Genomic DNA, 72,089 nt, shown 5'->3' with positions numbered 1-72,089 from the left:
CAACTCACTAATCATTCTAATGTTTGTGTGGTTCAAGATTCGGATTCTATCTACGAGGTTCACCGATTTCGGGTTAAACGTTAAACTACCGTTCTGAACCGTTCACTGGCCGGACTTGGGTGATTCCTGTCCGAGTAGGGGAAACAAGTAAGAACGAAGGTGCCATGGTTCAGCTCGTTGTCAAAATACCTCGATATAACGTCATACAATCAGAACAACCAAGTGTTAGACGAACAGGCCGACCAGGTCAGAATGCTGACCGATCTACCAGGCCAGCCGATCGGCTAGCACATGGCCCCACACTTTAACAATTTCATGAAGTCTAATATTGAACGAAGTGCTGTTCGATCGAACTACGGTTTGGGTTGAATTACTCTTCGGATCATGAGATACTATGCTTCAACACTTAATCGATTTTCAACTCGTTCGATGTATTGGAGTGCCACCCGATCGAACATGATGTTCGATCAGGTGACATCCTGCTGAGGACTCACTACTGAAGTGTCTAACCGATCGGTTAAGCTGGCCGATCGAACAACCCGTTCGATCGATCGACCTGAAAGGTAAGAACACTTCAATGTTCTCAAATACTACAACGAAAACTTCAAAAGGACAAGCCATCATACACAAACACATCCTACTCAAAGGAAGAAACAATCCACTCGAACAGTCCAACCGATCGAGCCTACCGGCCGATCGAACAAGCTGCCCGAACGGGCTGACCAACCGATCGAGCCTACCGGCCGATCGAACAGGTTGTTCGAACGGACTGTCTAACCGAACGAACAACCCGTTCGATCGAACCTACAGTTCAATCGACCAGGCTGTTCGACCCATCATCACTTGTTTCCATTTAACGCGTCACTCATCGTTATGCTATCGAACTATTCAGGCTAACCCTACTCTCAAGCGCTCCCTTCAATCCATCAATCAATCGCTGTGAGTATACTCGAACCCTTTTTGCTTTAGCACTTTTGGGTGTTACATACGTTACTTATCGAAAATCACAAACGAGCACACTACTCAATTATTTAAACGCTAACCGATCTGCATGTATTACGTGACTAAATGAATGCTTGTTGTTATGTTTACACGTGGAATGCTGTCTACCTGCCTTAACGACGTAGTACTATAGTTTGGACTCAGCACCCGTTCACACGGGGGTTGTTAAGGACAATTACTTGCATGGATTACGGTGGTAATCATGTATTGCGAACTGTCTCGGATAGTCAACCCGCAGTCATTGGTATCGATAGATCCATGTCGATAATTAACATGCTTCGTTTTCCTCTGTGTATGTGCTGGTTATGCGTAAACTATTTCGAACTCCATATGCTATTATCAAACTTGTATGCTCACCTTTACATTTTATGTATTGACTTTATTTTAACGTATGTGACAGGCAATTAGGATGCTTATCTGATAGGAAGGCGAGCTTAGAATAAGCGTCTAGAGCATAGTTGTCTGTAGATCTTGCAGATCGAGTCTCTAGAGGCAATTGAACAATTTTTATATTTATATTTAAATCTAAGTTGTCGGAACAGAATATTTGACTAGTTGTTATCTGTAATAGTTTGTTTTACTATTTGGGATATGGTATGGGACGTATTAATTAAACTAAATAGTAAAGATAGTTGTTGTGGAAACTTCTGGACAATCTGTTTCGCTCAGTGCCATGCCCTGATGATTCCGCCATTGGTTGGGGTGTGACAGCAGGTGGAGTAGGAGCGGGAGCAAGGGGTTGGTGATCCCATAGGTTAACCCCTCTTTTCTATCGAACAATTTCCGGCCTGCGTGCCGAGTGTTGAACAATTTACTTTCCCTTTAACTCTTTTTATTTTCTGCTTTTGTTTTTATTTTTAACTTTGTGGTTTGGATGTTGAACTTGGTAATCTAGGATGTTTGTTATGGTTTGGTGTAGTGTTATTGATAAAACAGGTACATACGAGGCTTAGAGTACTAAATATTAGTACTACTAAAGCCGGGACAGGAAAACCTGTTAGTGCACCTACGTCTGCTGACTACGTCTTCCATCAAGTCTTGAAGATTGAATAGAATTGGAAATGACACGGAATCCTAGAATAGGTTATTTGTATATGGATCGCTTATGTGTACATAGTTCTAGGATCGCCTTTGTGTAAATATCAGTCATGGATCGCTCATAGGGTAATATAGGTGGACCGCTTATATGGCTCTATGTAGGACCGCTCATACGGCATGTCGTATGAGCGACCCAGAATGCTTATATATAGGACATTAGGGGCGATCCACAACAGATAGATAAGGGTGTATTGTTCCGGTACTCTGCCGAAGTGCTGTCTGATCGTGTAATCTTTCAAGATATCAATACAACAGCAATATTAAAGTGAATACAGCTTCAATTGCACCGAATTATTAGTTTCCGCCTCTTAATTCGGACACGAACTACTCTGAACGACTCAAACAGGTCGACGAACGATCCTACAAGTGGTATCAGAGCTCAGGAGGAGGAGTTCTTGCCATTTTAGCTGCTATTCTTCTGATTTTCTACACTTTCTTCACTTTTTCAAAATTTTTCACGGTAAAACAAGCTCAAAATCACACAGTGCACTCGGAATCATGAATTAACAAATCCTTGAAGTTTTCAGAACTAAAATCAACGTAGAAACCAAGATTTTAGGTGGTTCGCTTTTTCAGATTCGCACAAAAGGTGACATCAGCATCTGAATCGCTCCAAATTACGCGTCTGGACCGCTCCAAAGATCAATTTTGACTTCTGGATCGCTCCAAATTTCAATATTGGACCGCTCATTTGACTGATTCTGAACCGCTCATTTGACAGTTTTTTGGACCGCCCGTAACAGTTGGACCGCTCGAACTAAAACAGTTGAACCGCTCGAACAGACATAGTGTGAACCGCTCGAACGAACAAGCTTTTGGATCGCTTTTAGTGACATTGTTGGACCGCTCGAACGATTAACTGTCTGGACCGCTCATTTGGATTAGTTTGAATTGCTTATTTGGAAATTGTCTGGACCGCTTATTAAGACAGTTTGCTCATTTGAATAGTTTGACAAGTTTTGAAAATTGTAAACAATGGACTCTGAATTTTATAACGCGTTTGCTACCCCGACCTCGATTACTCAAAGTGCTTTGATCGAAAATGAAACCGGAACGTCTCAGAAACCACCGAAACTTATGGATATTGATGATTACAACGTGTGGTCGGAACGATTCGGAAATTGGGTTGAAGCTTATCATCTTGATGCGTGGGAACACACCGAGGAACGATATGTTAAACCCACAAAGGACAATGTTGTGAATGGTACTCCGCTAACACTTAGAGAGATGAGTACTGCAGATAAAAAGAAATATCGAGATGAGAAATTGATGGTGAGTCTGCTTCAGCAAGCTATAAAGGAAGATATCTTGATACTGCTTCAACATGACGGAACTGCATATTCTATTTGGACAGAGTTGGAAGCAAAGTTTACGGGAAGTGATGATATGTTAAAGAACAAAATGTCTCTCATGAAGAAAGAATTCGATTTGTTTCGTGGTTTAAAATCTGAAAACACCAAGCAGATTATTGATAGATATTGTAACTTGGTGAGAAATATGACAAAACTTGGCATTAAGAAAGATACCGATGAATTAATTGATAAACTTGCAGATGCTCTACCACATGAAACATGGGGAACATTTCTGATGATGCTAAGATCTAACAGAAAAGATTACAGAGCTATGACCTTGGGAGATTTTATCAAGCATTTGGAAGCTCAGGAAATGGAGTAGAGAAAGATCGCTAGGATGAAGAACTACGATGGAGAGCAGGATTTCAGTCTGTACTACAAGCATGGTGCTACTGATTCAACAAAGTTTTCTCCTAAGATCGAAACTGCTTACAGTGTTAAAGATTCTACTGAAAAGAAGACATCTCAGGGATCAAGCAATAGCACAAGATTTTCATCTTTTGATCCTAATATATCTGTAACAAAGAATGGTAGAAAACTTCAGTGTAACATTGTATTAAGCCTTGAAAATGATCAAGACTACACTGAAGATATTGCAAAAAATCAAATGTCTTTGTTAGGGATGATTTTAGAATCTTATAGTTGTTTTGTTGCAGGAAAGATCGGAAATCCAATGCTCACGAAAGAGGATTACAATCAAATTGATGCTGAAGAAATGGAATTAATGGATATAAAATGGTGTATGGCGAGTGTGATGAGACGCGCTGAGAAGTTTAAACAAATTACCGACCGTGATGATTTTCGTGATGCAAATGTTTCAGCTTTAGGTTTTGACAAATCTAAAGTTACATGTTTTCGTTGCAGGGAGAAGGGGCATTTCAAGAGGGAATGCAAAAATCGTGAAGCTACCGGTGCCCAGAATCCTTTCGGAAACAATGATTATCATAAGAAGGCCATCTATCATCAAATCACTCAACCAGCACAGCAGCATCAGGCACAAATAGCTCATGGGAGAGATGTGGTTGATAAAAAGGCATGTGTTGTTAGTCAGGGAAAATATGATAATTTTACCTGGGAAAAATATCTTCCGAAAGAAAGCAAAGTGTGTGTAGCTGAACAAAATGACGAGAAGTTGGCTGAAGGATTTACTTGGGATGATTTTTGTACAGATCAAGACTTTATGGCCAAAAATACTTCTCATGCTTTCTTTGCTAATGCTTATGATCTAAAATGTGCAGAAAGATGCAGAAAAGTCATGGAAGCTGCTGAAGAGAGACGAAGAAAGATCAGAGAGGAGGAAGAAGAGGAAGAGAGATTGAAGGAAGAAGCGAAAGCTGAAAAATTGAGAAGAGCTCATTTCTTAAATTCAGGCAGGACAGTGAAAGAAGTTCCTGAATTTGAGATTAAAGAGGATGCTGAACCGGTCATGGTCCAAGAAAAGTGCATGAACTGTGATTCGCTGATTAAGCAGAACAATGAGTTGTTGCACAATATTCACAAGTTGAAAGAATCGTATGACACAATGAACAGAGAAATCAACAAATATACAGATTCTGATGGAGAACAAGCTGAAGCTATGAATACTTTGAAGATTGCTTATCTGAGACAGCTTGATACAGCAAACTATAACATAAAGAAATGTGCAGATCTCGAACTTGAGTTGGCAACACAAAAGATAGAAACTGAGAAAGTTAAGAAATTATTAGACAGTTACTCATGTTCTACTTTTGTTGTTGACAGGATTTATCCAGTCGTGAAAGATTTGAAGACTTTTGAAGAAGTGAAGATATTTGAAGAAGAAAAATCAGTGACAAAAGATGAAGAAAATTTGAAGACTTCTGGTAAGAAACCAAGTATATCTTATAACAGATGTCCGCCCCCGGTCGAAAATGGATATTCACCTCGAAATCCAAATTCAGAAAGAGTCAATCAAGCGATCAATTTGAAATGGGAGTCTGGGTCGTCGGATAACTTACCAGAAAGTATTGATGTCACATATACGTCATCAGACACTGATCATGAGTCAAAGTTGATAAAAAGTATGGTCGATCAGGTGTTAGACACAGATGACAATAAGGAATCAAAACCGAAGTCAAAACCCGACTCAAAGTCTGGGTCCAGTGCGTCAAAGCCAACAGTTAAAAAGGACAAACGGGTTTATGATAAGGAGTTTTTACTTTCGAAATCTAATTTGAATGATGAATCAGTCAAAGTGGCATATACTTTGAAAGGTTCTGACAAATTATATTCAGATGAAAGTTTTCCAATAAGAAGTGTCAGAATTGAAATGATTCAAAAGGTTTTCAAAATCACAGAAATTAATATTTCTGAAATAAAAGATCTCAATCTTAATGGAAAACCTAAACAATACACTTCAAGAGATCAACAAAGAATCAACAAGAAAATGGGTTACAATTGTGGTTATAGTTTCCAAAAGAAACCAAACCATAATCGTAATCACAAAAAGAAAGGTCTTGGGTTTGATCCACAGAAAAACTATAAAAATGAAAAGGTGTATAAACCAAAAACAATGTTTGTTGCAGGAAAAACAACTGAAGCTGAAAAAGAAAAATCATTCAGAAATCAAACGAATCAAGAATTCATTGCTAAGAAACAAGAGGATATGAAGAAGAAAGAAGACCCGAAGAAGGTTGAAAAGAGATCTTGTTTTCAGTGTAAAGCTGTGGGTCATGTTGCGAAAGATTGTCCAAAGACATTTCGACCAAAACAAGAAGTCTCAAGAAAAATGAAAGAAAAAGTTGTTGAGAAGACTGAACTGTCAACTCGGAAGTTCACAGGCTTTGAGAATTCGACTTATGAAAAAGGAGAATGTTCAAAGAGTGCTTCCAAAAGAATAGACAATGCTACAAATCAGAAATGGGTTGTAAAAGGTTCAGGTAACAAGTCTGGTGATGAATCTGATTCCATAAAATCAGAGGAGCCACGTGTTGAGAAAAAGATTGAAAAGAAAGTTCAGAAAGTGGACGATGTGAATTTTCCGCCACTAAGTGCTAAAAATTACAAATCTAAAATTGGAAAAGTTGAAATTTCAAATCAGTATTATTCTGACAAGAAGAAAATTGATGTTGAAAAAACTTTCAATGGAAATGTAAAACGCATCTTTGGAAAAATGGTCAGTGGTAAGGCCCAAATCATTCAGGATTTTTATGCTTCCAAAGGATGGGTTTACAAGTCGGTTGAGAGGAAAGATGAAAACAATGAGGTTACACCCAAGGAAGGTCAGGCTTGGGTGGATATATTTTTTCAAGAATAAAAACCTGACTTGCCGGAGATCCCAAGATGGTATTGTGGATCATGAATCGGCATCTTTCTAAATCTGTTTGAAAAGTTGCAGGACTTGCCGGAACTCCCAGGTTTGTAAGCGAGGAGTAGGAATCGGCACCTTGAGAATTCAACCTAAAGATGGTAATTGGGTGAAAAACAGGTTTGAAGAGCTTGAATTGCTAAACTTACAAGTGGTTGTATGTTTGTGATTGTTATTTTTGGTTCAGAACGAGAACCAGTTGATCTTACAAGTGGTTAAATCAAGGTCATTAAATTGGACTTGATTTAATTATCATTCAAGAATTTGGTAAACAAAGTGATGATTTGAACCCCATTTTTACAAAAGGTAAAAACAACTGAGCTTATTTTCCGGAAAAACCATTCTGATTAAAACAAACTTAAGTGTTTTGAAATCATTATGGGAAAATAGTTTGTTGTGAGGGGGAGTTCTGATTGTTTAAGCCAAACGGATGGAGAATTGAAGTGTTTTGATATCAGTTGTCATGTTCTGTACAGTTTGTTTTTCAATTTTCTTTAGATGTATTTGAATTTTAGGGGGAGTAAGAATTTTTTTAGAAAATCCAAAAACATCAGAAAATTTGAAAAAAAACCAAAAACATGATAAAATCAAAAATGAGGTTTGTTGCGTAAAAGAGGAAATGATAGTACATCAGTGGACTATCACAGCACGCTAAAGAAATGTAAAGTCAAAATGTGATAAACAATATTACTGCGGATGTGTCAGTAGATTTTCGCACATTTAGTAGATTGAAACGAGATATAAACCTAAATCAAACTTACTTAATTCGTGGGTAACTATTCTTGGATATATGGGTAACCCCCGAAATCTTGTTTAAAAGGTCCCGTATTCTGAGATACTAGGTCTTTATGCTCAGTGATATCTGGGGTATTATTCCGGGACTTCTGCTGTATGGAAATACTGACCTAGTCCCCGAATAATACTTTCTGCAAAAAGCTTTGAAACATAAGCGCCGCCCTCAGCAAACTGATTAAACAATAAAATTGGTAATCTTTGCTGTTGTAACAAAAGATCCTCTAAAGGGGACCCACCAAAAGTCGAGCCGTCATCTCTCTGCTGAACGGAAGTTCTGACCTGAGCTCTCACGGTTTCGCATTTACCCCTTTACAGATATCATCTGTGGTATACTCACCTGTAAGACTGAATATTTGGGATCTGGATACGGGAGTATATTCAAGTGGAGTGATACACAATTAAGTTTAAGTCTTTAAAACATTAATATCGTATCTCGAATCAATTGAAATTTGTGTTAAAAATTTAAGTGGACAAACATACTGACAATCTAGGTAAATTGTTTAGAGCTTAATATGAAATCAAGCTTAACGGTGTTTGTGATATGTTTCATAACTAATATGATCCTCTTGCACAAACTCACAAAAATATTGTTTGTAAATATTTCATTTCTGCATTTATTTCCTTTCAGAAAATCCAAAAAGATTTTCAGTGTGTTTTAGCATAAAATTTTGAAAAATCAAAAAGATTTTCGACAACTGGTGTTGAGATGCTGATTTTCAAAATTCAAAGTGCTAAACTTGAAGAACTGGTTTGGGGAATGTTTGTGTGTTGATAGTGAAATTGTTTTGATAAGAACCAGCAACATTCTTGAGTGCAAAATCATTAATGATTGTTGGTTCAATATAGTTTCCAAATTATTGAAAAGTTTTTATCTTTGAAGAAACTTATAGTTGGGTAGAGATTGTGCAGATGTAAAAGAGCCAGGTTTCGATCTTGAACCTGATGAGAGCGTGTTAACGATCTCAGAACCAGTGAAAGTTTGAATTCCAGACTACGATCCCAGCTGTGTGAGAGGGGGAGTCTGAAGACACCGTGTCAACATTCAAGAAAGAAGAGTTTGATGATGATGAAGATAGAGAACGAGGATTCTTGGAACGACGGATATTTCAGAGGCAGATTGTCGACTGATGAAGATTGTAGATAGACATGTGCGAATGCAGACTGAAATGATCTATGAAGACAGTGATGAAGACTCCGTCAACATCCGAGGGGGAGTTTGTTAGTGCACCTACATCTGCTGACTACGTCTTCCATCATGTCTTGAAGATTGAATAGAATTGGAAATGACACGGAATCCTAGAATAGGTTATTTGTATATGGATCGCTTATGTGTACATAGTTCTAGGATCGCCTTTGTGTCAATATCAGTCATGGATCGCTCATAGGGTAATATAGGTGGACCGCTTATATGGCTCTATGTAGGACCGCTCATACGGCATGTCGTATGAGCGACCCAGAATGCTTATATATAGGACATTAGGGGCGATCCACAACAGATAGATAAGGGTGTATTGTTCCGGTACTCTGCCGAAGTGCTGTCTGATCGTGTAATCTTTCAAGATATCAATACAACAGCAATATTAAAGTGAATACAGCTTCAATTGCACCGAATTATTAGTTTCCGCCTCTTAATTCGGACACGAACTACTCTGAACGACTCAAACAGGTCGACGAACGATCCTACAAAACCGAAGCCAGAAAACCTGTTTTTCACCATTGCAGATTGTCTACACGGGGTCGTGTCCGGCCGACACGCCCCCGTGCCCACCTCCCAGACCTGCTGTTTGTTTAAGTTCTGCAGATTTTTGCCAGACACGGGGTCGTGCCCAGCCAACACGCCCCCGTGTCCCCCTTCTGTAAGTTTTCGTTACTGGCACTCTGAACACGTGGTCGTGTTCACCTGACACGGGGCCGTGTCCAGATGACCAGTAACACAAATCTTTGTTTTTCACACCTTTTTACACATTCAATCAACCTAAAAACTTATTTTTGGGACACATTGAGGACAATGTGTAATTTAAGTGTGTGGGGGGGGGGATGCTAAAACTTTGAATCTTGCAAGTCCTAATTAACAAGCCTTACACAAAACTCTATTGGAACCGCCAATCACCCCAAAGTTTTTCAAAAAAATTAATTTTTTTTTACTTGTCTAGGTTTAAGTTGGGAATTTCAAGATTCTAAAAATGTTATATTTTTACAAATTTACAAACGATAGCGTCGTGATAAAAAGAACTAACATAAGAAAATTATGAAACGACATGACAAACTTAGTTAAAATTTGATTATATATACTTGATCACATAAAAATCCATTCCCACAAAAGTGAGTTTTGAGCCTTTATTGAGCATACAAATACATATATTTAAACTAAATGCTCATTTTTCGTTTCTTGTGTGAATAGCCGCTTGGTTCTTAAAACTCTAGAACTTGCCACGACGATACATTCCCGGTCCTTACCAACTTAAACCCGAGTAAGTAAATGATGGAGGCATTAGGACTAACCCTTTTTATTTCTAGACCATTATTTTTTCTTTTTTTTACCACCTACCCAAAATCCCCCTAGTTAACCCCTTTGAGCCTAAACCTTTTCATTTTTTAACCCAATTCAAATCCCTTTACCCACCTAAACCCTTTTTCATTTTAAACCCTTTATTTTAGTAACAAAGCTCGGTTTTTCTTATGACTTAAAAAAAATGAGGATGAAGTCAAAGAAATAAACAAACAAGTTTATCAAAAACAACTTTGTTTGAAAGAAATGCTTCATCAAAATAAAAAGTTTTGAAAAATAACGAGTCTTATGAAAACCGATGCTTTTTACGCTTTTCGCCCTTTTACTAACCACTAACCCAAACACCCACCTTTAGCCCAATCCTAACCCTTCACCCAAAAAGTCCTATTGATATTTACAAAGGTGTATAATTAAAAAGGAGGAGGATTGATTGCTTGGCAAGCTTATGGTAGTAGTAAGTTCCATGCCGCTCTCGAGTGATTCACTAAAAATACACATTCGGTCGAGTGTTGAGTGATCCCCCGTGAGTTATGTGAACTTGTATATAAATGGAATTTTAAAAAGGCATGTTATGCCCTAATAAGTAATTTATCTGATGAAACATTTTTAATAAATCATGACGAATAAGATTGTAAATAAATAAAAATAAAACTTAATAAAGAATCTTGGAAATTCCGACACTCTATGACAAGCCCAAAAAACCTTCTCTTCTACCCATTCCATTTGGGAGTGTAAACCCACATTATAAAAAGTTTTGCTTGAGGACAAGCAAAGATTCAAGTGTGGGGGTATTTGATGTGCACAAAATCCAACATATAAATTACATCAATTTCTGGCATAAAACTAACCCTTTTTAGTACTAATGTTGGAAAAAGTATGTTTTTGTCTTCCTTTTGTATTTTCAGGATTAAATGAGCTCAAATGAATAAAAGAAGCAAAAAGGCAACTAAATCTAACATAAATACAAGAAAAGGAACAAACGTGGCATGCCCGACCCCCCGACAGCATCCTCCCAAGGAAAACAAGAGAACAGAAGGCTGAACACGCCCCGTGCTCAGTGAGCACGGGGGCGTGCCCAAGTGTCAGCAGAAAAGACAAAGTTGTAGAAGCTTCTATCGCCCACCACGGGGTCGTGCTCAGCGGACACGGGTCGTGGTCAACTATAAGATTCGCAGAATCCAGGCAAATCTTGATAGTACAGATACGCTTCTGCACACGGGGTCGTGCTCAGCGGACACGGGGGCGTGGTCAACTAATGCAGACAAACTGCATTTAATGAAGAAAGAGAGAAGGATGGACACGGGGCCGTGCCCAACGGACACGAGGCCGTGCCCGAGCTTCTGTTCAACCTATAAATAGGAGTGCTTGGATCACTTGCAACTCATCCCTTGGCACACCACCTCTCTCACACTTCACCCACCACCCACCACTATCACAACACCATCATCCACCACCATCATCCATTGTCCATCATAGAGTGTGTGAGTCGTCTCGGGATCCAAGATTGATCGTAAGAGTTCTTGACAATCAAAGGCCATGTTTGCCTAAGTCTCTTACATCACTTGGTGAAGACAAGTGTTTAGTGTAATACTTTTTATTTTTAATCTTGTCGCACTTTTTATTTGGTTATGTATTAATGACTTTAATAACTAGTTTCTTATGTTGAAGGTGATTCTTCCTTATTGTTTGTCCGTGGTGTCTTGGCATTATTTTACTGTCTATATAAAATAAAAGATTTTCACCATTCATATCTCCACGGTCTATATGGAGATATGTTGGCTACCTGGTCGGGGGTTAAGGGAATGGTTTGGTAAGAGTCTTGCCATTGTTCAGTGTATAGATCCTGCAAAGGACCTGGGTCAAATTTAGTAGGACCTCCTTCAATACCCACCGGTATTGGATGGCGGGGGTCCAAACTCTTCGATCCCCTCATAAGTTAAATTACTATTAAAACTTTAACCCGACTACTTAGGACTGTATCCCTGCTGACTCAGACTACTTAGCCGAGGGTAACATCACTTTCAAAAGAGGGGCCTACCACATTATGCATTAATAACTTAATTAATTATCTTTCAATAATCCGACCCTTTAGGATTGTATCATTGCTGACTCAAACTACTGGGATGAGGGTAACGTCACCTTCAAAAGAGGGGCCTACTACAATAACTAAGATAATATCTTAAAATGTGCAAAAGTGCGGAAATAATCAAAGGTTACACTACACACGAGTCGGATCCAAGTGATTCATCTTGTCTATCTGTTTTTATTTTTATTTTATTTTTCAGCATTTTAGTTAGTTTTATTTTTCTAGTTTAAAAACCTTTTTTTCTAACTTTTTGATTTGATTAGACGTTGAGGATAAACCGGTACTAAAAGCTCTTGTGTCCTTGGACGACCTCGGTATCTTACCAACACTATACTACGTCCACGATGGGTGCACTTGCCCATATATGTGTTTAGTGTTAGTAAATATCGTGTTTTATAAATTTAACTTGGCTAAAAAGTGTAAAAGGGCTTAAAATATACACCTAAAACCTATACACACTCGCACACATCAATGGTATATAGTAGAAAATATGGCGTTTCAGGTTCTGGGGGGTGTGTTTTTATGTCTGGGATGTTTTTGTTTATATAGTGATGTGTTTTGGTCCGTAATGGTGTTTTATTCATCAGTATGGCGTTTTGGTATAGAGGTGTAAAGATGTTTTTACCCTTAATGAGGCGCGTCCACGTAATAAAATTGATGTTATTTACGAAAACGCCACCGCGCCAATCTAGTCCATAGATTGTTTTAATCGGACGATCCATAAGCGTTCTCACCGTTCTCACACTTTCTACCGTTTTCTCCAAATCCCGATCCTTAATATTAATATTAAAAGAAATTTATTAAATAACTATAAATAAAATTTATGAGGTTGAAGGAGAGAATGCCATGTGGTATTATTTGGAGTCTTTTATTATGAGTTAGACATATATATATATATATATATATATATATATATATAGGTAAAGTGTACTGTACAAATGCCCTTATCGTACATTACGTATGCTACAATCTCAACCGTCAGATCATCTTCCCGCATTTTAAAAATCGCATGTTGTTTTTTTTATAACAATTTCGCATGTGATAATTTTTGATGAATTCGCATGTTTTTTTGTACCAATTTCGCATGTGATAATTTTTTATAAAATAGCATGTTGTTTTTTTATAACAATTTCGCATGTGATAATTTTTTATGAATTCGCATGTTGTTTTTTTGTACCAATTTCGCATGTGATAATTTTGATGAAATAACATGTTGTTATTTTGTAACAATTTCGCATGTGGTAATTTTGATGAAATCGCATGTTAAAAAACCAACATGCGAAATTGTTACAAAAAACAACATGCGAATTCAATGCGGGAAGATGATCGGACGGCTGAGATTCTAGCGTACGTAATGTACGATAAGGACATTTGTACGTTAACCTAACCCTATATATATATATATATATATATATATATATATATAGGGTCAAGATTTAGAGAAAACGCTCAAAAGTGTGAGAACGGAGAGAACGCTTATGGATCGTCATATCAAAACAATCTATGGACTAGATGACGCGGTGGCATTTTCGTAAATAAAATCACTTTTATTAATCTGGCGCGCTTCATTAAGGGTAAAAGGGTCTTTTGACTTAACATAAGCCAAACTCACGCTATGAAAATCCCGCCTCAACACACATAGCGCACTTCATCATAATATAACGCCATAGATATAAAACGCCAAACTTTGTTTATAACCGATAAAGCTGAACAAACAATACTAAAACGACGGAACTTTATTACTAGCATTTACGGCAATAAAAATCGCGCCTAAAATACACGCCAAAAACTTCCTATATAAACAAACTCTCAGAATTACTAAAATCCAAACCAAAACCACAAAAACCTATATTTTCATCTACTCCATTCATCTTATAAACCCCAAAAAAACCAAAATATCAAAGATTCAAATCTATGTTTCTTTGATATACACAATTTTCTCAATAAACTTTCACTCTATGCAATGAGCAAGATCCTCAATATAAACGCCAAAATATACAAAAACCACAAAACTTCAAAAAAGCCATTTCATGGAGATTCTGTTTTTGTTCTCTATAAAGTTTAGCTAAACGGGATGGATAACATTGTTACACATCTTTCTTGACTGAGGATTAACAATGTTATCTATTTCGTTCAGCAAAACATTATTGAGTTTAGCACAACCAAAAATAGAAGTTTAGGGAAGTTTTATTTAGTGGCGTTATTGTTTTTTTTTTTTGGCGTTTGATTTCCTTGCCCGATTTTATATTGTTTGTTATTTAACTTCGAAGTAGCATTTTATGAACAAAGAGATAGAAAAAAGAAAAAGATGCAAAAAAAAAAAAGAAAAAAAGAAAAACGCGAAACTGAGAAATGTCTGTGTTCTATAGCATTGAAATAAAAAAATGCCAAACTACTCTACACTGTCTCTCAAAGACCATCTGTATGTGTTCTGTAAGAATGACAAATACAAAACGCCAAACTACTCTTCACTGGCTCTCGAAGACCTTGTCGATCTTCTTTTAATTATGGCCTGTTTGCATGTTGATGCGTAGTGTCCATAGGCTTTGCAGTTCTGACACTGTCTTTCTTTGGCCTCGGGTTTCGACTTTGATTTCTTTTTGTCAATTGTTATCTCCTGTTTAGATTTCAGGCGCTTCCGAGAACCAGAACCTTTGGATTTATAACCTACAGGGACTCTTATCGGATTCTTGTCATTTTTATATTGACCAGTTATCTCGGCAAATCTATCCCTAGAACTAGCGGGAGTAGCAGCAATCTGCATATCTTGAACCTTCTTCATATAAGATTGAACATGATCCTTGTATAAGGATAGCTCCTCTTTATTACTAGATAAACGGTTCAAAGTGTGTTCGGTTGAATAAATAATATCTCGCATCATACTTTGCACATCAGGATCAAGCTCGGTCATATATTCACGACTAATTGAGAATTCAGGAGAGCAGTTTGTGGAGGCCTCTTTGCGCCATCTATTCAGAATGTATTGTTTTGGAAATTCCCTAATGTCCATAAGTCTCAAAACATAGAATATATGTCTACATAGCAAACCAAACTGTTCAAAACGTCTGCATGAGCAACTACATGTGCAATCAGACTTACGGAACAATACCTGAAAAACGCCAAAAACAATATCTCTATAACGCCATGCATAGAATGTTTGTCTAAAAAAGAAAAGAACACATTGCATATGATAAAACGCCATTAACAGAAAACGCCATAAAAACCAAAACGTCATTATTTACCTCAAATAAGGATGTACAAAGCTGTTGGAAGTCATTTACATAAAACTTAACAAACCCATCAGGCTAATCTTCGTAACGTTGATTTATGCAATCCGCAACTCCAATAAGCTCAGCTTGAACGTCACAAAAAATACTTTTTGTGTATATATCAACAGCTTGCCCTTCCAACACTTTGTAACTACTCTTCAACTGGGGTCTTTTGTATCGAGATTCATGATCATTTTTACGATGTGTGTGACGTTGTGCTTCTATTGCAGTCTCATAATGCGTCATGAACTCAACAAGAGTAGCTTTCGAATTGCACACTTGACCAAAAAAAATGATTCTCACTCTCCGACCTGGATGTCGTTCGCATAAGACCAGACATAGGCTCCATTCTATAGTATGCAGGGATCCAAGATTCCCTAAGTGCAAAAATATCAGATAGCCAATCATTATCTTCTAAATTGAATTCTGCAATAAACGTTTCCCATTCTGATTCAAACTCTTCAGGTGTGAGAATATCCGTCCACACAACACCACATATACGTTATTTAAAATTGGTGGAATTGCATTGCCTAACACCAACCTATAAATAACACGAAAACGCCATGCATATATAAAAAAACAAAAGACAAAACTTAACTAGAAAACAGTAACAAGGTACAAAACGCCATGTAACTTAAAGCACATTGTATACTAAAACGCCAAAGGTAAAAAAAGCATAACAACCTTCAGAGAAAGTTTATGCATCACATGCCACATGCATAACCGATGCCTTTTGTCAGCAAATACAACAGAAATAGCCTTCTTCATCGCTGGATCTTGGTCAGTGACAACAACTTTTGGTTGAGAACCAACAACTTTAAGAAAAACTCTTAACAACCAAATATACGTATGAGCAGTTTCTGACGCCAACAATGTCACACCCCCAAAATCCACCTGCGGATAATACCCGCTTCGAGGGCGTGACCGACCAGGATCCAGCCACCAATTATACCGAATACTTAAGTTGATAACAAAAGTAATACTTACTATTCATAAGCTTAGTAAATATTAAGTTCAGAGTTTAAAGTTTTAAGTTCCAAAATAGCAACAAGTAGCGGAAGCATAAGTACGGTAGTTTAAAACAAAGTTCATGATTCAAAATAAGGTAACACCCAACACAAGGGTGAACAGACACTACACATTCCCAAGCAGCAAGCTCCTTCGTCACGGGTTACCTGCAAAGCATGCAGTAAGGGGTCAACAATAATGCTGAGTGAGTTCACTAGTTGTCCAGTTTTAATTACCAAAAACTTTGTTTCACCGGTTAATTTATCCGTTTATACATGCCCTGGGGAGCTACCCCAAAAGTTAGCGACTAAACTGTTTTTCCAATACCGAACACTAGGTAACCGTTGCGTATCCGCAGGATGCCCCGATGTCAATGTTCTATCATCATTGACGGATTTCTGAGTACATTAGTTCACGACCGTCCCAAACCAGGGCACGGTGTGAGGCTGGTAAACACCTAAATAGCGCTATCAACTAATAACCCGCTCGCCTAACCCGGCGACTAATCGGTATTTGTAGTAGGGACTTGAGTGATAGAGTTTCGTTTAGTGCCGTTGGTTGCAATCCGTATAAACAGTAATTAACCAAAAGGTTTCCCAATACCCGGGAAGGAAAAGTAAGTTTTGTTCCCAATAACTAGGGAAGGTATGTAAATGGTATCCCCTTTTACCAGGGGATAGGGTTGTTAGTCTCGTGTCCCAAACCACCGGGACGCATGCTTTTAAGTTGTGAACTCACCTTGGGTTGCTCGGTAGGTTTAGGTTACTTGCCAATCACGTTGGTCACCACGTCCTAACATGGTTACCGGTATAGGTCAGGTTCGGTGTACAAGCATTCACGTAAAACACATATAGGCACGTAACTAACACGTATCAAGCATATAAGTAAACAGTGGGTTACTGGGCCGGCCTAAGTAATTAAGCAGTCAACAGCAACACATAATCCAGTCAACAGATAGTCCAAGTTAAACACATATGGGCCCAGTAACCAAAATGAACAGCCCACTCGCAACCAGCTGGTCTCGAGTCGCAACCAGGTGGTTTCGACTTGTCATGCTTTGGTTGCGAGTCGTAACCGTGGTCTCGAGTCATCATGCTGTGGTTGCGAGTCGCAACCGACGTAGTCTCGAGTCGCAATCACGTGGTTTCGACTTGTCATGCTTTGGTTGCGAGTCGCAACGGTGCGGTTTCGAGTCGGAATGCTGTCGTTGCGAGTCGTAATCTGTCACTTTCCTATACACGTGATGATGCAGATATGACAGTCCAAATTGTACCAAGAATTCAGGCCCATTTTAGGAAACAACCAATAATATTTCTCTAACACTTTGCCTAATCTGAATGCTAGTAAAGATAGATCAAACTTTGCCATTTTTAAAACCTTCAAACCATATTCAAACAAGTTCTTCTTATGTTCATAGTTTTCTAGGGTTTTCATGCCAACATAAACACATATTTATGAACCGAAAATCTCATATTTTAACAAGATCATGATGCTAAACAAGAAAACATACATTATATAGCCGAAAATCTTATGCTAAACATCATCATTCTTGCAAGAAACAAAGAAGCATAGTGTAGTTGGCTATGAACACTTGTAAACTACCAATATCATGTCATTTTAGTCATGTTAACACATATTCACAAACTTTACAAAACAACCTAATAATCTTGCATAAACTTACTAACAAAACATTTTTCTAGTTTATTAATCACACATAATTTCTATGCACAAAAGATAACACAAAAGGTAGTACTAACCGGTTATGAAAGGAGGAGCCGAAAACAAAGAAAAGAGAACCAAGAAGATGGAGTGTCCGAGTGATAGTCTTGACCGAGTTTCTTGTCCGGGATCCTTGAGCTTGAACCGAAAATTGGAGGAGATGGTAATGTTGTTTGAGGGTTTCTAGTTGAGAGAAAATAGGAGGAGTGTGTGTTTGTGTGTTGTAACAAATGAGGGAAAGTGAGGAGAAGGTGGGATATATATACATGGGGTGTTTCGGGTTGGGCTTGGGGGTTTCGACCCAAACCGGTTACGGCCCAAAGGCCCACTCGCAACCGCCCGGTTGCGAGTCATGGTCTCGGGTCGTGGTTTCGGCTCTCATATAAATATATATATATACAATACATACATACATCACATATCATGCAAAAATCACGTTTCCATTTAATAATATTTATATACACACGAAATATTACAAGGTGATCGTTCGGAAAAACCTCGAGTGTCACATTATCCCCAAGTTTTAAGAACTTTCGTCCCGAAAGTTGAAGCAGCCACTGCCAAGCTAGCGTGTTTCAACGGGGTGTCACATCATCCCCCCGTTAGTTTGGAATTTCGTCCCGAAATTCGGTTGTAGCTTCAGTGCTGGGGTTTTCGTTTGGGAATAACTGGGGATACTTGGACTTCATCTGGTCCTCCCGCTCCCAGGTAAACTCTGGGCCGCGCCGTGAGTTCCAACGAACTCGCACAAGGGGTATCTGGCTACGTTTGAGGGTTTTGATTTCTCGATCCGTGATCTCAATCGGTTCCTCAGTAAAGTGTAGCTGTTCATCAATAGTCAGTTCCTTAAAAGGAATTACAAGTGTCTCATCCGACAAACACTTCTTCAGGTTAGCTACGTGAAAAACGTTGTGCACTGCACTCAGCTCTGCAGGCAGGTTTAATCTATAAGCAACCTTACCGATTTTCTCGGTAATTTCGAACGGTCCAACATACCGTGGATTCAGCTTGCCCCGTTTACCGAAACGGACCACACCCTTCCAGGGTGAGACTTTAAGTAGAACCCGGTCCCCGACCTGGAATTCTAGTGGTTTCCTACGCTTATCGGCGTAGCTTTTCTGACGGTCACGAGCTGCCGCCATGCGTTGCCTGATCTGGGAAATCTTTTCCGTTGTATCTACTACCAGTTCTGGGCCTGTGAGTTGACTATCACCGACTTCCGCCCAGCAGAGAGGTGATCGGCATTTACGACCGTACAATGCCTCAAAAGGTGCTGCCTGAATGCTAGTGTGGTAGCTGTTGTTGTAGGAGAATTCCACCAACGGTAGATGTTTCTCCCAGTTCTTGCCAAAATCGATCACACATGCTCTGAGCATGTCTTCTAGGGTTTGGATGGTGCGTTCGGACTGCCCATCCGTTTGCGGGTGGTAAGCGGTGCTCATGTCCAAACGTGAGCCAAAGCATTTGTGCATAGCTTGCCACAACTCGGAAGTAAAACGAGCGTCTCGGTCGGAAATAATAGAAGTTGGCACCCCGTGCCTGGAGACTACTTCCTTCAAATAGATTTCTGCCAAGGTAGAAAACTTGTCTGTTTCCTTAATGGCCAGAAAGTGTGCAGACTTAGTCAATCGATCTACTATCACCCAAATAGTATCATTCCCGCGTTGAGATCTAGGTAGCCCTGTAACAAAATCCATGGAAATTTGCTCCCATTTCCATTTCGGGATTTCCGGTTGTTGTAGTAGGCCTGCTGGTTTCTGATACTCGATCTTGACTCTTGCGCAGGTCAAACATTTGCCAACATAGGCTGCTATGTGGGCTTTCATGCCAGGCCACCAGTAAGTGGTTTTCAAGTCGTGGTACATCTTATCTGCACCAGGATGTACTGAATAACGGGACTTATGGGCTTCGTCCATCACAAGCTCTCGTAGATCCCCGTGAAGTGGGACCCAAATGCGCCCTGCCACATAGTAGGCGCCGTCCTCTTTCTGTTCTAGTTGCTGTCTCGATCCTCGCAGGGACTCAGCCCTGACGTTTTCCGGTTTCAGAGCTTCAATCTGAGCATTTCGGATCTGGGTAGGGAGACTAGACTGGATGGTAAGTTGTAACGCTCGCACGCGCTTTGGTATAGTGTCTTTCCGGCTGAGGGCGTCTGCCACAACATTGGCCTTGCCCGGATGGTACTTGATGGCGCATTCATAATCATTCAGAAGTTCGACCCATCGGCGTTGACGCATATTTAGTTCCTTCTGCTTAAAGATATGCTCGAGACTCCTGTGATCGGTGTAAATGGTGCACTTGGTACCGTACAGGTAATGTCTCCATATCTTAAGCGCAAATATCACTGCTCCCAGTTCCAAGTCGTGTGTTGTGTAGTTCCTTTCATGTGTCTTAAGTTGTCGGGATGCATAGGCAATAACTTTCTCGCGTTGCATCAACACGCAACCGAGTCCATGAATAGATGCATCGCAATAAACTACGAAGTCGTCCGTTCCCTCAGGTAACGAGAGAATAGGAGCACTACAGAGGTTATCCTTAAGCCTCTGAAAAGCAGATTCCTGTGCTTCATTCCACTTGTAGGTGACACCCTTTTGAGTGAGTGTAGTGAGGGGTTGAGCGATCTTTGAGAATCCCTGAATGAATCTGCGGTAGTAACCTGCCAATCCCAAGAATTGGCGAACTTCAGTCGGAGTCTTAGGGGTAGGCCAATTCTTTATAGAGTCGATCTTAGCTGGGTCGACGTGGATTCCATCCTTGTTAACCACGTGCCCAAGGAAATGGACTTCTCGAAGCCAGAAGTCGCATTTCGAGAACTTGGCGTACAGTTGTTCATTGCGAAGGAGTTCGAGGATAAGGCGTAGGTGCTGTTCATGCTCTTCCTGACTCTTCGAGTAGATCAAGATGTCGTCTATAAACACGATCACAAATTTGTCGAGGTAGGGTTTGCATACTCGGTTCATGAGGTCCATGAACACTGCAGGGGCGTTGGTCATTCCAAAAGGCATGACGAGAAATTCATAGTGACCATAACGAGTTCTGAACGCAGTCTTGGAAATATCTTCATTACGGACCCTTAACTGATGGTAGCCTGATCGCAGGTCAATCTTGGAATAGTAGCTTGATCCTTGCAATTGATCAAACAAATCGTCGATTCGCGGGAGAGGGTAACGATTCTTGATGGTAACCTTGTTCAACTCACGGTAGTCTATACACATTCGGAACGTGCCATCCTTCTTCTTAACAAAGAGTACCGGTGCTCCCCAGGGTGATGAACTAGGACGGATAAATTCTTTATCCAAAAGTTCTTGTAGTTGCGTCGAGAGTTCCTTCAATTCTGCGGGGGCTAGTCGATAGGGCGCACGAGCTATAGGCGCTGCTCCGGGAGCTAGCTCGATTTGGAATTCGACCTGACGATGGGGAGGGAGTCCAGGTAATTCCTCAGGAAATACCTCAGGGTAGTCACGCACTACTGGAAAATCTTCAATCCTCTTTTCCTTTTCCTGCGTGTTGGTAACAAGTGCTAAGATAGCGGTGTGCCCTTTTCGTAAACACTTCTGGGCCTTCAAGAACGAGATAATGCCGGAGACTTCTCCGCTTTTGCCACCTTGTACAATGAGGGGTTTGCCAGAACGGCGAGGAATACGAACTGCTTTCTCTTGACAAAGGATCTCAGCGCGATGCTTGGATAACCAATCCATACCAATAACGACGTCGAAGCTTCCGAGAGTAACAGGGAAAAGATCGATACTAAAGGTCTGACCAGACAACTCTAGTTTGCAGCCTTTGACAACATGTGAGGCCTCGATGTTTCTACCATTAGCTAACTCGACGAGGTGAGGAGAACTTAGTAACGAAAGCGGACGCTTAAGCTTCTTACTAATACGTAGAGATACATAACTAGCATCGGCACCGGAATCAAATAACACAGAAACATAACGATCATCGAGTAGGAACTTACCCGTCACAACATTGGGGTCATTCCTTGCTTCACCAGCTCCAATCACGAAAGCTCTTCCTCTAGCACCATTCCCAGCATTGTTGTTCTGATTGTTGTTCCCAGCTCCCTGATTATTGTTGCGGTTCTGATTCAGTTCAGGGCAATCCTTCTTGAAGTGCCCCTCAGCTCCACACTTAAAACATGCCCGGTTGTTTCCCTGCTGCTGCTGCTGTTGGGGTTGTTGCTGATTCTGTCTAGCTGGGAACTGACTTCGACAATCCTTGGCGTCGTGCCCCATCTTGTGGCATCGCTGACACTGGCCCTTGTTACATGCCCCATTGTGGTGCTTGTTACACTTGTTGCACTTAGGGTAGCTTCCCCGGTAGCCACCCTGTTGCTGAGTGCCTTTGTTGCTTTCAGTTTTCCTTTGCTGCGCTGGGGCCTGAGTGGGGTTAGCATCCTTGCTTTGACTTCCTTCCCACTTACGCTTGCTGTCACTAGAAGTTCCGACAGTAGCACTGATCCTTTTGGGCAACCTGCCCTCTTCCACGGCCTGATCAGTAAGTTTGTGAGCAAGTCGAACAATCGGCTGAATGGTAGTGTGGTTGGCTGAGGTGACATGGCTTCGAATCTCTGGAGCCAAACCTTTGATATACAGTTCGATCCTTCGGTACATTGGTCGTGACATGTTTGGGCAAAGAGCAGCATAATCATTAGACAGCTTGGTGTAGGTTTCAATCTCTGACCCAACCATCTTGAGCTCATAATACTCGTTCTCAAGCTTGTGGATGTCATCCCGGTGACAGTATTCATCCTTAATCATATCCTTGAAATCCTCCCACGCAGTAGCATTTGCAGTTTCCAACCCAAACATCTGAATCTGCGCCTTCCACCAGGAAAGCGCGCTTCCTTCAAGCGTAGCAGTAGCAAATTTCACCCAATTTGCAGGGGGACACTCGCAAACAGCAAAGACAGCTTCAATTTTCTCAATCCAATGCAGGAGACCTATGGCACCCTCAGTGCCGTTGAAAGGGAGAGGCTTGCAATCCATGAAAGTTTTGAAAGTACACACTGGTGGTTGCGCAGGTGCATGCTGACCTATAGGGTGAGAAGCGAAACGTATCGGTTTAGAGGCGAAAAGTCGATGTGGCGGTAGGATCTATACATCCTAAAACAACGAGTTTACCTATGGGGTGAGCTGCAAAAGCCGCAGCCACTGTGTTGAGCAGGTTAGTGAACTGAGCCTGCGTCATGTTAATGTTTCCCCTTCCACGTCCACTCATTGTCTTCATAACCAGAAAACACAGTATGAGTGTGATGTCGTAGTGTAGCGAGAATGAGATAGAAGAGAGAGGTGTATCTATCTGAGTTAGGCATACTAATACGTATAGCAAATCAGGAAACATAAAGCAAACAAGTAAACACTGGTCCGAGCTATGAGGTCAAATGTGTCGAGCCTTGCACTTGGAGTGTAGTGTCGTCGCGAGTCACGGGTTATAGTCTGGTTTTCTCCAAAAAGATTTTTCCCCTTTTTAAAACCAAGTTCACTATAACCAATGGCTCTGATACCAATCTGTCACACCCCCAAAATCCACCTGCGGATAATACCCGCTTCGAGGGCGTGACCGACCAGGATCCAGCCACCAATTATACCGAATACTTAAGTTGATAACAAAAGTAATACTTACTATTCATAAGCTTAGTAAATATTAAGTTCAGAGTTTAAAGTTTTAAGTTCCAAAATAGCAACAAGTAGCGGAAGCATAAGTACGGTAGTTTAAAACAAAGTTCATGATTCAAAATAAGGTAACACCCAACACAAGGGTGAACAGACACTACACATTCCCAAGCAGCAAGCTCCTTCGTCACGGGTTACCTGCAAAGCATGCAGTAAGGGGTCAACAATAATGCTGAGTGAGTTCACTAGTTGTCCAGTTTTAATTACCAAAAACTTTGTTTCACCGGTTAATTTATCCGTTTATACATGCCCTGGGGAGCTACCCCAAAAGTTAGCGACTAAACTGTTTTTCCAATACCGAACACTAGGTAACCGTTGCGTATCCGCAGGATGCCCCGATGTCAATGTTCTATCATCATTGACGGATTTCTGAGTACATTAGTTCACGACCGTCCCAAACCAGGGCACGGTGTGAGGCTGGTAAACACCTAAATAGCGCTATCAACTAATAACCCGCTCGCCTAACCCGGCGACTAATCGGTATTTGTAGTAGGGACTTGAGTGATAGAGTTTCGTTTAGTGCCGTTGGTTGCAATCCGTATAAACAGTAATTAACCAAAAGGTTTCCCAATACCCGGGAAGGAAAAGTAAGTTTTGTTCCCAATAACTAGGGAAGGTATGTAAATGGTATCCCCTTTTACCAGGGGATAGGGTTGTTAGTCTCGTGTCCCAAACCACCGGGACGCATGCTTTTAAGTTGTGAACTCACCTTGGGTTGCTCGGTAGGTTTAGGTTACTTGCCAATCACGTTGGTCACCACGTCCTAACATGGTTACCGGTATAGGTCAGGTTCGGTGTACAAGCATTCACGTAAAACACATATAGGCACGTAACTAACACGTATCAAGCATATAAGTAAACAGTGGGTTACTGGGCCGGCCTAAGTAATTAAGCAGTCAACAGCAACACATAATCCAGTCAACAGATAGTCCAAGTTAAACACATATGGGCCCAGTAACCAAAATGAACAGCCCACTCGCAACCAGCTGGTCTCGAGTCGCAACCAGGTGGTTTCGACTTGTCATGCTTTGGTTGCGAGTCGTAACCGTGGTCTCGAGTCATCATGCTGTGGTTGCGAGTCGCAACCGACGTAGTCTCGAGTCGCAATCACGTGGTTTCGACTTGTCATGCTTTGGTTGCGAGTCGCAACGGTGCGGTTTCGAGTCGGAATGCTGTCGTTGCGAGTCGTAATCTGTCACTTTCCTATACACGTGATGATGCAGATATGACAGTCCAAATTGTACCAAGAATTCAGGCCCATTTTAGGAAACAACCAATAATATTTCTCTAACACTTTGCCTAATCTGAATGCTAGTAAAGATAGATCAAACTTTGCCATTTTTAAAACCTTCAAACCATATTCAAACAAGTTCTTCTTATGTTCATAGTTTTCTAGGGTTTTCATGCCAACATAAACACATATTTATGAACCGAAAATCTCATATTTTAACAAGATCATGATGCTAAACAAGAAAACATACATTATATAGCCGAAAATCTTATGCTAAACATCATCATTCTTGCAAGAAACAAAGAAGCATAGTGTAGTTGGCTATGAACACTTGTAAACTACCAATATCATGTCATTTTAGTCATGTTAACACATATTCACAAACTTTACAAAACAACCTAATAATCTTGCATAAACTTACTAACAAAACATTTTTCTAGTTTATTAATCACACATAATTTCTATGCACAAAAGATAACACAAAAGGTAGTACTAACCGGTTATGAAAGGAGGAGCCGAAAACAAAGAAAAGAGAACCAAGAAGATGGAGTGTCCGAGTGATAGTCTTGACCGAGTTTCTTGTCCGGGATCCTTGAGCTTGAACCGAAAATTGGAGGAGATGGTAATGTTGTTTGAGGGTTTCTAGTTGAGAGAAAATAGGAGGAGTGTGTGTTTGTGTGTTGTAACAAATGAGGGAAAGTGAGGAGAAGGTGGGATATATATACATGGGGTGTTTCGGGTTGGGCTTGGGGGTTTCGACCCAAACCGGTTACGGCCCAAAGGCCCACTCGCAACCGCCCGGTTGCGAGTCATGGTCTCGGGTCGTGGTTTCGGCTCTCATATAAATATATATATATACAATACATACATACATCACATATCATGCAAAAATCACGTTTCCATTTAATAATATTTATATACACACGAAATATTACAAGGTGATCGTTCGGAAAAACCTCGAGTGTCACAAACAATGCTGCACCAAATGTAACATTGCAGTGATGATTGTCTATACCAGTGAACGGTACAAACACCATAGAGTATCTGCATATGAAAACGCCATGAGAAATGAAACAATAATAAAACGCCATTAAATGTAAACTAGTAAACGCCATTGCATGTAAGCTAATAAAACGCCATTGCATGTAAAATATAAAAATGTCATGCATGTAAATTAATAAAACGCCAAAAACAAAGAAGTTGAATTATAAAAAATTACTTGTTGGAATGATACGTGGCGTTAAACGAAATCACATCACCAAACACGTGGTAATTATGTTTGGCTTGATCGTCACACCAAAAAAAGACCCTTCAAACGATTGTCTTCGTCTGTGATGTAATCATACGAGAAACTAGGCTGGGAATGTTTTCTTTCATTCAAATGTTTCACAACCATATCAGCGTCATATTCCCCTATGAACAAGTTAATTTGCCTCTTGTAGTTCTTAAATTCAACTTTGCTTGCGCCCACGTCTTCAAAACCGCCAAAACAAGTCTTCATAACATTAAACGCCTTGACATGACCCAAATTCAGCTTAGACATGCTGTGTATAACATGCTTCTGGAGCTGAGTGAGGTGTCGTTCAGTTGGAAGAAAATGCTTATCAGGACGTTCAACAAGTTCATGATTGTGCTCCTTGACAAACTTATACACCTTCCAAAATCCATCCTCAAATTCTACACATAACAGTGCACCACAATCAGTCCTCTTTGAAAAGTTAGATCGCACTACTCGCTCCTTTTGATTGGGGTCCAACGTATCAACCTTCTTGTCCTTATATACCCCAGCTCTCGTACACAAGAAATACTTAATATGTAAGATACTTTTAGAGTTTGTCTTTGTAGTCCCTTTCCTGACTGAAAACCACACTCCTTGGCATACTTAAACATACATTGAATAATAATCATCAAGGCTTGAGAATAGCATGTCCTTTCTGGGCTTTAATTCTTCACTGACGTCAGGAATGATAAATGGTAATCCAGTTTTGGGGCAATGCCTTTGACTCGAGGAAGAGACTTCGTCTGAGAAAACACAGGGAGGAACAGAAAAAATCAGAAAAATAGAGTGATTTCTCGTAATAACATTATACATTAAAACACCATTAATTAAATAATAAACAAGACATAATAAACACATAATGAAAACGCCAAAATTAACAAAACTAATGTTTCCACAAACTAACAAAATAGTAATAACTGATATTCACAAATACTACTAAATAAAATTCAAAACTAATCAAATAGACGAAAAACGCCAATGATCGTAAAAACATAACACATACACAAGAACGTAAACGACAATTAAAATTAATATCAAAAACTCCAATTGCAGTTATGAATAATAAATTAAATATCAATTAAAACGCGATTAAACTGCATAATTGAATAACGCTATGGAAAATCATACAACACATTATAAAAATAATAATACAAAAAAGCGCCATAGAACAATGATAAAAGAACAAAACGCCATATCTGTTGCATGATTTGCTGGAACGAAAATAGAAAACGACAACGAATTTTACTTTGTCGAACAAAATCCATGTTAAACGCCATAGATCTGAGAAAGCTTGCAAAGTAGGTAACAACTAACAATAAATCTTTGGAGTTTTAATTTGAAAGAGATTTATAACGCGAATAAGGAGGGAATGTACAAAAGGACAATCGTACCCCCGCATAACAATTAGGGCCCCCTGCCACGTGTTGGGCCTGGATCCGTTCTCACCGTTCTCACACTTTTCACCGTTCTCTCCCGAACCCGTTTCTATATATATATATATATATATATATATATATATATATATATATATACATATACATATAGGGCAAGGATAAATTGAAAACCCATTTGAGTTGAATAAACTCTGAAAACCCATTAATAACCATTGATTAAGCATGATGGATGGCTGAGATTCATTTTGGGCCATTAATTGATTTTGAATCCCTTCATCTCTATTTTTTTTAATATATTTGATGTACGTAGAGGGCAATATAGGAAAGATTTAACATAATCTCTTACTAAGAGAGAAAAAACTGCATGGTGTAAGAAACCTTACATCTCTACATCATTACACCTAATCCTATAACTCTACATTAGTCTTCAATATTTCAAAAACCACAAAAATAAACACTCTTTCTCATAAATCTTCATCAACCCCTCTCAAATTACCCCCAAAATCACCGGACACTCACTCTCTCTCATAATCTTCATCAACCGGAGATCTTCAAAAGTCACCGAACACTCACTCTCTCTCATAATCTTCATCATACCCTCTAAACGTTCAGACAATCGCAGCACAAAAAAGACGATCGTTGCAGATCTTCAAAAATCACCGGAGAAAATCAAGGATCGCCGGAAATTATAGGGTTCAGGTGTGTCGGCGTCGGTTCAGGTGCGTCGCTACGTTCCTTTAATCAGTTAAGTTAGGGTTTTTACTTTCTTTTGAATAATCTCAAAATAGTTAGTTTTGAATAATGTGAACAAGTTCTTGGAAACAGTCTCGGATTCTCTTGCATTCAATATCAATGACAAGAAATCTTTTGACCCTCTTTGTTCCTCTTTCATTTTGTTAACCACTATTTGGTCAAGTTGACTATTCAAGTTGTTGTTGGTTCTTTCAATCTTCCAGTCCATGGTGTAAGGAATTCGCTTAAGTATTTGGCGAACGGGTTCTTGATGTATAGGGAGAAGGAGGCCTAAAATGATTGAAAATGAACCGTATAAGTCCATTTTAAGCATTGTAGTGGAGTAAATTTGTTGCTTGATAAATGATTCTATATGTTTATCGTTGTTTTGATGGTTGTTTGAGTTAGAGATGCCAAAGTCAAACCCGAAAGCAGCTTTTCCAATCACATCGGTAGCTGTTTTGAGTGAGAATTCATTGAAGATTATATCTTGATCATCCATTGAGATGTTTTGAGATGTGGTTTCTATAAAGGATTGCATCATGGGGACTAATTTTGCTAAGTATGATGGTTGGTACACTGAAACTATAGTGTTTCTCATAGTTGACCATCTTGAATCCCTAAAGTTGACATAGAGTTTTGGTTTTTAAGTTCATTATTATTAAGAATAAGAATGGAAATCATAGAAATATACAGTTTTGTCCAATGATAAATACCTTATCCAAAAAAGACCTTTTCTGTGAAGTGGAGAAGCCAAAATAGGAGAGGGAATGCTTCTGTTTGGAATGTCTTTAAATTTCTTGATTCCAACTTCTCTGCATAGCTCTGCATCAGCCACAAGTACTAGTGGTTGTCTTCCCATGTGAAACCTGATTGACATATACACATGTTTGACTTTTAGTCAAATGAAGTCTTTGATTTTGACATTTTTAGTTCAAAATAGCCAATGGTTATTGTGTTTTTGAAGTCAACTATATAGACTATATAAGTTTTTTAAGGGAGTAGTCTGTTCATTTGAATCTTATGCGTATACTCTTGAAAGTTACAACAAGACTCTATCCATTCATATAATCCTACCAAAAGCTAATTCTTTAGTTAACCTATCAACATGAAAATACAGGGAAACCTTGATTGAACAAACTTGTATACCCAAATAGCATTTGACTTTAATAATAAAACAAAAATTCAACTAAAGATAGTTATCCTCTTAAACTAATGCTTTGTTGGATTACGTGATAATTTGCAGTCATCCGCTATTACAACTAAGGATCCAAGGAAAAAATGAGCCCAGTTGTTTATAATTGCAAAACCTGTGATAAATTATGCTTACGCATTAAATTAGATGTTAGTTTATTAATGTTGTTTACAATTAACAAAATGCAGCTAAAAAGACTCGCCGTATGCCGGTTGTCGATAAGCGCATAAACAGGCAACTAATATGTAAGTAACTACTTTGAATTCATTACATGTTTCTTGTCATGTATATGTCTAATGTACATAACCTTCCTAAATAGTGACAGCGGATGAAAACACGGGCAGTCCAGCAACGCGAACAAGAGGAGGTAAAAAGGATTTAAAATTAGTCTTTTTTTTATTCTTAAGAGATATATGTTGTAAAGGTTGTTAATAGTTAGTGATTTATATAAAACTTGTATAAATGTAGGTAAGCAAGCGCATCATGATAAGAAGTTGCAAAAAAAGGGAGCTAATAAGTACATACAAGCATTTTTTTCTTTCACTTATCTTACAATTATGTTTTGAATAAATAATAAAATAAAATTGTTGTCTTAGTTTCACCAGACAGTGATTTGGACACACCCGAAAAAAACATGAAGAATATAAAAAAAGGTATGTTTTTTTTTTATGTATAAAAGTTTCTTGGTTACATTTTTTTAAAATCTAATATTTATGTACATGCACTTTGTAAAAACATTCTAAGTTGACGGCGATGCGGGTGGGCCAGCAACACGTACTACGGGACGTACAAAACTGTTTTAGATGTGATCTTTAGGAATCTAAATAAATATATGTTTCGATACCTTAATGCTAATTATTAAGCTTTCTAAATAGTGACACCGGATGCTAACACGGGCGGTCCAGCAACGCGAACAAGAGGAGGTAAAAAAGTTTTAAAATTAGTCTTTTTTCTTTTTATTGTTAAGACATATATTTTGTAAAGGTTGTTAATAGTTTGCGATTTATATAAAACTTGTACAAATGTAGGTAAGCAAGCGCATCGGGATAAGAAGTTGCAAAAAAGAAAGCTAATAAGTACGTACAAGCGTTTATTTTTTCTTTAGCTTGTCTTATAATTATGTTTTTTATAGATAATAAAACAAAGTTGGTGTCTCAGTTTCACCAGACAGTGATTTGGACACCCCCGGGGAAAACATGAAGAAAATAAAAAAAGGTATTTTTTAAATTATATAGACGTTTCTTCGTTACATTTTTTTATATCTAATATTTATGTACATGAACTTTGTAAAAACATTCTAAGCTGATGGCGATGCGGGCGGGCCAGCAACACGTACTAGAGCAGGTACATAACTGTTTTAGACGTGATCTTTAGGAATCTAAATAAATATATGTTTCGATACTTTAATGCTAATTGTTAATAAAATGTATTTACAGGTCAACAATCACGGGCGGATAGCAAAGCAAAGAAATTTGTGAAAAGGAAAATAATAGGTACGTACACACAACTTGTTTCCTTCTTTATAAATTATGTAAATCATAACTGAAAGTTGGTGTCTTAGTTTCAGTGGACAGCGATTCAGAGATGACAGGAGATTTGTTAAAAAAACAAAACCTTGGGTCACAATGGCGATGCGGTTGAGCCAGAAAAGGATGCAGTTGTTGTGAGGGAAACAAAAAAAGGAAAACATGAACGGGTGATAAGGCGAAGTGGGAAACAACCAAAAATCACACATAAGTGGTCAAAAATAAAAACACGTTCAGCGCCTATGCAATTGTACAAATGCATCAAGTCTCTAACCAGTAATCAACAAGAGGACGTGAAGAGGATGGGGTTTGGTAAGATGCTATCATTCAACGTCAGTGGCATACCTGCAAGACTTGCACACTATGTTGTGGATCACTTCAACACGGAAGAAATGGCTATTGAGATGTCTTGTGGGTCAATAAATGTTGATTTTGAGTCTGTCCATGACCTTCTTGGAATTCCTAACAAAGGGATAGACATGCAAAATGTAAGAGCATCTGAAAAGCTTGATGTTGTTGTTATGGCATGGAGAAAACGATACCGTGCACGATTTGCGGCACCGACGAATCTGGCACAATCTATAGTCACAAGTGATGAAGCTAATAGTTTTAATTTCCGACTAGACTTTCTAATGTTATTCTTAATCGTCATGGTTGAGTGTAATCGAAATGGGCGGATGAAAGAGTGGATTTTGAAAAGTTTTACTGGACATACAGATTTCAGTAAAATTAATTGGTGTGCCTATGTCATTCAGCAAATTAAATCGTGTAAAGATGGATGGAAGAGGTGTGATCCTGATTCTCCATTTTCCGGGCCACTCACACTTTTGGCTGTAAGTGTTTTTTGTAAGAAAACTTACTAAAAATATAGCTATACAACATTTGTTTAGTTATCTTACCACTTTGCATTGTTTTTTTTTTTTTTGTCATTACACAGCTGCTATACGTCGACCGAGTTAAATGCACCGGACTTGAAGTTGACCGGTCAATGAACCCAATCGTATTCTGGAATAAAAACGAACTGAAAAAGAGAGAAAGATTGGAGATAACAAGAGGTGGTTTTGGAAGAGGCAAGTTGCATGAAGTTGCTGTGGTTAAACGGGATTCAAGAAAAACTGAGTTACGAATTAATGATGAAGTTCTTAATGTAAGATTACTATTCATAACCAGTTTCAAAATAATTATCTTCTTTCAAGATTACTTACAAACCGTATTTTAAAACTTTCTTTGTAGAATGAGATTGGATCTATTAAAAAACATTTGGATGTCATGGAAGCAAAAAAGGTGACGGCGTAAACAAAATTGGATGTGGTGTTTAATGCTCATCCACACAATGAGCAAGTTAAGAAATTGATAGAACGGTTTGAGAAAATTGTTCACTCTAGGAAAACAAGGGTATGGCTGGCGCCTGATACCCCACGGAAAAAAATTGCTGGGGTCCTCATGTCTCTCAACAACACAGTGCAAAACCCCGAAAATGATTACACAGAAGGTAATACGAATGACGGATAAATCACTACCCTGAAGATGTATTAACTTTTTCTACAAACTGTAACTAATTAGTTTTTTTTTTGCCAAATGTAGAAGATTAAGATAATGCCGCAACTGCAGCTGAAGTGGCAAACATTGATGGTATGAATTTTTTTACATACCTACTTAGCTTTTTTGCATTCAATAATCGCTTACACGAAAAAAGTATTCGTACGTATTTGTAACTCAATATACTATGCGAGATAACTTTTTGTATAATACTTACTGAAACAATGAAATTGTGAATGAATTTGTGAATATGAATGTACTTATTGCAAGTTCGTTCTAATTCGTTGAGCCAAAACTGTTTTTTCCGTTCTTGAGATTCAATCAATTTAATCTTACAAACATAACACTACCATTAAAAAGCCCTACGTGTAATGGTTAAAAACCTTGGTGTGCATTTAATGGATCATGATCATGTACTGAGTCTTTAAATACCAATCATTTATAACACAAATTAATGATAAATTGACAAATTCAAATATAGACGATCATGGGAATGTGCCAGCTAAAAGATGCAGTGCTGCGACTGATAATCTACAAAAAAAAAAAAGATAAGGCGCCAGAAGATCATTGGGTTGATTAGCACATTTAACTGTTTTTAATACTATTTTTTAAACGTATGTAGCATCTGGCGGTAATCAAGGTCATGGTGATGCCAAGCGAAGGAAGAAAGTTGTGCCTGTGAAAGGTAACTTTAGTGATCGCAAACCTAACAAAAACCTTATGTGTGTAAAAGCTAATCTTAATTTCTTGTTTTCAAATAGAAACTCCACTATAGAAACATAGACATCACCATAGAGGTGCAATAATTGTAGATACAAAAATAATTAAAAAAATCATAGTGACATCAATGTTACATTTTTCTGCAAATAAAAAAAATGTAGCATGTTTTAATTAACAATAACGTAAAAAAGTAATACAAAGTAATTAGCTAAAAGTAAAGTTAACCACCTTATGTATGTGCTAAAATGCAAACTAAACGTAACATATATGTATGTGATCTCCTTTAACTAACTAGATGGGGGTGAGGGTGACAAAACACAAGAGATCATATATGATGAAGAAGGTGGCAGAGATACCATACCAGGTTCACCAGCTACTACACAAAAAAGTGGCGCATGTAGAGTGATACGCGACGAAGAAAATCAGGCAAAACATCAAGAGAAGAAAGCTACACCGACAAGTAAGTTCTACATGTTTTTTTGTTTCATTCAACCATTATATAAACTCACGTATAACCTGTTACATGTGTACAAAAATTAAGAAGAACCGATAATACACAAAAAACTAACACGTACATGTATGTGTACATGTAAATGAATAGAATTGGACAGCAGCAACGAAACACAAAACATGCAAGAATTGCTTGATGGCCCTACCTTTCACCTACTCACACAAGACACTGAACTAGGTAAGTCATGATTCCAAAAAAAAAAAAAAAACCGTGAACATGTGTTATTTCTGTACACAACAGATAATCAGAATTATAAAAACCAAAAAAAAATATGCAGGTGCTGATGTAAATGAAACAGATAATACAGAAACTTCTGTACCAACTGATGTGCAAAAAAGTGATGCCCTGAATCAAGAAGATAAAAATTCAAAAGAAGAAGAGACCAAAAATAAAATCAATGGTAAGTTCTACATGTTTTTAACTTCATTCAAAAATTATAATAAAGTTGGAATTTTTTTATTAATAATAACAAACAAAAAAAAAGCAGGCAAGGGAACGGCTGAAAATGATATCATAAGTAACGCTTGGGTAAAGGAAATTGAATCAAAACGAATAAAACCAATTGGTAGGTTCAACCGGTCATGTGATGACCATGATGACGAAATGGAAATCGAAATTATATCGGAAGAACAGCGTATATGGGATTTTCTGTTTGATATCAAATACTCAATGTAAGCTTCCGTTAAAATTATAAAATACTAGTTGTTACATTAAGCAAAGCTTTGCTCCTCAGAGATTAGGGAATCTTTTACTCCAAATAGTATGTTTTTTTCGACTACACTATTTTCTTTTAAATGTATAACAACATATGTTTTTTCATAAACAACATACAGGCCATGAAAAATAGTCATCTCTTTGTCTAGCGGGGTAACAAGAAAATTCGGTCAATCTGCTGAGTAAGTTCAGTATATAAGTAAAACATAGTATTCCTAGATTTTTGATATCCAGAATTTAATTTATAAATTTAACATTGTCTTACGTAGAGATATTATATTCAAGAGTATGTACGGCATCGAAATCACAAAGACGCTGATGCGCACATTGAGGGAGGAAGTGAAGGTGTTCTCTGATGTGGTTGATTCTTGGGTAGATTTACTGAATTATGAAGAACTAGATAGAACCGCCGGCTGCTTGACGCGTATTTATTTTAGAACAACTGTCATAGAAAGTATTCATACTATATTGTTTGATCTTTGTCTATGATTTTGAATTTGTTAAGTCTTTTGGGTCTTGCCCCAGCTTGCCTATTTAAAAGTCTTTTTTTAATTATTGGAATTCGGATCTTGTACCAGCTTATTGACACATCTTATTTCAAAAAAAAAAAAAAACAGGACAGCTGGTTATTGACAGATTCTACTTGTGATGATGATGAACGTATGAAAACGTTCAGCGTAAGGATGATGGATGGCGGCACATATGAGTTCATTGGGATCAAAATGGTTTTCTTTCCAATCCTAGAGAATGATCAATATTATTTGATTGTTTTCGATCTGCAAAACGACACAATAACCGTCATAGACCACAAGCCTGATCGCACACCCTTAGTTGGCATTAGGGATCATCAAGATTACTACATTAAAGATACACCATACAAAGTGGTTAGTCATTCTCTTTTCTTGTAAACTTCAAGATGAAAAACAATAACTCATACCAAAACTGATTACTTTATTGTTTTTTAACAGAAGCATATGATGGACGCTTATTTGGAGCGTTCCGAACATCCGGCAAAAGATCAAATTGCAACAGCCAAGATTAAGAGGTGATATCAAATGGGCAACCCCTGCGCATCCAATGGATAACGCGGTATTCCTTATGCAGCACATGCAGAAATTTAACGGCATCAATGAACCTTTTGAATGTGGTTTTAGCGGCCACTGGAAGAAAAAGCAAAAACAGATTCTTGCCCCTCCGAAAAAAATTCGCTACACGCATGCTACTCTTTGATGTGATTTAATGAAGGCAAAGGTTCGCGAGGTTGCATTATCAATGTAAGCTGCTGCTTCGTATGCTAGTGTTATGTTTTTTGTGGACACCTTAAACAATTTAACTCGTACTTTATCAGTTGCCTGTCTATGTATTTCACTATTAATCTATGTCGTTGATCTGGAACAAATGTCTTTATATGTACGTTTAATGTTAGCTTTTGGCGAACCATAAGTACACTAATGGAAAGTTTGACTAAGATAATTTCATTTGAATAGCATACAATAAGATGTAGTAAAAAAGGTGTAACAATGCAATATTTTCGTTTGATAACTTTTTTAATCACTTTTACAATGAATAAAATCTAATACAATATAATGTCTAATATGTGTGTTCTTTGATGTAATAACTAGCGTTAGTCAAACAGTCGTAATTATCATTACAAGCTACTTTGTTACAAAAAAAAATCAATACAAAAAATATCTGTTTCGTTACAAAAATCAGTACAAAAAAAATGTAAGAGCATATAGGGCAGCCACAGCATATATTAAATTGGGTTATCTCTTAGGTCAAACTAACTACTCCTAGTTAAAATATTTTTATAAAGAAAAAAAAGTAGAGTCTTACAAATTAGTACTGCCAACTTGGAAGTGTCTAATCTGCACCAAAAGTACACACATACCAACACCATATCCAACAAATATATTATAGTACCCATTAAAATTATAGAGTAAAATGCACGGATAGTCCCTGTGGTTTGGTGAAATTTCACCTTTAGTCCCCAACTTTTCAGAATTACACTCTTAGTCCCTGTGGTTTGATAAGTTGTTACTCAGATAGTCCCTAAAGCGGATGAAGGTTACTCGGATAGTCCCTGTTGTTTGACAAGTTGTTACTTAGATAGTCCCTGTGGTTTGACAAGTTGTTACTCGGATAGTCCTTGTCATTTCACACCCACTTAACCAGAAAAACTAACCTCTATCCGCTTTGGGGACTATCCGAATAACAATTTGTCAAACCACAGGGACTAAGAGTGTAATTTTGAAAAGTTGAGGACTAAAGGTGAAATTTCATCAAACCACAGGGACTATCCGTGCATTTTACTCAAAATTATAATAATATATATAAATAAAAATAAAGTACAATGTCATATAAATGCCCCAGTATGGGGAATCTAAATTGGACAAAAAGGAAGCATAAAGTACAATCTCATTGATGTTTACACGAAGCAAAAAGCATAAATAATGAAAAAGAAAAAAATGTGAACTTCTATCTCTATATTATGCACATGCATCAGTAGCTCTCTCATGATTTGATAACTATAGTACAAGCATTTAATGAATCTCAATTGTCTCTTTGTGGTGTAATAACAAAAAAATAAAATATATATACACCTATCACGTTGGGTGAACAAAAGGAGGGAAGAATCAAAAGTACAAAACTTTAATATTAAATGACAGAAACTTTAAAGAAAGTTGTTACATCAAATGTAAATGCTTGCTAAGAAATGACATCTTTGAAAAAAAAATCTACTGGTTGAAATAATTATATGTATAATATAATTATGTTACAGGCCCTTATGTTACATTTCCTAGGTAATTGCTTTAAAACAAAAAGAAACAGCAAAAAAAAATACTTAACTTCTATGTTGGTTAGTGTATTACATTTAATGTTGATGTAAACTGATGTAAACAATCTAATTAATTTATCCACCTAACATCATTTGTTTGTCTATAAATTAAGGTGAAATGTAAACATTTGTTTCATCACTTGTTCACCATAAAGAAGTGAAAAAAAAAACAACCTTATTATCTCTAGTCCAACATCACCATCTGACTCAAAACGGGTTACCAAACGATTGCGGAGAACTCTTTCATTTGAACTCCAAAATCGGATGGCAACCCAGAGTGTTCTCAAATCACAAACACCCCTTCTCTTCCGACAACGCCGCAAACTGTTGAAGAAAATCTTGCTATGGATGCTAAGCTTATAAGTGACCTCCTTACTAACATTAAACCTGACGCAACAACACATGATGAGATGTGGTTAGATGAGGCACTTTTTGATGTTGACTAGGGATCATTTTACTTCACTACACAAGTTACCCCTGTCAAAAACTCTTCATCTCTGGTGCTCGCTGACCAAGCTAAACCAGTCAATGCCACCCAAGAGAACCCCCCGGCAGTTGATCCAAAGACTACCGATGATCCCGAAAATGATCCTATAGATGATGATTACTCTTGTTACTCTCCAAACACTCTTGTCTCGTGGGCCAACCACAACCCATGGGAGAGTGAGCTTAGCCTAGAACCACTCAGCACTAAAATTGAATATGGTACTCCAAAATCGTTTCTTGACTAAAAAGTGGTGTTTATGTGAAGTTACTAGTATGTGTGTGAAAAAAAATGTGCCCCAATTTTCCCTCTCTCATGCAATATAGGGGCTACTTTCCTTATCCTATGTTGTTTACCATATCTAGTGTTAAAGTTATTATGTACTCAACTATTGTGTTAAATCTATGGTTTTCCAATCTATGTTATTCAAAAAATCGTGTCGTTATTATATGATAAACAAATACTGACTTCTAACATAATGAAAAACTAAAAAAAAGTTGATATCTTAAAAAAAGCTTACATAAGTTACACACTTTAGGAAAAAAATAATAAATAAAAAAGAGTCACGTGATCAAATCTAAAAAAACATACAACGTTGTCATGAAAAAAAAAGATATTCAAGCAACCATCAACAAAAGCACATGATCAAACACACATAGAGCAAAAATGTACAAAAATCTCAGTGAAAAAAAAATGTAACACAGATACAGCAAAAATACACAAAAATCTCAGGCAAAAATAAAATGTAACATGGTAAAAACAAAACCAAAAAATCCATAACATATAAAATTCTCAGATTCAACACAGCAAAAGTCTACAAAAATCTCAGGGAAAAAAATGTAACATGGTAAAAACAAAACCAAAAAATCCATAACATAGAAAATTCTCAGATTCAACCAAACATCAACAGGTACATACTACTGAAAATGTCATTAACATACTAACAAGGATAATCCAACTAAGTACCACCTATTTCTTAATCTCAACAAACAATGCTAACAAGTAAGCTGCCAATCACTAACGCTAATATCAGTAACCATATAACCCTCTTCTTCTTCCGAATTTCTTGCTCACGGGTAAACAGTTCAGCTTGCAGGTTGTTGATGTTCCTCAAAAGACCTGGTATGATCCTAGTTGACCATAGGCACATCGGTGGGTCGACCCAACCAATGAAAGGGCAGTTGCTGGGCTACATTAAAATAATGGGGATAAAACACGATTAGAATATACATTTACTTATTAAATCAGGGTTCGAATTTTTTACCTTAAACGGACATGAATAGAACCTTCTTCCTGGGTTGTCATCTGTCCATGATGTCCGGATGGTAGCAATCCTCCCACATGAACACCTTTCATCTTTTTTGAGAGGTAGATGAATTGTAAAGAAAAAGGAGAGATAAGAAAATCATATATTTGAATATAGTTGGGGTAGTTGGAGATGGAGATAGTTGGAAGCCTATAGTTGGAATGATGGATCTAAAATAAAGATATGTACCAATGATTTGTGGGTCCCAGCATAAACATATTCTTTTGTCATTACCCACGTCCATACACTTCTTTCTTTTTTTACTTTTTATTACTTTTTTCTTTTTTTTTAACATGGGGCCTACCCCTGGAAAAAGTTTTACTACCACATTTCTACTTGTATAACCAAAAACACAAAAAAAAAAAATACATCCCAACAAAGAAGTAACAACACACAAACTAGATAGCTTTTTTTTTCATTAGATATTACACCACAAAAAATTAAAAAATCATTAGACACATAAATTACTCCTTAATTAATGTTGATAACTTGATACTACACCTAATTTCTAATTAACCTAAAAACATACATACATCTTCAAAAACAACATAATTAGAAAAACACAATACCTGATTTCTACTTGAGCTTCTTCATGTGAACCACTTTTTGCACTTGCATGGGTTTGGTGGCACGGGGGAAACTGATATGTTTGTTGGGAAATATGAATCCCACTCAATTTCACTCATCCACGACACATCATCAACCCAATCGCTGGTTTTGGGATCATCAACATGTCTCTTTGTTGGGTATATTGTAGGCTCATCGTTAGGCATCACATTACCGGTAGTGTATGTATCAAACCCAAAGGGTTCACCCTTGGGCACTACACTTGGCTCCATCTTGACTGTAGGGTTAACACTAGGCTCGTTTTTCGGTATTGCTCGCGCCATAGGCTTCACATCGGGTTCCACCTTTGGGGTCGAACAAAAACTACTTCTCTTCCCGCGGGGGTGCCCATCACTAGTAAAAATCTTCCTAAGCGTATGTATGGGCATAGGGGGTAGAGGGGTTGTTTTAGGAATATCGCCAACGCTCACTGGAGTCGATGCATACTTTCGAAGTCTCTTCCCGACATTAATGAATTCATTTTTTCTAGGCATGAGATCGATCACCTCAACATCCGGAACTTTAGAAACCGAGCATGGCCTCTTGTGCATTGTTATGCTTTGTGTGTGATTAGTAGTTAACAATGCTTTGTGGATATACACATTATGTATGCTGAAACTATTTATAATGAAAAAATAAACTTTGGGGGTGGATGGTGGTGATTAGATATGAAAGTAAATGACAAATTAAATGCATCACCAGATAAAAAGGAGAAAATAACAAAAGATACATCTTGTTGTATATATTCTATAAAAATGTATCTACAACTTGACCATGTAAAAAGATGTTACTTCATCCAGATATGTTATCTCTTTAAGAAAAAAACGGCTTGTGTTTTGTAAAAAAAACATACAGAAAAAAAAACTACAAACTACAAACTACTATACGTGCTTAGATTTTTTTTTTGGGTACTGGCTTTTGTAACGAAATGGGTCATTTTCTGACTAATTATGTACGTAGGATGGATGTAACGTCCAAAATATGTAACATGGTATAAACAAAACCAAAAAAATACATAAGATAGAAAAATCTCAGATTCAACACAGCAAAAATCTACAAAAATCTCAGGGAAAAAAATGTAACATGGTAAAAACAAAACCAAAAAATCCATAGCATAGAAAATTCTCAGCTTCAACCAAACATCAACAAGTACATACTAATGAAAATGTCATTAGCATACTAACAAGGATAATCCAACTAAGTACCACCTATTTCTTAATCTCAACAAACAATGCAAAAACAACAAACAACGTTTACTTCTCACACAAACATTGTGGATATCATTTCATAATGCAACTGATCAATTAAACCATAGTCACTAAACTGAAACCATACTACATACCAAACCCACATACATCCTAACATGCAAACATATGCATGTGCATCCATTTTCAGATAATCTAAACATGCAAACATGTGCATGCACAAAAGGCAGCCCAAAAAATACAAAAGGGATGATCAAAGTTTAGTTGCGCTCCACTAAAATGGAGACCAAAAAGCTGGCGTCATAAAAGTTTTCATAACACGCACATCACACACATCAACATAAATACAAAATCAAGTGAACTCCTGACTCGCAGAGCTTGAGTCCTCATCCTCGTTACCCGATTTATTCTTGTTCTTCTTTTTCTTGCAATTTCTTGAATCATGCCCAGTCACGTACTTCATACATGTTTGGCAAAGCCTGGGTGTTTTGGGAGGTTTGACAGCAGAGTTGCTCGTTCCATCCTGAGATGCTCTAGACAATCGTCGACGTTTGCCGCATCCTTTGTTCCTGATCCGTCTGGATTGTTGAGAGTTACATTCCCATCTAAAGAAACACCAAGCAATTCTTCAACAGCAGCATAGTTATCATTGTTGGCTTCGTCATCAACTGGTCCTCCATTTAGTAACTTGCATTTCAGTTCCTTTATCTGCTCAGCGAAAGAAGAAAGTCCTCCAACATCACTTCTTAATGCGTCTACACATTCGGTTACAATCTCAAGAATCTGACTTCTCGCATCAGCTTGTGGACGGGTGTCAACGCCATATCGACTCTCAATAGAAAATAAACTTTTAGGAAGCACGTCTCTAGTCCAACGCTTAACAACAAACTGGGCGGGGATTTTTTTTAATATTGTTTACCCGGTAAACACAAAAAATGTGCCTACACAGATATCCAATACGGATGAAGTTGTTGCATGAACAAGAGACCGACTGATTTCTCAACTCAATTTTAACCTACAAAAACACCAAAACACATTATTAAGCTTCTGTCAAAAAAAGCATAATGAAAGCTTAACCAAAAGATGCCACTATAAGGATACAGCAAGTTACCGTGAATGTGTTGGTTGCATTGTTTCGTTTGTCCAACTGATTCACATAGTAAACACAAACATCATCACAATCCTCCGTGTTTTCAATGTAACAAAACAGCTTCCCCTTGTATATCTCTTTTCTTACTTCTGTGAAAATTGCATGTGTATACAACTCAAAAGCATGCTTCTCAATAGCTAAGTCAGTAGTGTCCATGAATACACTAGATGAAGTTTTAAACTCTGCAACACGTTGCCTGTAACGCTGATTGTCTATCCTAGTTTCGTAACATAGCATGAACTGAACTAGTGTGTTAGCCCTAGAAGAGTTGACCTTGAAGCTTGAGTTAAAGCTTTTACATCTTGATGTAGTCTTCATCAGACAACACATTGGGATATCACGGAAGTAGGCAGGTACCCATTGGTCCCTAATTGAGTACATATCATTCAACCAGTCATGATCTTGTAACCCATATTCCTCCATCAAAAGTTGCCAACGCGTCTCAAATGTAGATGGCTTCATGTGAATACTCCACACCAAACGATGCATCAATGCCCTTAGCTCAGAGTTTTGTAACAGGTCTCCATCAATCTATACATATCAGAACACAAAACTGTTAAGAAAATGTAACAAAAAAAATTTATCAAAAGAGATTCATAAATTAATAAAACCTTGGTGGGAAGTTTCTTCATAATATGCCACATGCAAAGGCGGTGCCGACAGTCTGTGAAAACCTCTGAAATGGCATCTTTCTTTGAAGGGTCCTGGTCTGTCAGAACTAACTTTGGTTGCTTCTTATGTGCCTTCAGAAATGATTCAAGTAACCACTTGTAAGACTCAGTGGTTTCATTGAATAACAAGCCAGCACCGAATGTCACACATTGTTTAAGATTATCAACGCCAGTGAAAGGGACAAAAATCATGCTGTACCTGTGCGACGAAGAAAATAAACAAAAGTTAATAATATGTTAAAGGGAAAAAAGTGCCACTTTGCAAAACCTTACTTGTTAGTGTGATAAGTCGCATCAAAAGCTAACACATCACCAAACACCTCATAGTTTATCTTGGAAATTTCGTCTGTCCAAAAAATCGATCTCAATTGCCCTTTCTCAACCACAAACTCATAGTAAAAGTCTGGTAAGCTCTCAGATCTTTCTTTGAGACGATCTATAACAAGTTGCGCATCACGGTCACCAATATAAAGCCTAACCGACTGGCTCCAGTTCTTAAAATCAGTTGGCGTGCCACGTACGTTGTGATGTCCACCCATCAGGGACACTAAAACTCTGTGAGAAATAATTGGACCAATTCTGTTCAAACTCATGTTATGGATAAATTGTTTGGATGCAAAGGGTAGTTTCCTTGAAATCCTACTTAGGTCATGATTAAAACGCTCAACAAACGGATGATTATGGTGCTCATGGAACCCTACCACTTTACACATAGAGCTGCCCTCACAAAACTTAACCAGTATACTAGCCTTGCAATCTGTCACTGTGAAATTACTTTGCCTGATAGTCAAGGTTGACTGCTCCAAGGTATCAGTTTTACGCTTAATCTGTGGTTTTGAATACTTAGTACACCTTATGTATTGGTGAGTGACAAACCCCTTCCATCTCTTGGTTTGCCACTTACAAATACAAAACCCAGAATACACAGCATAGTTCTTGTACATACTGAACACGTCCTTCCACGTTTCATATACACAACCAACAACATGCTTTAAAACAATAGGAACATTAGGACACCACATTCTAGTGCCACTGGGTGTATGGTGAACATAAAATTCCTCATACGCATGAATACCTACAAAAAAGGTATTGTTTAATAAGTTTTAACACGTATAGGTTAAAAAAATTTTCTACTTGTAACATGAAACCTAACAAACTGATGCATTTTACTGTTTCTCAAATACAACTTTAACACATTTTCCTAAAATGCAAAGAAAACATGGTGGTACATTTTTTTGATGCCACCAAAAAGTGTAGATGCTGCTGCATTTTTTTATGTAATCCAAAAATGTAATCTCGAATGTTTTCCCCTTCCAAAAAATATGAAAACTTAATAAAAGTGTAACCACATGTTTTTACCTTCTACAACATATAAAAGCTTGTTTCATAAAAATAAAAAATAAAAATGGTTACACTTGTTTTTACCTTGTACAAGTTTACCACATTTTCAACCAAACTAACCAACACATCATCTGTTTTTTTTTTCCTCCTCTACCAACAAAAAATAATAATAATAATAATAATAATAATAATAATAATAATAATAATAATAATAATAATAATAATAATAATAATAATAATAATAATAATAACAAACTACAAACATTAAAACTAGGAAAAGTGTAGATGCTGCTGCATTTTTTTTATTTAATCCAAAAATGTAATCTCGAATGTTTTCCCCTTCCAAAAAATATAAAAACTTAATAAAAGTGTAACCACATGTTTTTACCTTCTACAACATATAAAAGCTTGTTTCATAAAAATAAAAAATAAAAATGGTTACACTTGTTTTTACCTTGTACAAGTTTACCACATTTTCAACCAAACTAACCAACACATCATCTGTTTTTTTTTTCCTCCTCTACCAACAAAAAATAAATAATAATAATAATAATAATAATAATAATAATAATAATAATAATAATAATAATAATAATAATAATAATAATAACAACAACAAACTACAAACATTAAAACTAGGGGTGTTACAATAACCCTATAGATAAAAATTTATGGTTTCACATAAACAATGACCTGTGGATAGCAACTATGTAGAAGTACAATTCTGAACACCATCCTCATCATCATTTGTGCCATTTTGATTTAGAACTGAGGCTACACATAAAAAAATACCAAAAAAAAAATCAAGAAGAATCCAGTGAAAATCTAAACAAGAAAACCTTAATTTACACAACTACTCGTATGCATTTAAAGTTGTACATTTAATAAAACTGAAAAAAAAGTATCACTCACCTGCAAACTCTGAAGAAATGGGTTCAGGATCTTCAACAACTCTAATCTCACCCAATGCATCTTCATCTTCATTAAATGCAAAATCAGGTAAAAGATTATGTGGGACAACATTTAAGGGTGAACCCGGATGATCATTGAGTGTCCCCGTACCACCGGCAACAGTCGGAGGTTGTTGGCTGTTCAAATCAGCCATGTTAAATGCAAAAAGTCTTCAATGGTGGTGAGTATGGTTTCTTTCTTTCTCTCTAATTTCTGGTTGGATTAAATGATATGTGAGATATGGAGATGGATATGTAATAAAGAAGATATGTGAAAGAGGAGAGAGATTATACAAGTACAAGTATTAAATGTGAGAAAGATGAAAAGAAGAAAAGTCTACACACGCAGACTTACACATCTCATCCTCTCAAAAGTTTAAACAAATGGACGATTATGCCCTTCTCTCTTCTCAAACTAATATCAAACGTGGATCAATCCTAGCCACATGTGAGAGTTTTCTGGGTTTTCTCAACTGGAATGGGTTTTCTCATTATAATTAGCCTATACATACACATATATATATATATATATATATATATATATATATATATATATATATATATATATAGTGTGAGGTTCATTGGGGAACACTAAAAAAGTGGGGACCAGTGGGGAACCGACTCAAACGAACTCCGATTGGACTCATTCCAGCGGTGTTGGAATCGGCTCGTCGAACCCTAAATAGGATATTTTAACCCTGAACCCCACCCCCCCCCCCCAAAAAAAAAAAAACCTAACCCCCCAAGCTAAATGCTAAAAACTAAAACCCCCAAAAAACCTAAAAAAAAAACGAACCCCCCTCCCCCACTCCCCAATAACCTAACCCCCCCCCACCCCCACCCCTAAGCTAAAATGCTAAAAACTAAACCCCAAAAAAACCTAAAAAATCTAAAAAAACCTAAAAAAGTCTAATTTTTTTTTAATATCTTTATGTTAAAATCGCTACTTTTAGTAGCAAAAAAATTTTTTTTTTTTGGCTACTAAAAGTAGCGATTTTTATATAAAAAATATTAAATTTTTTGTGTGTTTTTGTAGTTATTTTTAAGCATTTTTGGTTGTGTTCACATTGGTTCTCGCGGTTCTCGCAATAAAGGGTGGTTTCTAACGGATCTTTGTCCTATATGTGTATATATATATATATATAGGGCCAGGATCATTTCAGAATCATAAATATTTACAGAACTCGCAGAACTCCTAATAAACAATATTTTTATTTATATATTTTTATGTTTAGGATAATTTTATCATTTATTATGTGTATTTTTACGATTACATACATGTTAAGAGTAATTTTATCATTTTTTTATATGTAATTTTATAATTACACATATGTAAACTAGTTTTTTACATATATGTAATTAGTTATGACACATATATATAATTTTGGCAATTAAACATATGTAAACTACTTTTAACATGTATGTAATCAAAGAAATACATATAATAGATGATAAAAAGATCCTAAATACAAAAACTTATATATAAAATGATTGTTTATTAGGAGTTCTGAAAGTTCTGTAGTTATTTAAAGTTCTGAAATAAACTCAACCCTACATATATATATATATATATATATATATAGAGGCCGGTTAACGTACAATAGGGCTTATCGTACATTACGTACGCGATAACCCTAGCCGTCAGATCTTCATCTCCCATGCGATTTAATACCTCCATGTGAACTGTACGAGCTGTGCGAATTCAATCTTCCACATGCGATTTTCTCCATCTACACACCCCATGCCATTTTTCACATTACCCCATGCTAACCATTTTTTCACATGCGATATTCAATTTTCCACATGCGATTCTACACACCCCATGCCATTTTTCACATTACCCCATGCTAGCCATTTTTTCACATGCGATATTCAATTTTCCACATGCGATTCTACACACCCCATGCCATTTTTCACATTACCCCATGCCATTTTTTTCACATGCGATATTCAATTTTCCACATGCGATTCTACACACCCCATGCTATTTTTCACATTACCCCATGCTAGCCACTTTTTCACATGCGATATTCAATCTTCCACATGCGATTCTACACACCCCATGCCATTTTTCACATTACCCCATGCCAGTTTTTCACATGCGATATTCAAATCTTCCACATGCGATTTTGTCCATCTACACACCTCATGCCATTTTTCACACTACCCCATGCTAACCATTTTTTCACATGCGATATGTATTGAATTCGCACCAGATCTGCACATGATCGCATGGCTGGGATGATCGCGTACGTATCATACGATAAGCGCATTTGTATTTTACTCTTTACCTATATATATATATATATATATATATATATATATATATATATATATATATATAGGGTAGAGATCCTAATAGAAGTCCACTCTATTTGAGAAACTTGAGAAGCATTCTTGACCACACATTTTCCTATGCTTTTCGTAATATACATATATGTATAGTTTAAAATCAGCTATATACATCTTACTTCTTACTATATAATAAAGTAAACTAGGTTGAGGACACGTGTCAATTGTTAAGGGACTCCTGAATGATGTTTCCCGCCTAATGCCCCTTAACCCGTATTAATGGGACGCGTAGATTCCTTGGGTTAAATAACCCGACCCAGGAGATTGGTTTAATCAAATAATGATGTTTTTCATTATTCACGTTTTCCCCTAAACAGACCCCTAATGGTGACGACACCGTGCGTACGATTCTAGCTGCCGATCTTCATCTTCCTCTGATCTACCTTTTCATTTACTCCTGTCATTAACACATAACATCTTCTTTGCTTTGTATTAATTATCTCCACTTGATTTCATGTTAATAATTGTTGTGTATGTTTGTTAGGGTTTTTCCAATCCTATTCTCTATTTTGCCCAAATCAAGGTTAGTATACTTTCATAATTTATATTTCATGATTGTTTTAGTACGTATAATCCACTCCTACAGAGGTTTTTCTATTCCTTTGTTCATGATAATCTTTGTTTTTGCAGATAAGGGTTCTTTTATTTTCGATCAACGTTTATTATATAATGCATCCATCAAAGGTTTTTCTGATCCCCTGTTCAATTACTTCTATTTTCATTGTGATTTCCTTTGTTCACTCACTGTGTAAACCTTTTGATTTTGTGCACTAATATCTCATATAAATAGTTTATTATCTGAAATACTGAAATACTCTGTATATTTGCATCAATATGAATGTTCACAATTCATTGATTTAGGTTTTCATAAAATAAAATAAAAACCTAATATGTTTGCTTTTGTTTCAGTAGCAAATATGTTATTTTTTGGTTTCAAGTTCTCGGTTTCGCTTTAATAAGGCCGAATAACCGACCCGGAAAACCCGAGCTCGAACCGAAATGCTTGCAGGTCAGTTGCTCTTCGGTTTCTGATCTAGATACTAAATTACTAATTCTTTTCGGTTTGGTTCGTGTGTTTGGACCGAGGAAAACTGAACACTTGAAGACCGGCCCGAACTTATAGTTTACGATAAAAAAAGATATTTGTTCATTGAAACAAATAAACCTGGTATTGAATATTTTTGTAGTTATGAACAATCTGTTTATAATCTAATTTATAATGCAAGAACTTCATTTTTCAAGTATGTGTCTAATTAAATTGTTTCGCAACTTTTTTGCCCAACTTTTATATAGATCAGTGTCATGTGCTTCACTATGGGTGTATGTCGTTTATTTAAGATGCCTATAAAAAACTTATTCACCTACTTTAACATAATGAATCTTAATGACTTAATGTTTATAAATGAAGCTAAAAATGATACGAGTAGCATAAACTTCTACTCATGGATGTGTCAACTAAAATGGATGCCATTTTTTTCTATTGCAATAACATGCTCATTCAAATAAGCATTATAAGATACAACTTATGTATTATATAACACAGCAAAGACATGTACATTACCTGCATGAATAATATATTGCTGATTTTTTAATTTGGTTTGGTGTAAAAATGTTAAGATTGGGTGTTTTAATGATAATTTAAAGAAACTTTATGTTGAATTAAAGCATATATTAATTTTTTAAACGATGCTTACATTTATTGACAAGCCATTAATAGTAAGTGATTGATTTTCACCTTATGTAATTGTGATATGTGGTTGCTTTTTGCATAAAACCCAAACTGTAAAAATATGATTATGAGTATATTGAAATGGATCCCTGTGTGTAAGCTCACCTAGGATTGTTAAATTTGACCTTCACCACTATTAGAAAAGTTTTATTATTGATTGCTGGATAAACCATATTCATTTTTGTATATTGTATATAATTAAGAAATTATTGCCATCATGAAATTTGTTTTTGTTTTTGTTTTTGTTTTGTTTTGTTTTGTTTTTGTTTTGTTTTTTTTTTTGTTTTTTTTTTTTTTTTTTTTTTTTTGTTTTTTTTTGTTTTTTTTTTTTTTGCGGATTACATCTCAAATATAATTCAATAGGAAATCCATTCTAAATGAATTTGAGTCTTTCATTGACATAATGCTAAAATATTTTCTTTTTTTCTTGATATTTTGTCTCATATAATGCCATGTTTTTATTGCTTATTTTCTTTCTTTTGATTTGTCCTAACTTGCAGATAAGATTCACGGGAAAATAAGTGAAGGTGACTTTGTTTTATCAACTAGGTAAACATAACTAAGGTGGCAACCGGTGAGTGACAAATGCCATTCACTTTCTTCTTGTGCAATCTAGATATAGTTTTATCAGAGCTGTGAAACCATATCTCTTTAAGATGCACTTCTCAACACCCAGGTGATTCATGCACCAACAACACTGTTGCATCTGCTGCAAGCTAACAGGAGAAGGCTCTACGCGAAGCCTAGACCAAAACCCAAAAAAGCACTAGAAATGTTGCTGTTGCGAAGATCTGGAAGCTTTTAGGCGAGCAGTTGCTACTCAAAGACACCCCGAATGATTCTGTTGTCTATAAAAAAAGATCAAAGATATCATGGTAAGGTGAGAGGAATCAGTGATTTGTTAAGGCAACTTACTAACAGTTGAAAAACAATTATACTAATATTAGAAGTAAGAATGTCAATGTGTTCTACATGTCAGACTGTATTACGTTAATATGTTATTTTATTTAATTATAATCTAAAGCTTTATAGTATTTTTATTGGTTACACCGTGTGTAACACGGGCCATAACCTAGTATATGTATATTATCAACTCTTGAATTATACACATGTGTATATAGTCAATTTTAAATTATACATGTGTATATTACGAAAAACTTAAAGAAAATGTGTGGTTCGCATATTAAACTAGAAAACCACCATGAAGGGGAGACAAAGTGAGAAGAAAAGCATAGTCGTTAAATCAATAATCAAGAAGATAGGCATCAAATCAGGGAATTTTGGTAACTGAATATCGTTGATGTATATTTGATCCCTCCCTAACAAGGTTTAAATTGTCCACACGTCATTTCAGATTAATATTTCATATTTTGGTTATTGTCACACAACATTTTTTCAGAAGGATGAAAAAATTGATTAAAAAAAATGTTGTTATACTTGCCTCGGAGTGAACCAAATACTTAATCTTGTAATACAAGAGTGTTTTTCAGTCTTTCCAAAATTTCATATTATAAAATATTAAAATTATAAGTAGTGTAAATATGAAAAAATAATAATAATTGTGTTGTTATTATGTAAACTAGTTTTATACTCCGTGCGCGTTGCGGCACGCTAACTCAAATCATTCAAATAATAAAAAGTAACTCGAACTAAAACCGACAGATTTTTTTATTACAAAACCAAAAGAGGTTGTAGGAAGCTAACTATTACATCTAACAAAAAAAACTACCACAGTAGCATCAAAACTGGAGAAGCCAGCAACCACAAAACCTAACAACAACAACTACATCCCACCTTATCACTTTAGACATTCCAAGCTAAACTTACACCAAATATCCCAAAGAGAGCAGCAGCCTTTGATTGGCTTTTGACGCACATAAACGCCAAAACTTTTATATCTTCCAAAACCTTGGACACGGAGATCTGCTTATCGTGCGTGCGCGAGCGTTTGGTATTTTTGTCTTGGCAGTGGGATGGGGGTTTTATATTTGCATTCACAATACATCAGTTGTTAGAAAAATGTTGGTTCCTGGTTCTTGTTGATAAATAGGTGTTTGATGTTCTAGCTGCTGCCATGGTTCTCGCCTTTCTTGGATGGGGGAGTTTTATCATCTGCAGGTAATGCATAATAAGTGTGTTTTGAAATGTTTGTTATCTACCTACAAACATTTAAGGTGGAAATAACATTCAATATACTTACAGGCTTGGTTTTAAAATGCGCGCATAATGCGTGATGCGCCCGTTGCGCTAGTAAGAGCGCATCGCAACACCTGATGTGTTGCGTTTACATGATGCGGTGATATTGCGACAATTTCGCGTAATGCACCCTTCGCAAAATGCGCCATGATGTACGCATCATTGTTTGTTATGTTTTTTTTCCCCAGATTTTATGAAATGGGTTGGGTTTTTTCAATAATTAATATTTTAGCATGCTTGATTTGAACCATTATGGTTCCTAAACACTTTTTATGGTTCTAGAAACATTTTAGGAAGCTTGATTTGAACCAAAAAGCACAATTCTTATATTATTATGTCGATTGTTTTAGTATAAATAATTTTTTTAGTATATTTTTATAAAGAGCGCACCGCATACGGAGCGCATCACGCATTACGCATCACGCATCAGATTTTTGGACCAAACGCATCGGAGCGCATCACGCAATTTAAATCCAAGCTTACAGGAACATGTGGGTCTCAGGCATGAGAAGTTAAAAAAATGGTTTGCGGAACAAAGGCAAAAAAACTAACTCACTGGCCAAATACACCAATCATGTGTGAAAGCACTAAAAAAGAATCATTGCAGTTCGATTAATTCCATTTGTAGATGTATGTAAGCATAACCAAACCAAAAAAGATTATCAAATAAAGAATTAATCAATTGTGTCATTTTTCGGTTGATCAATTTTTTACTCACATATGTGGACCAAATTGACCATCTAACAACCAGCTTGTTTTTTAACCGATCCTGACCCGAACCCATTCTGATCCTTTTTTTAATCTGCCCATTCTGACCTAAACCCATCCTAACCCAAACCCATCTTGACCCAACAACCTCCAAAATATTGGTAATCTCCATCTTTAACTACAAGCAAACTTATTGAACAACTCATAAGGTCTGCCTAGAACAATGCTTATCTCATTTCATGCGAATACACTTTCTCATTTACTGTTAGATAAAAAAAAGGAACAGATGTAATTTGAATTAAATGTACCTGTGATGATCAATTTCCGGTTCTTTAATTTGACACAATAAGTGTGATAAAAGATCCATTTTCGTCACTTCTTTAAACAGAATCAGCAACTCCAAATCTTTTGATCAGTTTACCTTTCTCATGTTTATCCTCTAGTCAAAGTTGAAACACTTTCATATTAAAACATGTTTCTCCATACTATTACAAAATAAAAAAATAGATACCAGACATATTGAAACTCGTAAAATTAGAAATCTTTTTTGTGTTTAATGTTTTAGATTTGAAATTCATATAGTTCATTCAATAGAAAAGTGTGTATTTAAATATGCTAAGAATAAGAACCATCGCTACCGTCGCAACTGTCAATCACCACCGCCATTTTACTAATCATGAAAGATTGTGATATGAACCCGTATGAAAACATATTTTATTGTCAATAACAATGTTCAAGAAATCATTTGTTTAAAGTCTCATTGGCTAACCTTAAACACCGAAGACACACAACCAACAACTTAAAAAAATTAAACGATTCAAGGCTAACAGGAGTCACCTGAGACTCATGCCAAGCTTGAACACACCTGGGCTTGCATAATTCTTCAAAGTAATTATTCTCGTCAATTGGTTCCTCATGCTCCCTTTTATAAAAAGAAGTACAAATCTGTGGAACCATAGAATAGAATCTTAGTCTTATAACATTTAGCTTGAGTGTTTTAAAGAAACTGTTGTGACTAACAATGGTATCCCAAAAATGATTTTTTGAGGTTCGACATCAAAACCATACCGATATGCAATATCATCCCTGCCCCGTTTCATCCAACAAATATAGCATGTTGTATTACACAGCTTTGATCATAATAAAATTTATAATCATTATTTACGTTTAAAACTTAAATGAAGTAGACTCATATACATTTATAACAAAAAAAGCATCTCCATCGGTCAATAAAAATATGATTTTATACGAAGTTTATAAACTATACGGAATATATGTAAAAGTCGACAACTAATCTTCGAATACTCGTCTTCTTTCACCAAAGTTGCGATTTGTGCCAGGTATTCATCCATGGCCTTTTGTGGCTCTCCAAAAAAAGGTTACCGGTTTCGGTTGCACAGCAACACCCTAAAGGCGAATGTATCAAAATCAACTTAAAATTAGAGTCAATCGGTGAAAGTTTCTATGAAGACGATCTACAATGGAGATGAGCTGACGAGGTACCAGATGACTTGAAGCTTATTAATATTAACAACATCAATCAGAAAATAGATACTACAAAGTAACCTAAAATCTCACTGTGACAAAATTAGGTTTTTCAAAATGCAACAATACGAAACAAATCTAAACAATCTAAAGTAAAATTAACACAAATGGTTCTTAGTAAAAATTGATAGATCTTAATGATGACATATGGTCATATTCAGATTAATCAATATCCATCTGTGTAACCAATTGCTATGCTAATTCTTCTGTCTATATCTACAAAAAGAGATTAGCAATTTACTTGGTGCAATCAATGTTAGCTGACATGGTGAAACCCAAACTGATCCCACAATTTCCAGGAAGTGTTTTAGCTAGCGCCGGATTTGGGTTTAGGCTTCTCAAAGCCGACTTGAGGCAATTACAACCAGCTAGTTTATCTTCAATGGCCTTTTGCAGCAGCCACAATAGCAACCACATTTAATAAATGATGAATGTTTTCCGTGACACGGAATCGCAGCCATAGCCACCGTACAAACCGATGTAAATTCCGGCAAACGACGGAGATAAACCACCACCAATAGGGTTCACAGTGGAGCCCTAGGTCATCTTCGGTTAGACCACCATCAGTCACCATCGTCGCTAGAGTCGCCGGGTTAGCGGCTGTCGTGAGAGAGTTCAGTCACCCGTTGGAGATATTGAGGCAAAGATTAACCCTAATGTGTTGCAGGATAAATCGAAGATGAAACGGTGGAGGTATTGAGAGACACGTGGGGATAACGTGGCCATCAATGGATCTGTTTATGTATGGCCCAATGAAGAGTGCCAGGGTGTTTTGGCACTGTTCATTCCCTCCGCTTATTATCATATTTAGATAACTATAATATAATTATAGCGATAATAATAAATATTTTATGAATTAGATAAATAGGTAAATTAAAAGATTGTTTAACAATATGAAACTTAAAGTAAAACAATAGAAACAATAGTCGCATGCAATACTTAAAAACGATGCATCTACCTAACAAATTTTAGCGTGAGACAAAGAATTTATGACACGAAATTGGAATGCAACATAACTCAACACAAAGTTAACGTGTTCGTGTTTGAGATAATATGGTTTGGGTCGTAGTTAAAAGGGTTAATACGTTTATGATGCATTTAAAAATAAGGTTCAAACCGTTTAACCCGGTTTATGATATGTATAACATATTTAATCACTCGTGTTAAATTGATAATAGGTTGAAAATGCACTTTTGTATATTACTCAACTAGGTTATAACCCCGTGTATTACACGGGGTTGAATAAATAAATTTTATATACTAAATAATAAAATAATATATTTTTAAAAACCTCATTTATTGTACGGGTTGAATAAATATAATTTTATATATTAAATTATAAAAAGTTATATCTATAAGAACCATATTGTACTGGTTGAATAAATGTAATTTTATATACGAAATAAAAAAGTTATATCTCTAAAACCACGTATATTACACGGGTTGAATAAATGTAATATTGTTTATCAAATAATAAAATAATACATCTTTAAAAAACCTCATTTATAACTCGGTTTAATAAATGTAATTCTATATACAAAATAATAAAAAAATTACATCTTTAAAAATATGCGCATTACACGGTTTGAATAAATGTAATTTTCTGTACTAAATAATAAAATATATATATCCTTAAAAAACTCCATGTTTGGTTTTCATGATAAAAATAGATTATTCTGTTGTTGCAAAATTTGTTAACGAAGTCTCAATAAATTTAACCCTTTATTTAAAACTCCATAAATGTATAAATGATAAATAATATTAGTTAATTTTATTTTAAGTTTCGTAAAATCTATTTGATACCAAATTAAACAAAACGTTCAAATATAATTAATTCAATTAAATAATATTATAAATGAGAATGAGATTAAACTAAATAATAATTATCCATAAGATATTAAATTAATAATATTTAGTAGGAGGATTATCTATAATATAAGATATTAAACTAAATAATATTTAGTAGGAGTGGACTAAAATGGCAACGTTTGAAACTATTTGAACTAAAATAACAACGTTTCAAACATTTAGACTAAACTAGTAAAATGACCAAACCACATTTACTAAAATCACATTTAACTCTATCATTTAATTACATTGGGCTTTTGAAAATTCGATTCATGACCCAATTGAAAACTTAATAAAACATTTAATATTTTTTGAAATGCTTTTCTTTGGGCTTTGAAGACTACTTGCTGAAAGTTGAAAACACTCGACATCAGCTAATTAGCTTAAAAATTATATAAAATTGTCAAATAAGTCTTTTTATTTATTTATTTATCTATTAGTTTATTTGATTAAGCATTAATTTTTTATTAAATTCTTAAGTTTCGGTATTGTTTTATTTTTTTATTACGAAATTTATATTAGACTTTAGATTTACAATCAAGATAAAATTCAAATATAATATTTAAATTCTTTTAATTTTAGATTTAAAAGTTATCTATAAATTATTAATGCCCTTGTTGAATGACATGTGTCCCAAATTAGGTTTCTTTTATTATATAGTATAGATTAAAAAAAATCCATTTATTCATATATTCTAGCATTTGGTTCGTTCGTTTTTTTCAATTTTTCTTAACCTGATACATTTTTATTTATCAATCATAACAACAAAAAAGAAACATCTCGTTGTTTTTAAGAAGTTATTTTATTTCATCCATAAGAATAATTATTATAGATAAATTTTGATGGGAGTAAGCACGTTAAGTAAATATATATTAGTAATCCAAGTTTTGAATATTGATGAAGTTTGATCAGGTTGCCTCGAACTACATTATCCAAATATAATATTTAAATCTGTTTAATTTTAAAATTTAAATTTATCTATAAATTATTAATGTCCCCATTGAATGACATGTGTCCAAATCAGGTTTCTTTTATTATATAATATAGATTATCAAAACAAAATAGGTTTTGTAGATAAGTATATACTCAATTATTAAAACAAAGCAGGTTTTGTAGATAAGTACATAACTAAATGCGGATTGAATTTTTATTTAGCTTTTAAAGTTGTTGTGTCAAATGTCTCTTATTATCTCTTAATCGTGTTTAGTGAAGTGTGCCAATAATCAATTTAAACATATCTTGTTATTCATGTTTTTGAACTATTTGTACTTCATTGTGTTATACATATTGTGTCGTGTTATTCATATTATTTAACTAGTTACATTTAATTTTATTGTTTATCTATTCTTAATCAATTTTGTGTTTAAGAGTAACCATCAAACTTATCTCCTTTTTTTCCCTGTTGATTGTTAATTTTTGGATTATGGTGCTTATGAGTCCCAACATCGAGCTCTTGCTCATGATGTTGTTGAGCTTCGCTTTAATGAATTATGTCACTTATCTTATATTTTAGCATACTTTCTTTAAAGCACAACATCAGACAATCTGGATAAACCCACCTCAACATCATCCCCTTTCAAGCAAACCCATCTAATCATCCACATCGTTGGACTATGCCAGGCGAACCTACATGTTACGCCCTAGTTCACGTCTAACCAAAAGTCGCAGCGGAAGTTCATGCCATAAAATTTCTTTCTTTATAAACCTTACGTCTTACTTGAAAGTTCACTTTTAAGATAACTCTTTTATATTGAATACAACAAACTGGCTCAATTATAGAATAAATCATAGCTTATGTACAACAAATTTACATCCTTAGACAACCCCGTACAATCCCTTAAGTGACTCGATCTTCGATCTTTATTCCTTGATGATCCTCCGTGACCCGCACAACCTGCATTCACCACATACATTCAAAAACATTAGCACACAATGTATAAACAAGATCATTCGCATACACTTCACATCTCGTTCTTTATCAAACTTCAAGCATTTCATCTGCGAATCCATTTCCTGGCGAGGCTTCATGAATGTACCTGCATTACTTATCATTCTCAAGGTACACCATTAATAACATTAATCCTCAATGTGTCTAAATCATACACATATATGTACTTACATACCCACATACATATACATCTACATACGTACATACACTCATACATATCATTAAGCATAACAACATATCCCACTACATACGTACACTTGGAGTTATAAACATACATACGTATATACCTACATACATACTTACATAACTTCTACATACGTATACAAATACATACGAACACACAAACTTGCTTATCTACACATGTACATACTTTAACGAACACGTACTAGGTCACGCGTACCTCTTACATAATCATACATTATTAGCATGGGTCTTAGACTTAGCTTTATAGCCCATAAACATCCAAGGAACCTTCAAAATCATGTTTGGAAAGTCCGTCATAGTCCACGGATAACAAACCGAAGCCTACGACACGTAAATCAACTTAAATAACAAGAATTTAGCTTTTGAGACTTGGGGAGGCCGTCGCCGACGCCCCTAGGGCCGTCGGCGACGGGCCTTGCATTCACCCGTAGCCCAAAAACCCGTAGGCAGGTAATTAACCCGTCAGCACAAAACTTCACTTTCTGGAGCCCGTCGGCGACGCCCCCATACCCGTCGGCGACGCCCTCTAGAAATTGCAGTTTTCTGCAGATTCGTTTTGTCGTCCGTACGCACTAAAACGCGCGTAACTTTTGAACCGTTTACCCGTTTGACCTCCCGTTTCTTCCTACATGCTTGTAAATTCACATTCTATCATATGAACTTAAAATCCCATATCCGGATTAAGGAAATTCTTAACCTACACTATTGGCTTATTACCCTCTTACCCACAATTCGACCCGTTCATGCATTCATCAACGTAACCTGTTGTTTTACCATAAACTCTTATAAACCTAATAATATCAGTGACAACTATCATAAAATAATAAGTTCTTAGACATTTTGCATCCTCTTAACACATTGTCGTTCATATACTTAGTTTTGACCCGTTAAGGGTATTTGCGCGTTAAATGGTTTATGACATACCAAGACCATACTCTTCGCATCCATCTTTGTCCAAGACATTATACTAATCTATAACTTGTTTCTAAACTACTTATTAAGATCGTTTGCCCAAAATACCCATCAAGGGCATTTTGGTCAACTTAAATCCCATCATTTACGACGAAAGACTTTCCTACATATTTAACCTCAAACATCATGTTTAATTAATTTCAACACTTTATTACTTACTTGAACTAAGAAGTGATTACGGAAATCACTTACCTTATGCGTCCGTGCTCGTATCCGATTCCTCTCCTCTTCTTGACCCGTTATCCTTTCATGCTTGAGTCCGTCACGACGTGATTCCTATACTTTCATTTCATTGAAACCACGTTCTTATTAACATACTCATTTGTACATGTAACAATCATATCATTGCATAATTTATACTTAACTTTCCATAGTCATTACTAACAAGCATTAAAACATCTAATCAACTTCATATCCTTTCCAACACACATAATTCATCGGGTAATCAAAATTAACACATGTTTACCTATTCTTATCAACACCGACTTTCACTAACATGCATACGACATGATTTGTCAACCACGATATTTAATATCTTCGAAATCCAAATTCATTATCACACATAACACATAATTAATGCCTACATACTTATATCTTCATAACGCTACATTTGACAACCATATCATATAAGAATTGACTTAGCATAATCCTAGCATCATCCTTTGTTAGTGAGGTTATATGCTATATATATTTAGTACATGTTCACTTTTAACCGTAATTAAGGGATTAGTAGACCACATAGCAACCTCACCCGTTCAAACACAATGTACAAGCTCCTAATGCATAAATTTGACCAGCATATTCTTTCAACCCGAATTCGTATACGAATTCCATCTAAGGCACATTTTTCCAAGTTAGTAAACTACTACTTCTACCACAATCGCTTTCTATACATGTAAACTCACAACTTGCATACAATTTCACTTTCTAGCTTCACCTAGTCATTTTATCGAGCACTTGGTGTGCGTACAACCTACTATGCATAGTTTACAACTAGTTCAAGTTTAGTCATTAACTTCCAAATTCTCAATCACCAAGAGAGTGTTCAAAATCACATTCCATTCATACAATTAACCCTAAACTAACATCACAAACCCATTTCAAGCGAGTAACAAATACATCAAACAAGGATTGAACATGGGTAGAACACCCATGTCGCTACCTTCCTTCAAAGTTGTGGGTTTCTTCTTAAATCATCAAATTAACCGAAATCATACATGATACACGTTTTATATAGCGATTCTAACACATAATCACACTTAATTTCATACCAATTCGTGGATTAATCAATAACCCACATTATGTAAGATCAACAATTCACAAAATTCAACTTACCACATGTTCATCTTGTCTAGATGATTAAGATTATAAGCTCATGCATCCGATTTCTCCCCAAATTCAGGTTCAATTCTTGAGTTCTTGATTGTAGTTGAAGGAGAAGGGTTTCCCCTTTCCCCTTTCCCTTGTTCGATCGACCCAAAGCCAACAACCCCTGGCTTCTCTTTTTTTTTTTATCAAATATATATCACATTTACACATTAGCCCCCTTGTCTTTCAAGGTATGTTTAAATTTATTATTTCCTATACTAACTTGGCCTCTTTTCTTAATTTAACTTAGTTACACATATGAATCTAAACTTACTGTCATTTTCTTACGGTACCATTTTACGGTCACCATTTTCTGTTATTTAACATCAAGAAAATAATATTATTTCATAACATTCGGATTTGGGGTGTTACAAGTCTACCTCCCTTAAATGAGGTTTCGTCCCCGAAACCTTTCTCATTCAGACTGGACTATTCTACTCTTACCCCTTTCAAGTTGTTCTTCCACCATACTTACTACAACCTAAACGCATTCGGGATCTTGGCAAATGTTTTATTCGTGCATGAACATAATTGTACACCTCGTTCCCATGCTCTTATTTTAAGTAAATTACTTTCATAATTATACTTATGTCAGACTCTTCTCCAGAGCTCTTATTAGTGTCTTTTACTTTATAATACTAGCTCTTAACACATAGCATTACTACGTTTCTTTCATCGAATTTATTCCAATTGTATACAATTATTAATTGTACAAACCTAGGTATGCGGCTTGTTTCTAACTCCCTATTTAAGCATATCACATTCATATATTTGCTAATTCAAAATAAATCGATTTACTTTATACTACTCATTCATCATATGCCATCTTTCATTTTGTTCAAATGAACATGGCCAACAAGCCGAGCATCAGAGTTAGCATTTCTTAACGATGCTTCCCTTCTCATAAATTCTATCAGAATTTCCACCGTTACGAGCATTCAGGTTCACTACCACCAATTCGCATAGAAATATTATTCAATTTGTAACTTTCTATTTAACATCCACTAGTTAAACCATTTACTAACCTCGCTAATTTGGAACAAACCAACGTGTAACAACCCGAGTTGACTTGCTCCTTCATGAATCCATAACTTAATAGGGTTGATCTTGTCCATCGGGTGTCATAAGCTTTCATTCATGAGCATTCTTTCACCGTTCTAGGTAGTTTCATCGCATCGTGATTCCTGCCAATCTCATTATAAAATTAGGGGTTTACACATTCCATTCGATTCATTCAGACATGTTGTTTATCACATCGCCTTATTTATATATTAATACTTTCTCAATTCCTTCGTAAGACATTAGTGTGTTAGACCTATTCATAACGGGTCAATGCATGGCCATTTCTTAATATATCATTCTTATTATTTGACACGTTCTTGACAGGTAGATACATAACCATTATTTCGTAATTCTATAACTTATTTGGTGTACTACTCTACACATTTCCTTTCTTCTCTAGCAGCCCCACGGTTTGAAATTTAATTATTTCTTAGCTTCTGCAGTTTGACTTTTCAAGGTCAAACCGCCACTTATTTCTTATTATACATATATATATATATACATGCGTATCGGAGTACATGTTTGTACCCCTTTTCAATTCAGACATGCTTGCGATCTCATCGCTTCACTGTTTCAGTGTTTTCTTGCAAACACTTGCCCTTCCCGTTTTAAAAGTTAGTCATAATACTTATTTCGCTTATAATTCCATCGTTTTAGTTCTATTCGCTTATATACCTTTATTTCTTTTACGTATTCGATTACCCAATTAAATGGGTAATGGCATATACTCTCTTAATGAGATTCAAGCATGCCACTTACGACCCGGTCACATCGGGTTAATTGCTTTTAACATAAATCTTTCGTTCTATCCGCATAGCGGGTCAAACTCATACATTCGTTATTGCATTCACGACCACCCGTTCTAAACGGATGGTACCTTATCCTTACTCGACTTGTTCAAATTGAACCGGTCGACTTGCATAGCTTATCATAGCATTCGCTATCATAACCAAATCCGCAAGGGATTTGCATCATTCTTATCCTTCATTCCTTGAATCCGTCTCGCGGATTCAAGCATTGCATTCGCATATTTCATTCCTTGAATCCGTCTCGCGGATTCAAGCATTGCATTCACATCTTTCATTCCTTGAATCCGTCTCGCGGATTCAAGCATTGCATTCACATCCTTCATTCCTACAAAGTACTCTCAATCCCCCGAGAGTCTTACTACCCATTTCACCCACACGCCTAGCTGCTACCAAACTCTATCGGACATACCTGTAATAATTATCACGGTCTCACGAACGTCATACGTTTCTTGTGTACTGGCCAGGTACACATTCCACATACTAGTTTCGTGCCTTCGTGTAATTGCCACCTTATGTCGAAGAATTTAGTTTCGGCTCGTGTAACCTTTTCAACTTATTTATTATATCGTTATTATATTTTGCAAAAAAAAAAAAAATTCTTTCATTTGCTTAATTACACCATTTCATATGCCCACACGTTAGGTTTACGTACCTGGGGTCAATTCGCCTCATTACTTGCCTTGATGTCGGTCCTAGACCGCATCCACGGATCATCCCTTCCAAACAATTGCGCGTACCCTTCACATAACATACTATTAATTTCCTTCAATTACATAAGCTAATACATACTTACATTTGCTTTTGCCTTTGGGTCTTGATCGAGTCTTGGATTGTACGGGTTCCTTATCATCAGAGCACACAAGTTTGAGTTCAAGTACTTACTTTCTTGTACTTGATTCTCTCAAACCAGGGCTCTGATACCAACTTGTTACGCCCTAGTTCACGTCTAACCAAAAGTCGCAGCGGAAGTTCATGCCATAAAATTTCTTTCTTTATAAACCTTACGTCTTACTTGAAAGTTCACTTTTAAGATAACTCTTTTATATTGAATACAACAAACTGGCTCAATTATAGAATAAATCATAGCTTATGTACAACAAATTTACATCCTTAGACAACCCCGTACAATCCCTTAAGTGACTCGATCTTCGATCTTTATTCCTTGATGATCCTCCGTGACCCGCACAACCTGCATTCACCACATACATTCAAAAACATTAGCACACAATGTATAAACAAGATCATTCGCATACACTTCACATCTCGTTCTTTATTAAACTTCAAGCATTTCATCTGCGAATCCATTTCCTGGCGAGGCTTCATGAATGTACCTGCATTACTTATCATTCTCAAGGTACACCATTAATAACATTAATCCTCAATGTGTCTAAATCATACACATATATGTACTTACATACCCACATACATATACATCTACATACGTACATACACTCATACATATCATTAAGCATAACAACATATCCCACTACATACGTACACTTGGAGTTATAAACATACATACGTATATACCTACATACATACTTACATAACTTCTACATACGTATACAAATACATACGAACACACAAACTTGCTTATCTACACATGTACATACTTTAACGAACACGTACTAGGTCACGCGTACCTCTTACATAATCATACATTATTAGCATGGGTCTTAGACTTAGCTTTATAGCCCATAAACATCCAAGGAACCTTCAAAATCATGTTTGGAAAGTCCGTCATAGTCCACGGATAACAAACCGAAGCCTACGACACGTAAATCAACTTAAATAACAAGAATTTAGCTTTTGAGACTTGGGGAGGCCGTCGCCGACGCCCCTAGGGCCGTCGGCGACGGGCCTTGCATTCACCCGTAGCCCAAAAACCCGTAGGCAGGTAATTAACCCGTCAGCACAAAACTTCACTTTCTGGAGCCCGTCGGCGACGCCCCCATACCCGTCGGCGACGCCCTCTAGAAATTGCAGTTTTCTGCAGATTCGTTTTGTCGTCCGTACGCACTAAAACGCGCGTAACTTTTGAACCGTTTACCCGTTTGACCTCCCGTTTCTTCCTACATGCTTGTAAATTCACATTCTATCATATGAACTTAAAATCCCATATCCGGATTAAGGAAATTCTTAACCTACACTATTGGCTTATTACCCTCTTACCCACAATTCGACCCGTTCATGCATTCATCAACGTAACCTGTTGTTTTACCATAAACTCTTATAAACCTAATAATATCAGTGACAACTATCATAAAATAATAAGTTCTTAGACATTTTGCATCCTCTTAACACATTGTCGTTCATATACTTAGTTTTGACCCGTTAAGGGTATTTGCGCGTTAAATGGTTTATGACATACCAAGACCATACTCTTCGCATCCATCTTTGTCCAAGACATTATACTAATCTATAACTTGTTTCTAAACTACTTATTAAGATCGTTTGCCCAAAATACCCATCAAGGGCATTTTGGTCAACTTAAATCCCATCATTTACGACGAAAGACTTTCCTACATATTTAACCTCAAACATCATGTTTAATTAATTTCAACACTTTATTACTTACTTGAACTAAGAAGTGATTACGGAAATCACTTACCTTATGCGTCCGTGCTCGTATCCGATTCCTCTCCTCTTCTTGACCCGTTATCCTTTCATGCTTGAGTCCGTCACGACGTGATTCCTATACTTTCATTTCATTGAAACCACGTTCTTATTAACATACTCATTTGTACATGTAACAATCATATCATTGCATAATTTATACTTAACTTTCCATAGTCATTACTAACAAGCATTAAAACATCTAATCAACTTCATATCCTTTCCAACACACATAATTCATCGGGTAATCAAAATTAACACATGTTTACCTATTCTTATCAACACCGACTTTCACTAACATGCATACGACATGATTTGTCAACCACGATATTTAATATCTTCGAAATCCAAATTCATTATCACACATAACACATAATTAATGCCTACATACTTATATCTTCATAACGCTACATTTGACAACCATATCATATAAGAATTGACTTAGCATAATCCTAGCATCATCCTTTGTTAGTGAGGTTATATGCTATATATATTTAGTACATGTTCACTTTTAACCGTAATTAAGGGATTAGTAGACCACATAGCAACCTCACCCGTTCAAACACAATGTACAAGCTCCTAATGCATAAATTTGACCAGCATATTCTTTCAACCCGAATTCGTATACGAATTCCATCTAAGGCACATTTTTCCAAGTTAGTAAACTACTACTTCTACCACAATCGCTTTCTATACATGTAAACTCACAACTTGCATACAATTTCACTTTCTAGCTTCACCTAGTCATTTTATCGAGCACTTGGTGTGCGTACAACCTACTATGCATAGTTTACAACTAGTTCAAGTTTAGTCATTAACTTCCAAATTCTCAATCACCAAGAGAGTGTTCAAAATCACATTCCATTCATACAATTAACCCTAAACTAACATCACAAACCCATTTCAAGCGAGTAACAAATACATCAAACAAGGATTGAACATGGGTAGAACACCCATGTCGCTACCTTCCTTCAAAGTTGTGGGTTTCTTCTTAAATCATCAAATTAACCGAAATCATACATGATACACGTTTTATATAGCGATTCTAACACATAATCACACTTAATTTCATACCAATTCGTGGATTAATCAATAACCCACATTATGTAAGATCAACAATTCACAAAATTCAACTTACCACATGTTCATCTTGTCTAGATGATTAAGATTATAAGCTCATGCATCCGATTTCTCCCCAAATTCAGGTTCAATTCTTGAGTTCTTGATTGTAGTTGAAGGAGAAGGGTTTCCCCTTTCCCCTTTCCCTTGTTCGATCGACCCAAAGCCAACAACCCCTGGCTTCTCTTTTTTTTTTTATCAAATATATATCACATTTACACATTAGCCCCCTTGTCTTTCAAGGTATGTTTAAATTTATTATTTCCTATACTAACTTGGCCTCTTTTCTTAATTTAACTTAGTTACACATATGAATCTAAACTTACTGTCATTTTCTTACGGTACCATTTTACGGTCACCATTTTCTGTTATTTAACATCAAGAAAATAATATTATTTCATAACATTCGGATTTGGGGTGTTACACTACATCCCTCACAACTCGTCCGAAATCTCATTCACACTTTCGGACTTCTCTCACTCTCTGTTCTACCTTGAGGCCAACTTGATCCGAACAAACATTGTGGATGCTCTTAGTTTTCAAGTTTACTTAGGGTATGTTCGGCAAAAGTAGCTGGTGGCTGGAAGCTGTTAGCTGTTGGCTGCAAGCTGGAAGCTGGTAGCTGGTAGCTAGTAGCTGTAATTTTTTAGATATATTTGGTGATTGACAGAGTAGCTGGAGCTTTTAATAAAATGTACAAAATGACCAAAATGAAAATGGACGTAACTAAATGGCAGAGTAGCTGGAGCTTTTAATAAAATGTACAAAATGACCAAAATGGACATAAATAAAAATTTAAAAAGCTTGTGCGTTAAAAATTTCATTATTTTTAGAGGTTAAATTAGTCATTTTCCCCTAAAAGCTTGTAGCTCCTTCTAAACGCTACCAGTAGGAGCTTTCAACCAAAAACTTCAAGCTACTAACCTAAAAGTTTAGAGCTTCTTCAACCAAACAAAGCTTTTTATTGAATAAAAGTTTTTTCTCAAAAGTTTAAAGCTAGAAGCTCTTAAAACTCAATGCCAAACATAAATTAACATTTTCATATTATAAATTACTAACATATTGGTGTTTTGTGGACTTGTACTCAAAGTAGAGGGAGTTTTTCAAAAAAAAAATTGACTTTTCACTTCTAACCAATAGGTTTTCATTTTTTGTTTAATTTAATTTTTATTGTTTGTATGATCCTAATTTTGATACAATCTGGGTTTGTATATATTTTAGTCATTTTTTTATTAAGGTAATTGATACAATCTGGTTTTGTATATATTTTAGTCATTTTTTATTAAGGTAATTTAGAAAAAAAAAATTGTTGATGATTTGTATCAATTAAAAATTTAAACTGTAATACAGTTTATGTTTTAATTCAAAACTATGTTTTATTGTTATGTTATTACTGCAACTTTTAATTACATAATTATTAATTTGTAACATAGGTAGGCTTAATATAATTGTACTTGATGCTTGAATAGTGTTTTATATAATTTAGACATAAAGTATAACTATTAATTTGTAACATAAGTAGGCTTAACGTGATTGTACTTCATGCTTTAATGGTGTTTTGTACACTTTAGACAAAAAGGCAAAGTGAAAACATTATAAATTTATATATACGTCGAAACGTAAAACAACTTGAATTTATACCAAAACGTACATAAAAATATGCACATAAAAATGGTTTCTTTAAACGAAAACGTATTATATTTGACCTGACTCGTCTATAAATAAAGTTTACGTCGGAATATAGAACAAATCATATTTATACCTACTCGTACATAAAATATTCACGTAAAAAATAATTTTTAAGTAAAGGAAGTATAGAGGTAAATCGAAACAAAATATTAATAAAAAATTTAATAGGTTAAAAACGTTCGTAAAACTAAAACTGTGTCAAGTTTTACGCCCCCGCCGCAAGGCGGGGTACTTAATACTAGTTGTATTATTAAAATGTAACATTAATTAACATGCTACTAAGTTGTATCAACCCTACATATATAAGAAATCTCTCTCTCTCTCTCTCTCAAGGAGTGTATAACAAACCCTGAATATTCAAAGTCTACGGTCAAAACAACCCCACGCTCCAAATCTAGACGGTGGAGAATACTCCACACACACACACACACACATTCAAGAACCATCATCACTCATTTACGCACTCATCATACACAAACACACATGCTCTCATGGCATTCCTCATCTTCCTCTTCTTAACTGTGTATACTGTTTCATCTAATTGAAGAAACTATCTACACAATATTTTCCATTTTCTTTGCAATCTTTACCGTCTTAAAGATCGCATCTCTCGATTTGGTACACATAATCCGCCATTTTTTCACTCATAATTCGATCGAATAACCATCGATGCATTGATTTATCTTCCTTTTTTGCAGGTGATCAAAGAACGTACGTTTTCAACGACGTAAAATAGGTGAGAATTCTTTGTTATTAGTGATATCCATTCCGTTTTCGTAAAGCTTTTTATGATCTAGAAAATCTATGTTTATTTTCAAGAAATCGGATCCATAAAATATATGTTTTCTTCATTTTGTTTGTTATCTTCGGATTTAATTCATAAATATGCAACTTACATAATAATCTATCAATTTGACTTATGATTGTCGGTTTCGATGCAATTAGAAAAAAAGAAATGTCTCCATAATCGATAAATCAACCCTAGTTGAATGCCACCTTTTCAATTCATTCAAACGCATTCTTAGATTCATGTGTACGTTTGTGTATTTTAATCACTTTAAATTCTCTCATTTATGATTGCATTTATTCTATTTTCTAATAGTTTACACACTTCTAAATTTCACGTATTTTAAGCACAATTTTATGCAATTGTGAAGGTTTAAAAGAGTGATCAAGAGATACAAAATGTCGTCCTCGAATTCACCCTGCGCCGCGTGTAAGTTCCTACGTCGAAAATGCACACAAGAATGCGTGTTTGCACCCTACTTCCCACCGGACCAGCCTCAAAAATTCGCGAATGTACACAAAGTGTTTGGAGCCAGCAATGTTGCCAAAATCCTCAATGAGTTAAGTGCGGCCCAGAGAGAAGACGCGGTTAATTCCCTAGCGTACGAGGCGGAGGCGCGTCTGAGGGACCCAGTTTATGGTTGTGTGGGATTTATCTCAATTCTCCAGCAGAGGCTAAAGCAAATTCAAAATGATATACACACTGCAAAACAAGAACTGGCTGGTTATGTGGGACCGTCTGCTATGATGCCGGTTTTAAACCAGGGGTATATGCAACAGTTTCCGAATCTGCAGCCGTCGTTGGGCCCGGTTATGCAGTCCAACATGCAGCCCATGTTAAGCCTTCATGGGCCAGGAGGTACCCAAGAAGCTAGAAGCAATCAACCATTGTATGAGGCTCAACAGCAACAACTGGTTGAAGCTGCAAGAGAACAAGAGATGTTGAGGACTTTAGAGCATCAACAACAGATGCAACAGCAGCCGTCGATGGATTTGATGAGGTTTAACAGGGGTTATGATGGTGCTGGGCCTTCGGGTCAGGTGACCCATAGTGGGTTCACTCAGTTGAATGGTCAAGCTGCAGCTATGTCTCCGGGTCTGGCTTTGGGTGGCTCGTATGAAAGTAATGTGTATCAGATCCAGCAGCCGCAGCAAGAACAACATCAACAGCGGCTCAATCTCATGCCTCAACAACTCTTGGTCCAGCAGCAAACTCAGCCACAGCCGAATCATGGAGACGGTAGTGAGGAGGGTCCATAATGGTGATGATGACGAGGGGTGTGGCTAAACGTATCCCATGTTACTGAACATAGCCCCATGTGCGAGAGAGAAAATATATTATAATGGCGAGTCCATTTTCAAGTTTGTGAGAGAAGGGTATGTTTAGCAAAACCCGACCCGATCACAAAATCATAATTCCTTATGCATTTCTTTTTTGGTATTTTCATAAATGCAATTTCACATATATTTGTTTGAATCTTATTTTTTCTGTATATGGAGAGTTTTGCAAGGATTTTGACCAGATGGTGTCTTGTTTACTTCTTTTTAATATTATTTTTTCTGTAATTTAGTAGGTATTTACAATTTTACATGACTTGTACATAAAGATTTTGACTGAAAAAGTAGGTACAAGTACAACCATCCATTCATGGGGATTTGATAAAAAAAAAGGTTATTTGATTTGCTTCAAACACACAGAAGGGCAGACAGGAAGGAGATCAACTTGTTTAAGTCGGTAACACCATTTATTGATTTTGTAAAGCACGAGATACTCATAAAATGAATCTGAAGCATATACTTGAAAATATTTGTAAAACAAGAGATACTCAGAAAATGAATATGAACAGTAAATTGTAATTGTAATATAATAAAATAAAATATTAAATACATTTTTTTATGGTTTTATTATTTTTACATTATAATAATTGTTATCTTTCTTACTTTTTAAGTTTAATAAGCTTGGTGTTAACCGGTACTTGTATCGAAAATACCGGTTCATTATCGATACATAAAGGTAAAAAACAGCACCAGCTTGGTACATAAAACGCCAAAAGTCGGTATCGAATTGAGTTTGATAATCTTTTAGTTCGATAAATTTGGTACTACTACCTAGTACCATTTGCTCATCCCTGATCACGGGTACCGTACGAACAACAACGGTATCGTACAACTTTTTTTTAGTTTCAGTGGTAGGGATGAGCTCGGTACCAACTGATACCGAATTGGTATTGGTACCGAAAATATCGGTTACGGTATCGGTATATGAAGGTAAAAACCGGTAGCGAACCGATACCAGGAACGCCAAACGTCAGTACCGAACTGGTACTTAGGATCTTTCGGTTCAGGAAATTCGGTACCGATACCCATTACTATTTGCTCATCTCTGACTACGGGTTTCTACTGAACAACATCATTACCATATAACTTTTTTAGTTGATTTTCTTTCGGTTATTTTTAGTGTTTCTTTCTACATTTTCTTTTTATTAATCTCAGCGATTCTATGTGCAACGCGCTCGTAGTGATTTCAAACATATATAAACACAGACTAAATAACAAAACAAGTTCGCCGCAACGTGGCGACGTTTTTTATAACTAGTATACTTGAAAATGAAAAATAACATGTTTAGGTTTTAAGATAATAAAGTTGAAGTCTTTTTTAATACCCATTAAAAATTTGAGAGATACACACAACTATCTCATTACGGAGAGTAGGTCTGTTCAAATTGCCCGCCGCTCGTTCGATCCTTGCTCGAAAATTACTCGGAATTTGCTCGTTCGATTCAGCTCGATTGAAAAAATACTCGGTTTAGATCAGTTCGGTTTGTAAACGAACCGAGAAAAGGTCCGCTTAGTTCGGTTCGGCTCGGTTAGCTCGATTTTTCTATATAGAAGGCGGCTATTGTACAATATCCCTTAATGTACATTGCATACGCGATTTGTGTATAACATGCGATTTTGTAATTTTAGTTGTCCGGGTTTGTAAGTCCGAGTTTATGATCATGCGATTTTGAGATATAACATGCGAATAACCATTTTTTGGGGAGTCCGAGTTTAAGAGCCATGCGAGTTTATACACATGTCCGGGTTTGTCATCCATACGATTTTGATATATAACGTGCGATTATGACATGTTCGAGTTTGTGAATCATGCGATTAAGACATGTTCGGGTTTGTGTATAACATGCGATTTCTAATCGCGTACGCAATGTACGTTAAGACATTTTATACAATACACTTTTTCTATATATATATATATGTATATATATATATATATAGGATTGGGTTCTTTGCAGAACTGTACTTTTAGTCAGAACTTACAGAACCATTTTAGACCACTAATTATTTCTTTGTTTTAAAAATATATAAGTAAATAAAAAGGGTATAATAGTAATATGCAAAAAATTTATATCTCTATTTAACTAATTATTTATCTCTCCTCTACTATGTATATGTAAATGCATGTATATAATTAAATTAGTTACGTTAACTGGTCAAACTAACAATTACTCTTTTTAAATCATAAACATCTATTTACGTATATGTAAATCTCGTATTAACTATCCATTTGTCAAAAGAATAATGTGTTTACATATATGTAAAACTTCATAATGATTGTCTACATGCAAACTCGATATTGATTTACATGTATGTAATTTTTTTTACTAATCATCTATTTGTCAAAGTGATCGTCTTTTATATATGTGTAAATGTTATACGTATGTGTAAGTATATATATTTACAGGTAGAGGATCCTGTAAAAAGTCCAACTTTTGTGAGAAGTGTGAGAAATAATTTGGGAATGACAAGTGTCCCTTATCTTAATTAATTCAAAAGGGTATATTAGTAATTGTCCATTCTTATCAATTAATTGATTTCCAAAGATAACTGCCAAAAATATCAGGCGATA

General features: G+C 36.2%; 3 protein-coding genes and 4 long non-coding RNA genes across 11 annotated transcripts; 3 read left to right on the top strand and 4 right to left on the bottom strand.

The window, feature by feature from the left end:
• Positions 1 to 28,487: 28,487 nt before the first annotated feature.
• Positions 28,488 to 29,336, bottom strand: LOC110914182 (cytochrome P450 711A1). The gene is made up of 2 exons (XM_022158993.1): positions 29,191 to 29,336; positions 28,488 to 29,094 (listed from the first exon to the last, which is right to left on the bottom strand). The coding sequence occupies exons 1-2, from the start codon at positions 29,334 to 29,336 to the stop codon at positions 28,488 to 28,490; spliced, it is 753 nt and encodes a 250-aa protein (XP_022014685.1).
• Positions 29,337 to 30,695: 1,359 nt separating this feature from the next.
• On the top strand, positions 30,696 to 30,870 carry LOC110914812. Its single transcript, XR_002578616.2, has 2 exons — positions 30,696 to 30,745; positions 30,828 to 30,870. It is a non-coding gene; the product is annotated as an uncharacterized LOC110914812 (long non-coding RNA).
• Positions 30,871 to 47,849: 16,979 nt separating this feature from the next.
• Positions 47,850 to 50,346, top strand: LOC110912428. The gene is made up of 5 exons (XR_002577927.2): positions 47,850 to 48,106; positions 48,214 to 48,267; positions 48,493 to 48,592; positions 49,813 to 49,886; positions 49,989 to 50,346. It is a non-coding gene; the product is annotated as an uncharacterized LOC110912428 (long non-coding RNA).
• A 610-nt stretch (positions 50,347 to 50,956) lies between these two features.
• On the bottom strand, positions 50,957 to 54,519 carry LOC110912427 (non-specific lipid-transfer protein 1). Of its 5 annotated transcripts, none has more exons than XR_002577924.2 (4): positions 54,003 to 54,516; positions 53,054 to 53,161; positions 52,525 to 52,655; positions 50,957 to 51,471 (listed from the first exon to the last, which is right to left on the bottom strand). XR_002577924.2 is itself a non-coding variant. In XM_022157115.2 (3 exons), the coding sequence occupies exons 1-3, from the start codon at positions 54,176 to 54,178 to the stop codon at positions 51,421 to 51,423; spliced, it is 288 nt and encodes a 95-aa protein (XP_022012807.1). In that variant the 5' UTR covers positions 54,179 to 54,516; the 3' UTR covers positions 50,957 to 51,420. The 5 variants fall into 5 exon arrangements, 2 of the variants coding, with proteins under 2 accessions (XP_022012807.1, XP_022012806.1); XR_002577925.2 differs by having other exon boundaries at positions 50,957 to 51,424; positions 53,082 to 53,161; XR_002577923.2 differs by having other exon boundaries at positions 50,957 to 51,424; positions 54,003 to 54,509.
• Positions 54,520 to 57,394: 2,875 nt separating this feature from the next.
• Positions 57,395 to 60,182, bottom strand: LOC118487402. The gene is made up of 3 exons (XR_004881764.1): positions 60,069 to 60,182; positions 58,926 to 59,009; positions 57,395 to 57,503 (listed from the first exon to the last, which is right to left on the bottom strand). It is a non-coding gene; the product is annotated as an uncharacterized LOC118487402 (long non-coding RNA).
• Positions 60,183 to 63,052: 2,870 nt separating this feature from the next.
• On the bottom strand, positions 63,053 to 65,840 carry LOC118487401. Its single transcript, XR_004881763.1, has 3 exons — positions 65,727 to 65,840; positions 64,584 to 64,667; positions 63,053 to 63,161 (listed from the first exon to the last, which is right to left on the bottom strand). It is a non-coding gene; the product is annotated as an uncharacterized LOC118487401 (long non-coding RNA).
• A 1,904-nt stretch (positions 65,841 to 67,744) lies between these two features.
• On the top strand, positions 67,745 to 69,675 carry LOC110912425 (LOB domain-containing protein 36). The gene is made up of 3 exons (XM_022157113.2): positions 67,745 to 68,014; positions 68,095 to 68,132; positions 68,554 to 69,675. The coding sequence occupies exon 3, from the start codon at positions 68,582 to 68,584 to the stop codon at positions 69,440 to 69,442; it is 861 nt and encodes a 286-aa protein (XP_022012805.1). The 5' UTR covers positions 67,745 to 68,014; positions 68,095 to 68,132; positions 68,554 to 68,581; the 3' UTR covers positions 69,443 to 69,675.
• The last annotated feature ends 2,414 nt before the right edge of the window (positions 69,676 to 72,089 follow it).

Source organism: Helianthus annuus, chromosome 15 (assembly GCF_002127325.2).
Source record: "Helianthus annuus cultivar XRQ/B chromosome 15, HanXRQr2.0-SUNRISE, whole genome shotgun sequence".
Classification (NCBI taxonomy): domain Eukaryota; kingdom Viridiplantae; phylum Streptophyta; class Magnoliopsida; order Asterales; family Asteraceae; genus Helianthus; species Helianthus annuus.
This window is presented reverse-complemented; position numbering and strand designations above follow the sequence as displayed.

What these genes read in the sequence shown, in the direction of transcription:
- LOC110914182 (XM_022158993.1), bottom strand. Translation starts at nt 29,336, where the DNA reads ATGGGAAGACAACCACTAGTACTTGTGGCTGATGCAGAGCTATGCAGA. An exon ending in AAAGGTCTTTTTTGGATAAG is followed by an intron (nt 29,095 to 29,190) that starts GTATTTATCATT and finishes TGTCAACTTTAG; the next exon opens with GGATTCAAGATGGTCAACTA.
- LOC110912427 (XM_022157114.2), bottom strand. Translation starts at nt 54,178, where the DNA reads ATGTGGTTGCTATTGTGGCTGCTGCAAAAGGCCATTGAAGATAAACTA. An exon ending in GCTAACATTGATTGCACCAA is followed by an intron (nt 53,162 to 54,002) that starts GTAAATTGCTAA and finishes ATGGTTCCACAG; the next exon opens with ATTTGTACTTCTTTTTATAA. An exon ending in GAAGAATTATGCAAGCCCAG is followed by an intron (nt 52,656 to 53,081) that starts GTGTGTTCAAGC and finishes AACTTTGACTAG; the next exon opens with AGGATAAACATGAGAAAGGT.
- LOC110912425 (XM_022157113.2), top strand. Translation starts at nt 68,582, where the DNA reads ATGTCGTCCTCGAATTCACCCTGCGCCGCGTGTAAGTTCCTACGTCGA.